Below are 71,199 nucleotides of genomic sequence, written 5' to 3'. Positions count from 1 at the left end.
GTGGGAGTGAAAGCTGGTACTGTTAGGACATGAAGTCCCCATGGCTGGGAGTCAGAAGATCTGCTTTAAATTCTGGCTCCACTCCCCTACATTCTGTGCACCCTTGGTCAACTTATTGCATAAAGTAACTGCACAATGAATGTGAGCCCTCATCATCTTCATTGTTATAAATTTATTAGGAAAATGTCCTTTATGTTGAGAGAGGTAGTCCTCTATGGGTCCTGAATACATTTGCACTTTCTTGCTGTGTATGCCAAAAAAATGCAAGACTCTGATGTTCTTTACCTGGACCATTTCTAAGTTGTGTGTGTAGCAAACAACCTTGAGGAGTGAGGTAATGTTTCCTCCTGGACAAATATCAGGCTTGCTTATAATTGCTATAAAAGTCACAGAGTCCCTAAACCTAGTGCTCCTTCCCCTGTGATACAACATACTACATGAGCAGGCATCTATGGAAGCCCACCTGTGTCATATGCATGGGATTTGGTGACTTGGAGGAAGAATGCAAACCCCAAGAGGCACATGTTGTTTTTTGTGCCAAGAGTAATAAACAATCCTTTGTCTTTGACATAGGAGTCTCATGTGTCCTGGTAGAATTCATGAAACAGTAACAAGCTCACTTGTCATCTTGCAAGTATGGAAAAATCCCAGGCACTTCACAAAGTCCCTACCTCCCCTACTCCATTCCCATGTATGTATATAAACCCTTTGCAACACGATTTTTCAGTAACTTCTATTAGGAGGTGGAGCCTATTTTACCATCCTGAGCTGGCCTTGGACTTGCTTTGGCCAATAGACTGTGCTGAAACTGATGAGGTGATCATCCCAAACCTAGACCCCAAGGGTTATTGCAGCTGCTTGTCAGTCTATTGGAACCCTACCTCTGCCATGTGAACAAGCCTGAGATGCCTTCTGAAGGGAGAGAATCGCATGAAAGGACATCCAGTTGTCCTAGCTGAGGTCCTCTGAGATGATCCTTCAGCCAGCCAAGCCCCAAACATGTAAGAGGACTGCCCTCTGGTCAATAAATCTTCCTATCTGACCTGTAGCTGATCACAGATACATGAGTGGCCCCAGCCATGTCCAGAAGAACCAACCAGCTGACTCACAGACTTGCTGTCAATACTAAACCCTTATTGTTTTGAAGTGATCTGTTACTCAGGAGTAACTACTATCGGATATTCATCAATATCATCAAACATATCTCAAGATTCCAAGGCTTCAGTGAGGGAAACGTAGAAACTAACACCTTCTAAGCACCTATGATGTGCTAGGGACTGGATCCATTATGTTATCTTGATCCCCCTGCAAAGCAGGGATCACATTATCCTAATTTTTCAGCTGTGGAAACCAAGGCTCAGAAAGGAAGAACAATAGCCTCAGAGCCACCTACAACAGCTAACATTCCAGACAAGATGTCTCTGAGTCCCCATTGTCCCCAAGACTTCAGCTGGGACCCTGGGTTCAAGAGACTCACATGCATGATGTCTGCACTCTTGATGAAAATCTTCATGTAGGGCTTGAGGATGTTGAAGTGGAAGGCGGGTGTCAGCAGGCGACGGTGGCTGCTCCACTTGTCACCGGCACTCAGCAGGAGCCCATCCCCTAGCAGAGACAGCGGCGGGGAGTGGGCAGGGGCAGCATCTCCCCTGGGCCCCCAAGGTTGTCCCCAACCCCCTTCACTCACAGTGACTCACCCAGCCAGGGCTTCAGAAAGTCGTAGAACTTCTTGTCCTTCGGTGCAATGGCAGCTGACATGAATAAGGACCATCAGGGGCCAGGGAGAGGTGGAGGGGAGAGAGGTTTGGTGGTGGTGGTGGGGTGAAGGATCCCAGCCAGGAATCTGCATTCCCCCTCCAAGCCCAGCATAGCAGGAATGGGGCCAAGAGCACAGGAAGCCAGGTGGAGGGGTGAGGGGAGGGGGATTAGACCAGGATATAGCATAGAACAGAGCAAAGGCAGAGCCCATAGAGACAACCATATATACCTAGACACACCTCAACGTGATACAACCTGCCTGAACGTGCCTTGGCATGGCTCTTACACAGTCCACCATGCTCTAAACACCAGAGCAGAGCCCAACACTTTACAAAATGCCTTTACAAGGACCTAGGACACCACATCTGCCCCAGCACTCTGACCTCTCCTGAGACATCTGAGAGGAGATGTGTTAACACGTCCTGACAAGGCCCCAACATGCATGACACAACCTGACATGACACAACATGTGCTGGCACGGACCTGAAGACAATCCGACGTGACCTCAGAGTTCCCCAGACGGGTCTCAGACAGGAATTAAATACATTGGGTGTCAGATACATCAGTCAGGTGTGACCACACATACCCTAAGACCTGCATCAGACAAGACTCACATAAGATCTAGGGCATTTCTGAAAGTGACCCTGAGTCCCAGACCTCAGACAAACCGCAAATGGGGCCTAGAAGTGACAAGCAGGAGAACCATTCAATCTTTAATGACATCTCAGAGAAGAACCAGACAGACCCTGACATGCCTCAAATATCCTTGGCCCCAGCTGAGCCCCAGATGTGAATGAGACCATCTCTGAGCTCAGGTGTAAACATATACCAGATGTCACCAGGTATAACATGTGCCAGCTGTAACCAGAATCCAGGTAGAAACATAAACCTGAGCAGACATGGCCATATAGCAGGCAGCACACAGACATGCCCTAGGTGTGAGTAGACATGACTGGAGGTAGGGCAGGTGGGAGTCCAGGTGAGAGAGAGGCAGTGGGATCTCTGCCACAGCCCCCTCCGTCTGCACCCTGGTCACCTGCCCACCTGGAAGCAATACAGAGACCATGGCAGCGGGCAAGCTGTGGCCAGGAGTGTGTCTACTTGGAGCAAAGGGCACAGGCTAGATGCAGCTGGGATGGAAGATGAGGATGAGTTCCTGCCAATGCCCCACCCACCAGTAGCACACATCACATAGGTGCTGGCCTGGCCCTGTGTACAGGAAAACTTCCTCTGAGCTCTGAATCTGGAGAAGGACAGAAAGGACCCAATTCACACTCTTCCCGGTTGCCAGAGGGAAGAACTTGCAGGGAAGCGATCCACACCTGAGTCCATGAATCACCTCCAGCAGCTGCTCCTCTGCCCTCAGTCTCCTCCTGGGCTCCCTCCCCACATCCTCCATATAGGACAACTGGGGTCCCTTGGTTACAGGGATAGAAATGGTCTTTCCCTCTTTGGATCCCAAACACCATGTTCACCTGACTTCTCTTCCACCCTCATATTCCAGATAAGGAAACTGAGGTCCTGAACGATGAAGTCACTTGATCATAGTCTCTCAGACATTAAGCTTGAGACACCAGCCCAGGTCTGTCTGAATCCAGGGCCTGAGTTCTTAACCGTAGAACTGCTCTGAGCCCCAAAACAATAGCTCAGAGGAATCTATGCCTGCTAAGACTTGGCACTCAGAATCTCAGGGATGCAGGAATCAGTCCTATGACACAGCTCATGGAAATTAAAGGGAATCCTGCAACTCGTCCTGGAACTGTTGGGAGTGAGTTCACTTTTCCATGAGGGCTGAGCTTCTGGGATTCAGTTTTATCAGGATGACAGTGACGTCATCACAGATGAACGCAGAACTAAATGATGAAGACAGGTTTCAGATGACACTGCTTAAAAGGTCCAGCTGGGCCTGAACACAACACTTTTTGGAGTTTACAGTCAATTGATTCCCTTTCTTTGATTAAACCATACAGTGTTGCATTTCCACCACTAACAGCTGAAAGAGACTCCAGCAGCCAGACAGAGCCAGGACCTTGCCAGGATCACCCAGCATTCTGCTGTTGGAGCCAAGGTCTCCGTCAGATGCTGCTCATTCCCCTGCTTGCCTGGTCTGTCTGGGGATGGCAGGGGCAGAAGGCAAGGGTAGGTAGCCAGGGTGGGGTGGCGTCTTCTCAGGGAGATGCAGACTCCTGGGGACTGGAGTAGGAGGGCACTGAAGTGGTCGAGCTTTAGGAGAGGGTCAAAGAAATCGACCCACCAGAGAGGCGGATGTTACAGAAACAGCAGCCCAGATCCTGCACCAGCTACAAGCCCTCGTTGCTCTGACCCTGGGGATGGGTGGGACTGCGGGCAGGCCTGGCAGGGGGTCTGGGGTGCTATGGATGCCCTCTGCATCACTCTATCTTCTGCTTTAAAAAATGTCTGCTCATTGATTCAGACCCAGTTCCAGCAACTCCTCCTCCAGGAAGCCTTCCAGCATGCCCCAGCAGAGCACCTTCCTTCTTCCCTGGGTTGCCACAGCCCAACTCCCTCTGGTCAATTCCTGACCACACCAGGTCAGGGATTTCTCTGTCCAGATCTGTGCCCTCAAGTTTGGGGATGTCCTTCACTCAGAACACCAGGATGGGATACAGAAGGCAATGGAAGGAGGGAGGAGGCAGTGAGATGGGGGCTGGTGAATACATGAAGGAAAGAGGAAGATGGCTGAGAGAGAAGATGGGAGGAAGGTTGGGGTCCTGTAGGGGCCACACAGAAGCTTGGCAGAGAGGGGCTAGGAGCCCTCAGATGTGCCACCACACCCACCACCACAAGCTCTGCATGGGTACCTGAGGCACTGGTGACCGTCCGGATCATGTCAGGGTGGCAGAAAACGATGATGGGGATGGTGGGCCCCATCCAGATTGTAAATCCCTGGGGGTAGTTGGCCACCAGCTGAGTGAAGTCCCTCAAGCTCTGCTCCGTGGCGGGGAACTGTAAGCAAGGTAACAGCCATCACTCCCCAGAAGGAGCAGCTGCAGTGGACAGTGTGTCGGATTCTGCACAGATGGAGGGAATCTGTGCTTCCCCCTGCTCCTTCCCTCTGGGGGAGGGAGGGACCTGGAACCTCTCTGAGTACCAATGGTGCATCCCAGGGCACAGGGGGAAGACAGGCTCTCTGCCCACAGGGAGGGTGACCTTGGCTTGAGAAGACAGTTTTTTTTTTTTTTTTTTTTTTTTTGTCCTGAGTGTGGTCCCAGCCCCAGGGATGACCACAGGAGGAGGTCCCCATGGGGGAGGTTTGAGGATAGCAGTCTGGCCTCAGGCCTTGTCCCTGGGTTTTGGTCCCATGTCCTTTCACATGGCCTCTGGTTCCTTGCATGGTAAAGGGTTTGCAGACCTGGGACCTTCCAGCCCTGGCCAACCCCAAGGGACTGATGTGAACTCTGTCCATCAATCAGGAGAGCAGCTCTGACCTATGAACCTCCTCTGCTCGCCACACTCTGTGCAGAGTGCAACCTATTTATTTATCTCCCTGCAACCTAAGGTTATAGCCCTCAATTGTACCATTTACAAGTAAAGAAACTGAGGCTGTATTCCCCCAAAATGGGGAGAAGTTGCCCTCTGGTGAAGTGCTCTCTCCAGTGCCTCAGGATGCCTGGTTCAAGCCTGCCAAATACCCACAGGAGCTCTAGGCAGGTGAACATAAGTCATTGTCACCTCTATGACTTGCTCCTCTCTCCCCAAGGACCCTGAGGTGAGGATTCAAAGCACTAGATGAGATTGGTCCAGAGAGGGAGTGACTCAGCCAACGTCACGCAGCAAGCGGGGCTGGAGAAAGGAAAGGTGACCAAGACTGGCCCCCATGGCCAAGTGTTTGGAGGGGAAGGCAAAACTGCAGTAACTTTTTAAGATTCCTCCTGCCTCCAGGGCTTGCTGAGACCATTTCAGGACCTAGAATCTCAGTAAATCTTCATGGTGAGCTTTGGAATGGCCCCACTCTGAAGTTTGCCTTCATGAACAGTGAAATTGCATTAAGTCCTCCCACAGGTTGTAGTTCTTGTCCCAAGCAGGAAAGGAAAGATGTGATCATCTCTCAGCTGGTCTGGGAGATGGGAGGAGCTGGATACCCATCCCTTTGACTTTGCCTGAGGGAGGTGATGGCAAGTTCATCAAACACTTATTTTGATGGCACTGTAGTGCCTGCTCCCCAGAACTATCAGCAAATTGGAAAGATGGTTAATAAGTAATTGGACAATTAACTGTTTAATTAAATCCTGAGCAGGGCCAAGTCAAATGTCGAGGTCTGGGGCAAAAGTCGGGTGGGTAGTTTGGGGGGTGTGGTCTAAGAAGATTTCTGAAAGAGGAAGTGAGGGCCAACTATATCCAGATTGGGCAAGGGGCCCATTGGGATATCTTGCAGGGAGGGAGGGGAGTAAGATAAGTGGAGGGGTCCCAGGAAGGGGAGGGGGTGGGGAGCTGTGTCCCTGTAGGTGGGAGTGGGGTGGTGATAGCTATTTCCTGTGGGGGAAGCTGTAGCCCAGAACGAAAAGAATCAAGGAAATGAGCCACATGAAGAGCAGACCCCGAACAGCGCCCTTGAGGAGGCCTCAAGGCCAGCATGGAGGCAGGAAAGGCCAGGGGACCAGGCTCTGTGCAGACCAGCCTCAGAGGTGCACTAATGTGTGGAAGAGAGGCAGGAAGTGGACCTCAAAGCAGGCTAGGGATGGAAGGACAGCATGTGGGAAAGGTCTTGTTGCCAGAGCAGAGGGATGAATAAGTGAGGATAAAGGGGGCTCCTTCAGCCTCCCTGGCTTCTCTGCTGTCCTAGGCCCCACCTCAACCTTTGAGCCCCATTCCTGGCCCCTCAGGAAGTCCATCCACCCTGATCCCCCAGACCCATCCTGCTGCCCACACTCACCTGACCCAGGTGACCCAAGAACCAGTTGCATTTTGGGGCCTGAGGGAAACATTGAAGGCGGCGAAACTTGTCATAGGAGGTGTAGGTCCAGGTCAGGATGCGGGCCAGGAGCCAGGAGGCCCCGACCAGCAGCAGCAGCAGCCACGGGGAGGCGGCCAAGGACCCAAGTCCCAGCCAGGACAGGCTCAGCTGCAGCATCCTGCAGGGCAGACGGGTGGAGGGTGAGCTCCTGAGGGTGAGGAAAGGGGCAGTGATGGTGAGCTGTGCAGCAGAGGCACAGAGAGGGAGAGGACCAAGGGAGTGAGGGGCAGGGATGGTGAGTGCTGAGGACGGGGCAAGAAGGGCTCAGAGAGGAGCAGACAGGGGCTCAGAGAGGGAAGGGAGACCCAGAAGAATTCAGAGGAAGAGGGAGAGACAGACAGAGAGAGAGTTAGTTACCAACTAGTATCTACTCATCTCCAGGCCAGCTCATTGCCTGGAGACACCCTGCCTTGGGCAGTGACCTTCCCTACCCCAAGCCAGGACCCCCAGCCCCTTGACCCCCAGCCTGGCACCTTCTGTCAAGAGTGTCTTGTCCCACACAACTTCTTCTCTCCTCTTCCTTGCAAGGCTATGTCTGGCCCCTGACCTAGAGGAAGCTGCCAGGGTCCAGGCTAAGCCAGCCAATCCCTGCAGCCTCCTTATCTCCTCCCTACCTGGCAACTGCCCAAACAGAGGGTGGGGTGGGGAGGGGGTTACAGTGTTGCTGAGGCAGCCTGTGAATCAGCTCAGGATCACACACTGTGGACGCTGGATCCTTAGGACTCAGCACCTTCCACGTGGGAAACTTGGGGCACTGGCAGAGGTGACTCTCGGCTCCCCAGTTTACAGCCACCCCTGACCTTCCAGTGCCAGGGTGCAGCAGGTAAAAGCATGAACATCCAGGTTGCAGGTGAGCAGGACCTAGCTCAGCCTTGCCCCCAATCATCTCCAGGGCTCCTTTCCACTCATGGGCCAGGAGGGTGTCATGAACCATCTCTCAGCACAGAATCAAGAAGCTCAGAACCGTGAAGTCTCTGCCATCTGGAGCACACAGCCTGGAAGGTGTTCAAATCCTGTCTCCAAGCAGCCCAGGGCCTACATGAGACATGACTGCTGGGAGCAGGAACAGAGAAACCAGCCTGGCTAGGGATGACCTGCATCAGATTCAGGGGATAAAGTGCCCTCAGCCAGAAGAGGGCATGTGGAAGCATGAGGGGTAAGGCTGAGAGGGGCTGAGAGAGAACAGGGTCCACACAGGGGAGGGCAGAGCTGAGAGATCCTGAGTGGTGTTCTGCCCAGCCCTCGCTCTGACCGTGGGCTGCACTGACCCTCTCTGGGCTCAGTCTTCCCATTTGGCAAATGGGATGTTGTATGAGGGTCTGAGAGGGGGACCAAGGATGGTTCCACAATAAGATGGGAAAAATGAGGATTGCCCAAAAAGATGGCATGAAGAAAAAGTGCTGTCAGCTAGCACTCGTGTTACTGTGTGCTAGTACTCCACATAAAGTAAACCTCCTCAGTGTAGAGAATATAAAGAGTGTCTACTGTACGCTGGGTTCCTCAAAAAGCATGCCTACAGTGTGTCAGAATCTCTACACAAAGTGTGCCTGCTATGTTCCAGGTGTGCTACATAAAGTGCATCTACTGTGTGCCAAGTACTCTGTGTAAATCCTGCCTACTGTAGGCCAAGTGTTGTACATAAAGCATGCCTACTGTGTGCTGGGTACTCTCCAGAAGGTGTAACTACTCAGTGCCAGGCGCCCTACATAAAGCATACCTGCTATGTGCCAGGTACTCTATGTAAAGAGTACACACTGTGTGATGGGTGCTTTATGTAATGTGCATTCAGTATGTCAGGTACCCAATATAAAGTAAACCCACTGTGAGACAGATGTTCTGCCAGCAAGATAATACATCACCCTCCCCTCAGTGCTCTGGGCCAGTACCCTGGGATCAGGAAGAGGGACCCAAGTGATGGCGGGAGGGAAGATACCTATTTAACAGAAGAGCAAAGTGAGGCTCAAAGAGGGTACCTCTCTAACCTAAGTTGCAGAGCTGGAAAGAACCCAGGTCTGTCATACCACCAAGCCTCAGCCTTTTCCCTCTGCCATGCTGAGACCATGAGGGACAATGCCCTATGAATCCAGGGACATTTATGAAGGTGGAATCTCAGGCAATTTGGTGACCCCAGTGGGGAGTTACCTTGAGGTCCTTCTATCACCACGTGGCTCATCCTCCCACATCCAGGATGCACCACCCAGTGGATCTAGTGCTCGCCTCCTGGCCCTCTCTTGACTGTCCCTAGTTGCCCTGTGAGGTGGCCTCAGGTGACAGAGAACGTGAAGGATGGGCTCCTGGCAGAGCTGCTGAGCATGAGAGCAGGGGAAAGACTGTCTTCCTGACACGGATAGGATGCTGGGGAGACCCCCAAACCTCCCTCCCCTCAACACTGGCTGGGGGATTCAGGTGGAGGACCCTAAAGCCCTCAGTGGGGTGGGATGCACCCTCCCCCCAAGAATCTCCTTCCCCTCTGCCAGGGTAGACTTCACCTCCTAGCAGGGTCATCCACACCAGGGTCAAGGAGGCAAGGCAGGAATAGATAAAGCAGGCAGAGACCTGGGACACACAGGAGAAAGAGCCCCAGTGCCCAGAGGGGTTCAGCTCACGGCAGACCTACTGTGTGCCAGGAATAGGCAGGCAGCCTAGAGCAGGAACGGCAGCCACCACACCAGTGTTTGCCAACATAAGTCACTAAGCTGTTTTAAGTCTTTTAATATATTAACCTTTTTTTCCCATTTTACAGCTGAGGAAACTGAGACTGAAAACTATACGAGTGACTCGCCCAAAGTCACGCAAGTAATGGAAACAGGCTGTGCCCCAGACTTCACATTGGGTACCCTAAGCCATGAAGCTCCCGCCCTTTTGTATCTGTAAATGGGCATTTCATTAGTGCCCCCTCCCCAGATGGGAATCATTAAAAGAGACAATGCTTGTGAAACACATAAGGCAGGGGAAGGACTCAATAAATGCAAGTCATTGTTATTGCTTTTGCCGTTGTTGATGTAATCACCCAACAGCCCTGCAAGATCAATTTCATGGAGCCCATTTTTACAGAAGAGGAGCTGGAGAAGGTGAAGCAACTTGCTCCAGTCTCCCAGCAAATTAGGTAAATGTTACAGTAGAGGTGACAGCAAAGCCTGGCACATAGTACATGCTCATTAAATATCTGGGGAAGAGAGAAAGGTTGCCCCAGGGAGTTCTAAGACTTGGCTGCTAAAAATGTGGTCCTCAAACCTCCACCATCCCACCGTCTGTATCACCTGAGAGTTTTCAGTAAATGAAGAATCTCACACCCTCACCCTAAATACTGACTCAAAATTGCATCTAAATAGATCTGCAGGGAAACTGTGTACACTTCTTCAAGGTTTAGGAAGTGTTTCTTTAAGACTCCTGAGTCTGGATTCTGCAAGGGATGCAGGCAGGACAGTGCCTTCACCCCTCTAATTCTCAGAGGGTTTTTTTTTTTTTTTGGTTATAAAATAAAGAGAAGAATCTATACCTTCCGGAGCTGTTCATTCAACCATGATTACTGATCATTTATTACGTGCTGGACACTGTTTCAGGCACTAGGAATGCAGTAGTGAGCACTGTAGACATCTTCCCTGCTGTCAAGGGGCTCACATCTTGTGAGGAGATGGGTGGTGATCAAATAAACAATCAATGACGTGTTGGCCAGTGGTGAGTTATGTGAATGGAGAACATCCTACCTTAGTCCAGCGGTAGGGTGGGCAGAGACCTGAATGAGGAGGGAGAGCCTCCAAGAACAGAAACTAGGTGGAACACCCAGGCTGCACAAAAAGGCAAGTGGGTTTAGTGCCTTTGACACTCAGGTTAACATGCAAGATGATGCAGTTGCTCCTTGGGTAGGCCAACGTGCGCAGCACATTCTGGCCCCATACGGAAACTATAAGGGGGTATCAGACTTTCACTAGCCATCACCAAATACTCAAACCTCAGAAGGTCTCTGCATTCATCACGTGGTTAGTGTCTATCAGCTGGGATGCCTTGATTCCTGGATCATCTTGTAGAAGAAGAAAGGGAGCCAGCATGGTGGGGGAAGGAAACCTCAGTGAAAACCTTGTGTTTACAACCTGAGGAGGCCGGACTGTCCCCAATGGGTTTTCATCAAACAAGGAACGTCTCAGATGCCAAATCACACAAGCCTGGCTTATGGACTGTTCCCAGTGGCTTTTCATCAAACAAGGAACATCTCAGATGCCAAATCACACAAGGCTGGCTTATGGACTGTCCCCCAGCCAGTGTTGGAAGGAGGGGAGCCACTCACCCTCTTTCCCTTCTCCAGGGGTCCTTCCACGCCCATTCAGAGCCAGGCAGTGGGCAAGCCTGTACCAAAGCAGAGGTGGCGGTAACTCTGTGAGTCACCAGCCTTGGGCACAGCCGGTCACCCCTCTGTGCCTCAGTCTTCACATCTGTGAAATGTGCTGATAAAACCTCACAAAGCTGTGTTCTATCAGACACAAGCAGAGGGAGTAGGGGAAAGTATATTTCAAAATAGTATGTGAGTAAGGCTCCATTATAAACCTAACTTATGAATAAGTGTGTATGCACAGGTTTGTGTATGCATGGAAAAAATCAAGAAGAATCCATACATCATGGTGGACTTGGAGGAAGTAGAAATGGAGTCTCTAATGCCTTTTTCTCCCGCACTGAGCTGCTATAAATTCTATCATACAGTTTTTAAAAGAAATAAGTATTTGGCACAGCGAGGCGCACATAGCTGGCACATAAAACAGATACGCAATTCCAATTTTGTGTCACCATAAAGACACACCTCTTAGGAATCAGCCCAGGGGCCTCTCTAGAACAAGCAGGCAGGCTGCCTGCTGGCTGGTGCTTCACCTTTCCTTCCTGGGCTGTTGGAAAGGATCACGTCCTGGATTCAGCAGAACCAAGCTCAAATCCAAGCTCTGCCACTTGCTGGTTGTGTGACCTTGGGCTAGTCAGTTGCCCTCTCTAAGCCCCTTGTCCTCCTCTATAAATGGAGAGATGGATTTATGTCTCTCAGGTGGTTCATTCCTCTACAACACACTGTACATGACCACCTACTCTGTACCATGCACAGTGCTTCGACCCAGCACATTGGAGGAACGAGACAGACTAGGTCTCTGGATTGTGGTGCTCATGTATGATGGGGAACTCCATCAGGAAATAAGACCCAGTCAGATGGTGGCAGTAAGGAAGGCAATTAACAGCCTGAGACACGATAGAAAGTGACCGAGGGGGCTGTATTGGATGGGGCAATCAGGGGCAGCCTCCTTGAGGAGGTGGCCTTGCTACAGTGTCTAAGCTTGTGCTGCTCAGCACACAACAGGCTAATAAATTGAGAGATGAGGTGTTGGGGCAAGAAATGGTGACTTGATTCAGAACATCAGCAGACCAGGAAGTCCGTGGACTAGTGTCTCAAAGCAACATCTTACCTGAGTTAGAAGTCAGGCTTCTTTTATACTAAAAGAGGGTGGGAGGGGTGTGTGTTGCTGCAAGCGTCTTGGTGCCAGAATCCTTGTAGCTGTCCACAGAGGTCTAGTCACAATGTTCCTGGAAACCTCCAATAACATAGATGTTATTCTTGGTGCCACAACTTTTAATCCCTATATGAGTGAAAAGTGGTACACTTGTAAAGGTCAAGCCTGGGAAGCAGAGCCTTGAGAAAGGCTATCATGTATATTTCAGGCTATAGGCAACATTCTTTTATGAAGGTGCGGAGCCAGCATTACTATGCACAAGCAACAGAGTCCCAAGGTTATAGAGATAACAGAATAGATCTGATATGGAATCACGTTTGTTCTTCTCTGTGAGTGACCTTTGAGCAGAAACCTGAATGACTGGAGAAGCGGGTAGTGAATAAAGATCACCCCCACCACGCTCCTCCCAAGCCCAGCTAGCACTGGAAAGATCCCACACACGGTGAGGCAACCAAATGGACTTTAAACATGTGTCATTCTTGCTTCCTTCCTCAAAAGTGCTGAAATAAACAGAGAAAGTGAGGCAGTCACTCCGTGTTGTCTGTGGAGGAAGCAGGAAATAGCAGTGCTGGAAACCACATTGATGTTGAATTCTGGCCAGGCACTCAAGCAGGAAGCAGTTGCTGCATTTTGTTGAGGTCTGAGCACGGGTTGGAAAAGAATTTCCAGACACAAAGCAGTTCAGAATTGAGTGAGTTTATTAAGAACAAAGAGCAGAGTTTAGAAAGGGGAGCAATGAGGGCAGTGGGCTGACTTCCAGGTAGACCAGGGAGAGCCCACCCTTTTGTGGGGTTGCAGCCAGCTTTTGTAATCCCATGACAAAGAACATTCCTGCTAGGAAAATGGCATTAATCGATTGGTCAATTCGCCATAAGGCATAGGGTGTTGTTAGATAATTGGTCAGGTTGCTAGATGTTGGGTATTTCACCTAGTAAGGAGTTGGGGGTGGGGGGTTGCTCTATTTAGCCAAGGTCTTGGGGTGGGGAGAGGCTGTTCCGCCAAGGTCAAGAGAGCCCTTGCTGAAGGCTGCTATTGAACTGAGTCTAGTGGCTTCTTTTGTTCTGTGTCCTTGCCATTGGGCTCCACACATTTCACTTGCCATCATAAAGATCAGGAAATCTGACCAGCTGCTGAAGACGCATTGAGCCAGGCCAGATCTGTAAGCTGGGGCTGCCAATGTCTTGGCAGAGGTACCAGGAAAACAAATGAGCTGGTTTTGGAAAAAAGAAGGCACAAGGAAATCTTCAGGAAGATCTGGAAACCCATGATAGTTGCCCTGGATGGGATTTATTGGGTGATAACAGTTCTAAAAAGTAGCCTGACTATCCCCACAACTCACAAGTGGGGGCACTGGGGGAGTGTTAACAGAGAACATCCCTATTGAGAACTTCTCACCCAGAAGCCAATGGAGAGAGGCCCCAAGAACATCACTTAGGGAAGAGAAAACAGCCTGCTGGAGGAAAGACAGAATTTTCCTTCTCATTCAGGTGTCTGCTTAGTTAGTGGGCAAAGAGCCTGGCCAGGTGCAGAGGAGGTGAGTGAATCCCCATCTGTGGGGACATGTGGAGCTTAAACTGACCCAGGTTGAGAAGAATCCAGGCTATAAGTGTTACTGAGTCCAAACTTGTTCTGCTCACCACACAATAAGACAACAAATTGAGAGACGAGGTGCTGGGACAAGGACAAGCGACTATTCTGAAAGCCAGCAGACCAAAGAGACTGTGGACTAGTGTCCCAAAGAACCATCATACCGGAGTTAGAATTCAGGCTTCTTTTATACTAAAAGGGAGGGGCTGTGGCTGATTGTTGCAGACTTCTTGGTGCTGGCCAGACCCCAGAGTGGATGGAATAATCCTTTGTTCTAGCAGCTGTCTGTGTAGGTTTGGTCACATGTTTTTGTAAAACTCCAGCAAGACAAATGTTATTTTATGTCCTGCAACTCTTTATCTCTATATAAATGAAAAGCATTATAGACTTAAAGGTCAACCCTGGGAAGCAGAGCCTTGAGAAAGGAGTATCTTGTATATTTCAGGCTATAGGCAACATTCTTTTACAAAGGTGCAGAGCCAGCATGACTAAGCACAGACAACAGAGCAGGAAGGTTACAGACAAAGGAATAGATCCAATGTGGAGCCAGGTTTGTTATCCCTATTACAATAGGAGTCTGCCACCTACCTTCAGCTTGTCTGAGTTGGATAAGGAGATGATGTTTGGTCAGTAGAAGGCACCTGCAGGCAGTCACAGGGGATTAGACGATTGACATCCGTCCTCTGCCAAAAGCCTCTGCTACTTTCAGCTTCAGCGAATCCCTCTGGGTTCCAGGAACAGCTACTACCTAGTTTGGGGGTGGTGTCAGCTCTCAGCGGATGCTAGCCCTGAGGGGTTTATGGTTTCCCTTGGCCCTGTTGTCACCTGAAATAAAAAATGCTCAACATCAGACCAATGAGTTTCAGTTTCATTCGGGGACCCTACTTCAGACTATCGTCCAGGACTTAGTTAGCTCTGAGGAAATGCTCCAAAGAGGTAAGGAGAGAGGTCAGCATATCTGTGATTTTAGCTAAGGGGTACGTGCAGTTACCAATATACGTCTTGTTAGATGGTTCCTGCTAGTCATAAGGAACAGATTTCTCAGTTAATAATTTTAGTGCTTTTCTAAGTATGGGAAGATGCAAAAATTCAGGCTCATAAAAATTTCCCTAAATATATCTAACTATCTAAAAGCCTGTTTTTCCAATGTACAGAGTACCTCATCCTGGTGCCTGTCCTGAATTAGGAACTACAATGGCTGATGCCTTTAATCTTTGTAGAACCAGATGGCGAGCAACATTCCTTGTTTACACAGCCCATACTTTGTAAATGGCCCCTACTTAAAGCCACTCTCCTGTAGCCCACCTGAGTTCCCTGCCAGGACGCAACTACTACATTCCCCAAAGGGATGGAACGCATCAGCAAGCCAGGTATGTGAGTGTTGATGTTTGTGTTGGCACAAAAAATTGAAACATTTTTCTGGAATGGGAGGGCTGAGTAGAAGGAACAATGATTCTGTTAAATGTCTACATTTTTTTCTCTTTATTTTTTTAAGCTCTTTATTGGAATATAATTGCTTTACACTGTTGTGCCAGATTCTGCTGTATAACAAAGTGAATCAGCTGTATTTGTACATATATCCCCATATGCCCTCCCTCCCACCCTCCCTATCCCACCCCTCTAGGTCATCGTCAGTCATGGAGTTGATCTCCTTGTGTTATGCAGCAGCTTCCCACTAGCTATCTGTTTTACATTTGGTAGTGTATATATGTCAATGCTACTCTCTCACTTCGTCCCAGCTTCCCTTTGCCCCCTGCCCCCCAGCTCTTGTCCTCAAATCTGTTCTCTACATCTGTAAATGTCTACATTTAACCAATTGTTTCCTTTTCTTAGATGAAGCCTGAAAAGCATTTTTTATTATAATTACTAATCTATGTAATTAAAAATTGTATTCTTAAAAGGAAAAATTTTTTAGTATTGTGCGTGGTACCATGCTTACTGCATGCTTAGTGCCATGCATGATGGGCAGCAGAACTCAATATACATGAATTGTGAGAAGCCAGAGGGCATCGTGGTTAAGAACAAGGACTCCAGTTGCCAGGGTTCAAATCAGGACCAGCTGAGTGAATTTGGGCAGGTCTTTTTACCTTTCTGTGCCTCAGTTTTCTTGCCTGAAAATTGAGGATAATGAAAAGATGGTTGTGAAAATCAAAGAAATTGAAATGAGTAAAGTGCCTACAATACTCCCTAGCTCACAGTCAGCACCGAGTATGTACCTTATTTCTCTTATTTTGTGATAGAATGAGGACACAGGCACCAGCAATGAGCCTTATCCCCTACTTGCATACACATCAGCTATCTTGCAGGCTATGAATATACCCTGTTCTTTCCTTCTTCCCTCAGCAGTGAAGAGGCTCCCCTGAAAGGAGGAAGCACTGGCTTGGGATCAGATGGCTCCTGGTCAAGGTTGGGCTTTGCCACTCTCCAGCTGTGTGACCTTGGGCAAGTAAATTGCCCTCTCTGAGCCTCACATTCCTCCTCGGTAAAAAGGGAATAATAACAAGCCCTTGGGGATTGGAGGAGGGAGTCTATGTATGTCTTAATTTGCATCCTCTGGAAGTAGATCTTGATGCAAGGATTCAAGTGCAAATACTTTATTTGGAGGTGACCCTGAGGCAAGAATTCAACTGCAAGTTGTTTCTTTGGGAAGCAATCCCAGGAAATGCAGTAGGGTCCTGTGGAAGTGAGCCTGGGAAGGGAAGGCAGCAGATAAAGTGTACTTTAGCCAGAAAGCTCACACTGTGGTACCTGGGGCTCAGCCCCTCTGGGGGACAGCAGAGAACATGCACCCACCAGTCCTTAGTCAGGGCTGCTGCCAAAAGCATTATTTCTCTAGAATGTCCTGCCTGTACTGCACGGCTGAGGTCTGGGGACAGAGGCAGGGGCCTCCCACAGCAGTTGTAGTGAGGAACACAGCCTGGTGCAGACAGTCACAGTGGTTCAGTGACTTCAAGGCACATACACTCACTCTCTTAAACACATACACATACATACATCCACGCATGCACACAATTGCATACACAGTCACATACGCATACACACTGTGTGCACACAGAGACACACAAACATGCACCCACATGTGCTTGCAGTTACACACACACTTACACACATGTGCACCCACATGTGCAAAAGACAACATATGCATGTATGTACCCATGCACACAGGTACATGCACACACTCATACACACACACCATCACATGTATGTGCACACAGTCACACATACACTTACATACAGTCCCACACACAATCGCATAGTCACACACAGACATAGAACTCATGGAGACCGAATGTCTTAGAGCTTGTTGTCTCTGAATCTTCCAGCAGAAGGAGCCTCCAACACACTTAGGAGAGGAACAGACACCCCACAGCAGCCAGTGATGAGACCAGGCCTGGGTGTGTATTGAGAATTTTTTTTCAATATTTATTTATTAGTTGCATTGGGTCTTTGTTGCTGCTTGCAGGCTTTCTCTAGCTTTGGTGAGCAGGGGCTAATCTTTGCGGTGGTGCAAGGCCTTCTCATCCCAGTGGCTTCTCTTGTTGCTGAGCACAGACTCTAAGTTCATGGGCTTCAGTAGTTGTGGCACATGGGCTCAGTAGTTGTGGCTCACAGGCTTAATTGCTCCTTGGCATGTGGGATCTTCCTGGACCAGGGATAGAACCCATGTCCCCTGTATTGGCAGGCAGATTCTTAACCACTGTGCTACCAGGGAAGTCCTGCGTATTGAGAATTAAGCAGGGGACCCATGGGGCCCATGCCTCCCCTCCTCCCCCTCACTCATTCATTCACCACCATAGCCTTTAGTGGAAAGTCAAAGTCCATTTGTAGTAGGAGAAGAGACATTTGTCACCCCAAGTATAGATAACTCTTTGAAGGGGTTAACTTCACTGCAGTGGGAAAGAAATTGTTCATTGAGTGGTGGGAAAGTGGGATCAAGCAATTTTTTTTAAAGATTGAGGTAATAGTGTTATTTGTATTCCACTGGGAATGATCCAATAGACTTCAGGATACATGGTAAATATACAAAAATTAATTGTATTTCTATATTCCAGGGGTTGGGAAACTGTGGTCTATGGACCAAATCTGCCCTGTGGGTTGTTTCTGTAAGATATAGAAGGGAAGAATTGTTTTATATTTTAAAAGAATTGTAAAAGAAGGAGAGGAAGAGGGAGAGGGCTGTGCGGCCTGAAATATTTACTATATGGGTCTTTATAGAAAAAGTATACCAATCCTTCTGTACACTAGCAGTAAACAATTGGAAAATGTTTTCAAATACCATTTTTCAAGTATCATGTACCAGAAAAATGAATTAATCAGGTATAAATCAACAAAATATGTGTATGATTTCTAGGATGAAAACTTCAAGACACTGATGAAAGAAATCCAAGAAGACCCAAATTAGTAGAGAGGTATACTCAAGGAGTGGAAGACTCAATATTGTTAAGATGTTAAAAGTGTCCTCAAACTGATTTATAAATTCTAAGAAATCACAATCCCAGGAGGAGTTTTTGTAGAAATAAGCTGATTATAAAATTTACATGAAAATGCAAAGGACTTAGAATAGCCAAAATTGTTCTGGAAAGGAAAAATATATTGTAGTATTTACAAGACTCCTTTCAACACATGATATAAACAACAATAATCATGACAGTGTGATACTGGTCAAAGGCTAGACACGTTAATCAATGGAAGAGAACAGAGAATCCAGAAATAATTTTTAAAAACACGCAGGGCAAGTCAATGTACAAAGGATAGTCTTTTCAATAAGGGGCACTGGAAAAATTCAACATCCACATGCAAAAAATAAAAAGTCATTCCGTACCTCACACCTCATACAAAATTTAATTTAATATGAATCACAGAACTAAATAACGTAAACATGTAAAACTTTTAGAAGAAAAAAATAGAAAAGAATCTTTGTGGCCTTAGATTAAACAAAGAGTTCTTATGTATAACACCAATAGCAAAATCATAAAAAGAAAAAAAATTGATAAATTGCAAGTTACAAACCTTTTAAAATTTTGTCCTGTGAAAGAAATTTAGGATAAAGACCAGCCATACACTAGGAAAAAAGACTTGCAAATCACATATCTGACAAAGGATTTGTATGTAAAAGCCAACAATCAGAAGGTAACAATCCCAGGGAAATTAATGGGCAAAAGATTTGAACAGGTGTTTTACTACAGAAGATATATGTATGTCAAGTAGGTGCATAAAAAAAAGTGTTTAACCTCATAGTCATTAGGAAATGCAAACTAAAATCACAGTGATATATCATTGCCCACCCATAAGAATGGCTGGGGTAAAACTGACACCATCAGGAACTGCTGAGTATGGGGAGCAACTAGAACTCTCACATATTAATGATAGGAATTTTAAGTGACATGGACATATATGGAAAACGGTATGGAGGCTCCTCAAAAACTTAAAAATGATAATACTATGTGACCCATCAAATTGAAATCAGGGTCTCATAGGGATATCTGCACTCCCAGCTTCATTGCAGCATTACTCTCAATATCCAAGATAGTGACATGGCCTTACTATCCATCAATGGGTGAATGGATGAAGAAAATGTGGTATATATATACAAGGGGATATTATTCAGCCAGGAGAAAGAATGAAAACCTGCTCGTTTGTGACAACGTGGTTGGATCTTGAGAGCATTATGCTAAGTGAAATAAGTTAGAGAAAGACAAATACAAGCAGCCTTCCATATCTGTGGCTTCTGCATCTGCAGATTCAACAAATCCCAGATCAAAAAGATTTGGCACAGGTGGGGAGTCCAAAAAGTTCCAAAAAGCAAAACTTGAATTTGCTGTGCATGGACAACTATGTGTTTACATAGCATTTACATTGTATTTGGCATTATAAGTAATCTAGAGATGATTTAAAGTATACAGGAGGCTATGTGTAGGTTATATGCAAATGCAGGGACTTGAGCATCCCCAGATTTTAGTATACACGGGAACTCCTGGAACCAATCCCCCCTCATCCCCCCACAGATACCAAGGGATAACTGTACTGTATGATATTACTTCTATGTGGAATCTAAAAAAGACAAACTCAAAGAAACAGAGTAGAGTAGTAGTTACTGGGGGTTGGAGAAATGGGGAGATACTAGTCAAAGGATACAAACTTCTAGTTATAAGATTAACAAGTTTGGTGATCTAATGTACAGTATGGTGACTACAGCTAACGGTACTGTGTCAGAAACTTGAATGTTCCTGAGAGTGTAGATCATAAATATTCTGACCACAAAAAATAAATGGTAAGTATGTGATGGGGTAAAGATGGTAGCTAATATTATGTAGTCATGACTTTCTTTTCTTTTTTTTTTAACCTGAAGATCTATTTATTGGATTTACAAAAGGTCAAGAAAGCTTGTTAGATGCTAGAACCAATTGCTTTTTTGTTTTTGTTTTTTACAATAAACTGCATATATTTAGAGTGTACAATTTGGTATCCCAATCTCCCAATTCATTCCCCTCCAACCCTCCCCGCTTTCCCCACTTGGTGTCCTTATGTTTGTTCTCTACATCTATGTCTCTATTTCTGCCTTGCAAACCGGTTGATCTGTACCATTTTTCTATATTCCACATATATGTGTTAATATACAATATTTGTTTTTCTCTTTCTGACTCATTTCACTCTGTATGACAGTCTCTAGGTCCATCCATGTCTCTACAAATGTCCCAGTTTCATTGCTTTTTACAGCTGAGTAATATTCCATTGTATATATGTACCACATCTTCTTTATCCATTCATCTGTTGATGGACATTTAGGTTTCTTCCATGTCCTATTGTAAATAGTGCTCCAATGAACATTGGAGTGCATGTGTCTTTTTGAATTATGGTGTTCTCTGGGTTTATGCCCAGTAGTGGCATTGCTGGGTCATATGGTACTTCTATTTTTAGTTTTGCAAGGAACCTCCATACTGTTCTCCATAGTGGCTGTATCAATTTACATTCCCACCAGCAGGGCAAGAGCGTTCCCTTTTCTCCACACCCGCTCCAGCATTTACTGTTTGTAGGTTTTCTGATGATGCCCATTCTAACTGGTGTGAGGTGATACCTCATTGTAGTTTTGATTTGCATTTCTCTAATAATTAGTGATGTTGAACAGCTTTTCCTTTGCCTCTTGGCCATCCGTATGTCTTCTTTGGAGAAATGCCTATTTAGGTCTTCTGCCCATTTCTTTTTTTTAATTTTTTTTAATTTTTATTTTTTTGGGGGGTACACCAGGTTCAATCATCTGTTTTTATACACATATCCCCGTATTCCCTCCCTTCCTTGACTCCCCCCCCCTCGAGTCCCCCCCACCCTCCCCGCCCCAGTCCTCTAAGGCATCTTCCATCCTCGAGTTCTGCCCATTTTTTGATTGGGTTGTTTGTTGTTTTGATATTGAGCTGGATGAACTGTTTATATATTTTGGAGATTAATCCTTTGTCTGTTGATTCATTTGCAAATATTTTCTCCTATTCTGAGAGTTGTCTTTTCATCTTGCTTATAGTTTCCTTTGCTGTGCAGAAGCTTTGACGTTCATTAGGTTCCACTTATTTCTGTTTTTATTTCCATTACTCTAGGGTGTGGAAGTCATCACTTTCTAATTTATAAATGTATTAAATCAATGTGTTGTACACCTTAGACACAATGTTTTGTGTCAATTATATCTCAATAAATCTGGGAACTTTGTTAAAAATTAAAAATGGCACACTTTGGAAATAGTTTGGTTGTTACTCCGAATGTTAAACGTACACATATAATGTGACCCAGCCATCTCATTTCAAGAGCAATGAACACGTGTACACAAATATTCATAATAGTTTTATTCATAACAACACAAAATCGAAAACAATCCACATGTCTTCCAACTGGTGAAGAAAATGAGGCTCAACATACTATGGAATATTACTTAACCAAGTGTCGCATGCAACATGAATGAATTGTAAATGCACTGTTGGGTGAAAGAAGCCAGACTATAGGAATGGAGAACAGATCAGTGTTTGGCAGACGTTGGGTTGAAAAATGTTTGACTATCAAGTGTGACTATGGTAGTGGTGGTTACATGACTCTAGACATTTCAAAGCTGAGAACTGTTCGCCAAATAGAGCAAACATTCCTGTCTGTAAATTTTGTAAATTTACATACAGCTTTAAGATGAGGCTGAGGGTAACTAAGCGCACATATTATTTGCATAAATATACTAAGAAGTGATATACAAAAGTAAAGTGTTTACCTAAAGATGAAAAAACAGGAAAATGAAGAACATATGGAGGAGCAATATTTTTCACTGAGCATCTTATTTTCTACATGAGTGAATGAATTCCCTGTCAAAAATATTACTTTAAAAAGTTAGGTACCATTCTTCAAAGTCTCATCTAGTAAGCCTGCAGGGTCTCCCCAGGTGATCTGATGCACCTGGGGCTGAGACACACCTTGAAAATTACTTCCTTGGAAGGTAAGGTATGAACTCTGAAGCCAAGATGACCACACTTAACTCCCACTCCACCACTCATCCACTGAGTGATCTTGAGTAAGTGAGTTGATCTCTCCAATCCATAAGATTGGTGTGAAGATGAAATCAGAGTATACTTGGGGGAGCTGAAGTGTCATCACCTTCTCCCCTCCAGTGGTCTTCTTCGGTTAATAGGACCAAAAGCAGTGTCTGTGGAGTCATCAAGCCTTACGTGTTGTATGAAAAGTGTTTAACCACACCCGCATCTTACATGAATATATATGTATCTATTGCTATAAAAATGAAATTTCTACTCCCAAAGTTATATGATTAAGAGTAACTCAATATGTAATTGGTTGTGATATCTCAAGCTATCAAGGTGCATAAAAGAGAATTCTAGCAAAGTAAGACAAACTAAATTATTTCCTGACATATGCCATTTACAAAAATAAAGAGTAGCTTGAATACTTAACACTTAAAGATTTTAAAGATCCCCAAGATGATGATTTTATGTTGTGGAAGGATATTCATGATACATTATTATACGAAAAACCCAGATTAACAAGAAAAATGTAAGATAAAACAACATTTTTGTTTGTTGTTGAGGTAAAACTCACATAACATAAAATTCATTCTTTCAGAAAGTTTATAGCATTAAAAAGTGTTTGATTCCATGCATCTAGTACATTCACAACATTGTGCAACCACCACCTCTCCCCTATCTAGTTCCAGGATATTTTCATCACCTGCAAAGGAGACCTGTACCCATTAGCAGTCATTATTTCCCTCTCCACCCTCCAGCTCCTGGATCTGTCTCTATGGATGTAGCTATTCGGCACATTTCCTGTAAACAGAATCATACAATATGTGACCTTTTGTTTCTGGCTCCTTTCACTTACCATAATATTTTCAAAGTTCATTCATGTAGCATGTATCAGCGCTTGATGCCTTTTTGTGACCCAATAACATTTCTTGTCATGGATGTACTTCATTTTATTCATTCATTCATCTCAACAGATATTTGAATTATTTCCCAAATATCCAACTTTTGGCAATTGTGGATGGTGCCATTATGAAGGGCCATGTACAACTTTTTGTTTAAACACCTGTTTTCAGCTCTTTCGGGTACATACCTAGGTGTAGGATGGCAGGGTCATATAGTAATTTTAGGTTTAATTTATTGAGGAAACCCAGGCTGTTTTCCACAGTGGCTGCACTGTTTCACATTTGCAACAGCAGTGTATGAGGATTCCAGTTAACCTGAATCCTCACCAATGCTTGTAACTTTCATTAAAAAATTTTTTTCTTGCCATGCTAGTGGGTGTGAAGTGATATCATATTGTGGCATCAATTTACATTTGTCTAATGACTAATGATGTTGTGTATCTTTCCATGTGCTTGTTAGTCATTAAAACAGCAATTTAAAAAAGGAGATTATATGTAAATATAATACATTTATATGTAAATTCAAATTTTTACATAGTAGTTTAAAATTTGGCAGTATATGTGAGAGAATATGAACAGTGATTACTTTGACATTTTTGGATTATGAATATGATTTTTATTTCTTACTTTTTATTGTTTGCATTTTCTTCTATGACAAGGTATCATTTGGGGGAAAAGAAAAACATTTTAAATAAGAACTCTGAAGGCAAAGAAAATCATATGCTATTTTCAGCTTAGAATATACTAAATATTTACTCATTTCATGTTACAGGGTTTCTTTCTTAATTTGCGGCCAGTAAGTCTTCTGGCCCCTGAAGTACTCTGAGACTAGGACTCTATCCCAAGACCCCCGCCCTACCTGAGTGGGACAAGTCCCGGGGCAGCTACTGTCCCAGGTGCTGAAGGAAGTGGCCCCACTCCTGCCCTCTTCACCTCCTTTCACTATTATGGACCCTCTTGACCTCCACTTCCTAGAACATCTAGATGAAAACGAAGTCCTGGGTCATGCCTCTCTGAGGGAAAAGAATTTTTTTTTTCAGTTCCTAGCATCGGGCCAGCTTCACATCAAAGCCCTTTGTACTGGGGCGGGGAGGGTGGGGGGGGCTTGGGGGGGGCGTCAAGGAAGGGAGGGAAGATGGGGATATGTGTATAAAAACGGATGATTGAACCTGGTGTACCCCCCAAAAAAATAAATAAATTAAAAAAAAAAAAAAAGCCCTTTGTAGCTATGCAACAGATGTAACTATGGAGATTTTGAATTTACTGAATTTTCTAGTGACAATTATCTTCAACAGCAGTTTCCACGTGTCTCAAAACTTAAACAGAATTTTTATGACTTTAAAACATTTTAAAATTGAGAAAGCGATGCAAAAAGAAGTGTGGCGATGAACGCTTATTGAGTACTGATGCTTACTGGATACTGAGTCAGTCATTTTGCTCATGCTTGCTTATAAATCTCCACAACATCGCAATAAAGGGGCTACTATTATGTAATCAAGGCGTAGAAGCTTACAGAGAGAAAGGATTTTCCCCAAGCATAACAGCTAGGAAATGGCAGACTGGGATGGTGACCTCGGTAGGGAGGGAGTGGTGGATCCAGGGTCATCCGACCCTGACAGCCTCTAGCTCACTGCTCCACCTACCCTGAGAGTAGCCTAGTCCTCGTGATCCCAGATGGAGCTCCAGCTCCCACATCAATGACCCCCGCCCCCGCTCAAGTCCGCTCCCCCCTCCCCCGCCTCCATCACCTCCCCCCTAGGTTAACAGCCACGCCCACCCGCCTGGATCCTCCCAGGCCCCAAGCTCTCCCTGCTAGCTCTCAGTGAGACTGGGGCAGACGTGCCTGCACAGTTTTACTCCCGGGAAACTGCAAAGTGAGGTGTCTAGGGTTAGGGTGGGTCGCAGGTCAGACGGTAATGGGTCATTGCTGGCTTGCACTCAGCGGCTCCACCCGCAACCAAAGTCCACCCTCGGCTCGCAGGATCAGCTCCGGCTTCCTGCGCGGCTCCTCCTTGTCCGGCAGGACACGGAAGCGCAGCAGGGTGAGCGCCAGGACCACCTTCATCTCGGTCATGGCGAACGTCTGCCCGATGCAGTTCCTGTGGGCGGGAGTGGGGGCTCTGAATGCGCCCAGCACTTTCATCTGGGCCCCACCGCACCGGGTATCTGGCCCACAACCCCACCCCCACCCACGGGAATACAGGAGGAGGCTAACCGTGGCTGGAACCCCCACGTGGGCTTGCATATCCCCAGAGCCTAGCCCAGATTCCAGGCCTGAACTCAGACCAGCAGACAGGCTAGTAGGGCTCTCAACACACCGGCGGAACCCCCCTTGGGCCCACCACCATTCCCCAGACCCTTACCCACAAGGTCTGGGGGTGGGGGGCAGAGGGAAACTCTGACCACCTTAAGTTTTCCCTCTTCCTGGCCCCCACAACCAAACTTGGAATTTCAGTCCCAGATCCCCGCCCACACCACTCCATCCCCAGCTTAGATACCTGCTGTCCTCACCTGGGCCCTGCTGAGAAGGGAATAAAAGCCAGCGGTGACCTCCCCTTGATGTTTTCTGGGTCAAAGCGGAAGGGGTCATAAACCTAGGTGCAAGGCAAGACAGGGCTATTTGGCAAATGTTTGTATAATGGGGGAAGGTGATGTCCGATTTGCCAAGCCAGAACCCTGTGCCCTCCCCTGGGTCCCCCGAGGGGTGTGGAGAAGGATGAGGGAGGTGGGGTGTGGAGGAGGCAGCACCTCAGGGTCTGGCCACACAGATGGGTTGTGGTGGGTCCCAAAAATACTGATGAGGCAGATAACACCTGTGGAAGAGGAGGGGCCGGTCAGGACTAGGTCCAGCCTGCCTAATGGGCCCCTCTTTCTGACCAGGAACCTCCTCCCTTAGTCATTGTGGGCACCTTTGGGGATGACCCGGCCATCTGGAAGTACAGTGTCCTGGGTACAGCGGCGGGAGATGACTGTAACAGGGGGGTGCAACCGCAGACTCTCCTTGATGCACATGGTCAGGAAGGGCAACTGGGCCAGGTCGTCCCTAAGGAACCCCCATGACAATTATCCAGGGAGCAAAGACCGAGACCACCCCTCCCCCAACCTCCTGCTGCCCCATAACATCCTCTCTGCCTATAACAAAATTGCAGGTGGATCAAATATCTCCAAACACATTAGGTTGTATACATTAAATATGTACAGCTTTTTCTTTGTCCATCACACCTCAATAAAATGGTTCTTAAAAAGAATGAAAGAAAAGCAATATCACAGAAAAAACTTAGTGAGATATTTTTAGAAGCTTTTCTAAGCAAAACATCGAAGAGCCAACCAAAATTTTACAAATTTGTATAAAAATAAAATATTCTTTATGGCAAGACAGGAAAATCAAAAGGCAAATGAGTAAGAAACAAAAGACCAGATTCAATGTTTACTCTTATTTATTATAGCACTAGAGATACTAGCTAATATAATTAGGGGAAAAAGGAGAGTAATGCCATTTGAAACATGGGGTAAGTATGCTATTTTTGGCAGATAGTAATTTTTTACTTAGAAAACAAGAGAATTCACTAGAGAGCTTTTTATAAACCTTGAAAATAAAATCCCGTAAAGGGACTGAATTCTTTTTCTTTAATCCCCTTCTTTTTTTGTGGTGATTTAAATTCTTAAGAGCTGATACAGTTAACGAGTTAAAAATTGGAAAACCACAAAACACCACCCCTGGGGCCCAACAGCACTTATTTCCCCTCCTTACAGTTTGCCTAGTGATTATTTTATATGTATCCTTCCAGAGGTACTTTCTTGTATTAAAAATTATATAGTAGCATGCTCTGTAATATACTCACTGCTCTGTATCTTTTTCACATAACAGTATTTCAATTTCTTCTTGTACATCTCTTGGGCCCTGTGTCCAAAATAGGGCCTTTCCTACTCTGGAGCTATAAAATAATTTCCCATGGTTTCCTCTAGAGTCTTTAAGGCTCCTTTATTTTTCATATTAAATTTTTGATTCATGTAAATGTTATTTTCTTATAAGACCTAAGAGCAGGTTAGATTAACTTTTTTCCATGTAGCTCTCCAGTTGTTCCAAGTTTTTATTAAATGATCTTTATTTTTCCTATTGGTATGAGACTCCATATTTAGTATTTATTATGTTCACTGGGCAAGAAATTTATGTCCATAAATTATTAGTTTTTCTATTGGAAATAATAGAATAGGTGATGAAGAAAAGATGATGGTAGTGATATAAAATATCTGGATTAAAAATAGCAAGAAATGTGAATGTCTGCATTCCAAATGAACTTATAAATATTTCTCAATCCAGATAGACTACGTGATTCACCATAGCAACAAGAGTTCCTTAGGGTTAATCTAGCAAAATCTGCATAAGATCTCTATACTAAAATTTTAGACTCTATTAAAAGCCTAAAGATTATTTGAAGATACAAAAATGGACATTCATTCCACACTCTGGGATAGTGTGTGTTAATATTATGATGTAATCTATTTTCCACAAGTCAATCATCTGTTCAATTAAACCTCCCTCATTCCTTTCTCTCTCTCTGTCTCTCTCTCTCTGTACCCACATCATTTCATTTTTGCCCAGCTGTCTTTATGACCAAACTTCACCTCAGATACACTGATCATCTTTAAGGGTCTCAGCTGAGGCACTTTTTTCCACCCTTGACTTTTCCTCTCTTACTCTAAACTCTGCACTGCCCATGTACACTGGGAGTGCCCTGACCTGGGACTATTCCTCACCAGGCTGGGAACTCCTGGGAGGAAAAGTCTGTGTCTGGGTCCTTCCTGAGTCTCCAGGACACAGAATGGCGCTGGGAAGAATTGCAGATGGCATAGAATTTTGGATAGGAAGGCAGTTGGGCAGTGTTTCTGGGGACTGAATGGATGAAGATGCAGGTGTTCCTGGAAAGAAATTGAATGACTTTTGTTCTCAGGTGTTCCCTGTGAATCTTGGACTAAATAATATGAAGAATTAGGAGGCAGGAGTTCAACAAATATCCAGGAATGAAGATGTTTGAAAACATGTGATTTCAGAGAGAAAAGTAAGGGAGTGGAGGGGAAGTTCGCTTACTGAATATGTGCTAAGTGGCATCATCTGCCCTCACGCATTGTCACTAATCCTCTCAGAAGTCCAGGATTTCTGTCCAAAAAGCCTGCAAACTTTCCCCTGCTATACATGCTGGGTACCAGACACTGCCTCTTGGAGCTCTTCCTATTCCCAGTAAGCAATAATGACAGTATCCACAAAAAGATTTTCCCTCTTCCCAGCCAGGAGCAGAGCCAATGAGAGGGGCTCAGAAAAAGACCAGGAGGACTTGCACTCACCATTCAATCTCTTTAGGCTCACGGTCCCTCAGGAGCTCTTGCACCTCCTGCCGGCAGCGCTCCTGGTATTCCGGGTGCTTTGCAAGGTTGTACAGGATCCAGGAGAGGCCACTGGCTGTGGTGTCATGGCCTGAGGGGCAGCCAGGAAAGTTTGGGTCTCTGGGCTACTTCAGCACCAGAGGGTGGACAGCACCCTCACAGTAAGGCCCATGGGGAGGACGGGGAGGGATGGGGTGGTCCAGGGTCCACACACCACGTCCCTGGGATTGAGGGACCCCTCCCCCTGTGTAGTCTCATACTGGGACCCTCACCCCCAAACATGAAGGTGTCAGCTTCAGCTCGGATATCTTCATCTGACAGTCCCTTCCCATCTTCATCCTGGAGAGAAAGCGAGATCCCTGGAATCACTGAGGGCTCCTGAGTCTAAACTGGGACAATTTCTGAAGCTCCATCATCCATCCTGAAACTCAAGCCCACCCTGAACTCCTAGACCTCCTTTGTTCACTATCATCAGAGGTCCTACCCCACAGGCCTCCTCTTGAGCTCTTTGCCTCCTATGTTGTTCCTGGTGAAAGGACTCAGTGACCTATAAATATTTTCATGTTTCTATATGATGCAACCTGGGTTGTAGGATGATTGAGTGGCAACTTGACTTGGAAGCTAGAGGTTGACCATTGCCCCAAAGCCGTTTGCTCACATGCTAGGATAGTAAATCCAGAGAGTCCTTCTGGAAATAAGAAGTGGGTTATACACCTGTAGAATCTATAGACTTTGCCTTCTCTCCCACAAGGATTTTTTTAAGCTCTAGAACAATTGCTCCCTCCTTTTCCCTCCCCTCCCCTCCCCTTCCTTTCCCTTCCCTCTCTCTCCTTCCCCCTCCCTCCCCACCACCCCCAGGGAAGAAGGGGCAGATGTCCTGTATAAGTCCTAAAATTCAAAATCTGGAGGTACTTCTCCTGTGATGAAAGCATGGCTGCATGTATAGGTAAAAGCATCATGGAACCCTCAGAGGAATTTGGGGATTGGGAACCAGAGCTACAATTCTACTCTGCCTACTGTTACTGCTATAAGTAACAAATGGGCTGCTCTGATCCAGGATTCTGTGTGTGTGTGTGTGTATATATATATGTATTTATATATGTATGTATTTATATATACCTGTATATATACAGTCTACCCCTGTGGTAGACTAACTTATTAGCTTCTAAGTAGAGTAAAATCTCAGGCCCTTCACAGTTTCAGACTTAGCAGTCCCCTGCAGGCTGCAATCTACACAGTCATCTCTAAAACTTATCCCTGACCTGTGCCTCATTTCCTCAAGCACCTTCTATGGCTCCCAGTACCCTCTGCATCCCATCCAAGTTCTTTGATCAAATCAGAGTCCATTCTGCCTCTTGAACTCAGATCTCAGAGGAGCCTACCTTGCTCAGCAGGAGCACATCAATGAAGTCCAATGTCTTGGTCTTAGCCTTGGCCTTGAGGAAGTCATCAACACCCTCCTTGGGGAGGGTGCGGTGCCGCTCCTGGATGACAGCATCTGTGAAGTCGTGCACCAGGCGGCAGGCCCTGCGGAAGCGCTGCCCTTCCGGGGTGAGGTAATACAGGAAGTCCATGTACAAGAAGAGCTGCTGATGCCGTTTTGCCACAAGGGCACTGAGTTCTAAGATAGCGGCAATATATTCACTGGGCTTCCTGCAGGTTGAAAGCATGAAGGGAGGCAACAACATAAAACACCTGAAGCCCAGAAGTCAGGAAGTACCTCCCATCAGGAAACTGAGTCTCCAAGAACAGATGGCCCACAGATACAGTGTGGAGAGGAGCTAGGATATGTGACCTCCAGACTCTTCTCTCCCTCCATCCCATCTCTGTGAGTTGCCTCCATGCCCCAGGCACCCAGAGCACAACTTAGATATCATGCTTCTCTCCTGTCTCTTATCCAGTATCTGCCACTTCTCCTTCCTAAAACTGTCCACACAGCTCAGACCTTATCCTCTCCCAGCGGGTCAATGAGCCAGCCCCTTCCCTGGTCTCCTTACATCCAGTATCAACAGCATTCTGTGTCTACATGACAGTTGGCCTTTATGGAGTCAGATGTCCAAGCTCAACTTTGCCTAAGACCCTCATCTGCTCAAACACCTCTCTTGGCTCCCAGGAAACTTCAGGTAAAGTTCATATCCTCCTTGTCTGACTTCGGAAAGTCCTTATGATATAACCCTGCCAAGGCGTCTCCTTACTGCTGCACATACTTTTCTCATCCTACTCTCCTGGCCTTTATCAAACAGTTCTACCTACCTGAAAGGATAGCTCCTTATCTTTCCCTTTCCCTGTCCTTCATTGTCCAGCTCTGGCCCACCTCCTCCAGGAAGGCCCTTCTGATTGCTCTGGTCAGTCCTTGCTCCCCCATCTACTCCCTTGGGTCTATGGCTCACGTTCCAGGGCCCTGAGCTGAGACTCACTCCTGGCAATTGCTGTCAAAACTGAAGACGCATTTCTGCAGACTGTCCAGGGTCATGAGGCTGATGTGTTCAAACATGTCCAGATGGGTGTGGCCCTCTGTGACCAGGCGTTGCCACTTGGCCTGTACAAAGAAGGGGACAGAGCTGGGGCTGGGAACTGACTCCCTTGACCCCTCCCTAACACCAAACACCAAGATGCACTCCCCCAGACTCTGGCTCCTGGGCCCAGGCACCAAACCCCAGGGAGGACCAGGCTTGGATAAGAGTGAAAGCTGTTACTATTAGGATATGAAGTCTCCATGGTTGGGGGTCAGGAGATCTGGGTTTTTAAATCCTGTCTCTGCCCCCTTAATCTGTGTACCCTTGGTCAACTTATTACATAAAGTAAGGGCTCAACAAATGTTAGCATTCATCATCTTCACTGTTAAAAACTGATTAGGAAAATGTCCCCTATGTTGAGAGAGGTAGTCCTTCATGGCCCCTGAATACCCTTGCCCTTTTTTGCTGTGTATGCCAAAAAAATGCAAGATTCTGATATTCTTTACCTTGGCCATTTCTCAGAGGTGTGTTTTTAGCAAACAACCTTGAGGAGGTTTCTCCTAGACAAATATCAGGCTTGCTTGTAATTGCTATAAAAGTCACAGAGTCCCTAAACCTAGTGCTCCTTCCCCTATAATACAACATACTACATGAGCAGGCATCTATCGAAATCCACCTCTGTCATTCTTATGCTATTTGGTAACTTGGAGGAAAAATGCAAACGAACAATAAGCACATGCCATTTTCTGTGCCAAAAGTAATAAACTGTCCTTTGTCTCTAACCCAGGAGTCTTACAACTTCTGGTAGAATCCATGAAACAGTAACACGCTCCCTTGTCAGCTTGCAGGTATGGAAAAATCCAAGGCACTTCACAAAATCCTTACCTCCACTACTTCATTCCCATGTATATATCCAAACCCTTTGCAATGTAAGTTTTCAGTAACTTCTATTGGAGGTGGAGCCTATTTCATTATCCTTTGATTCTGAGCTGGCCTCGGACTTGTTTTGGCCAATAGACTGTGGTGAAAATAATGAGGTGTTCATCCCAAATCTAGACCCCAAGGGGCACTGCAGATTCCTCTCAGTCTTTTCAAACCCTGCCTCTGCCATTTGAACCAGCTTGAGCTGCCTTCAGAAGGGAGAGAATCACTTGAAAGGAAGTCCAGTTGTCCCAGCTGAGGCCATCCTAGATCAGCTTGCAGCCAACCAAGCTCCAAACATGTGAGAGGACTGACTCCAGATCGGTAAAGCTTCCTATCTGTATGGTCAGGCCACCCTAGATAGCTGTCCTCTTATTCTCTGTACAACCCTTGCTTGGCCAGTCCCTGCTTCACCTACACGCTATTCACATGACTGACCTTCCCTCTTAATCATAGAGCCTAATCAGTAAACGCCTACATGCTTGCCCCAGACCCAGATAGTGATTCTTCTAATATTTAGATCAAAATATCTCCACCATGATAGCTTATCAAAGGGGTAGTGAGGGGTGTGCTCCTCCGCTGGTTTCCCTGGTAACTTATGAGTCAACCTGACATCAATTCCCCTACGACTGGGGGCAATTGGACTACAACTGGAAACCTCCCACCCCCCACTCCCGTAGGGAAGACTGCTGCCATGTCCTTCCCGCTGTCTGCTGCACATGCTGGGGTGTCACTCCAAGTCCTTGCTTCAGACACGTAAGGTGGCTCTATCCATTAAACCACTGATGTCTCTTTTGCTGACTCCAGCTCTTTCTTCAGTCTTTGGCTTGCAGACCTGCGGGGTGCAGCCCGACACTGTCTGACCCACAGCTGATCACAGATACATGAGTGACCCCATCCACATCCAGAAGAACCAGCCAGCTGACTCACAGACTTGCTATCAATACTAAACCCTTATTGTTCTGAAGTGATCTGTTACTCAGGAGTAACTGCTGCTCGATGTTCATCCTTATCATTAGACACGTCTCAAGATTTCAAGGCTTCAGTGAGGGAAACGTAGAAACTAACACCTCCTGAGCACCTACTGTGTGCCAGGGACATGGCTCCACCACATTATCTCGACTACCGTGCAAAGCAGGGATCACATTACACTCATTTTATAGCCAAGGAGATTGAGGCTCAGAAAGAAAGAACAATGGCCTCAAGTCACCGAGAAAAGTCAGAATTACAGACAAGATGTCTCTGAGTTCCTATTTCCCCAAGGGTCCCCCTGGGATCCCGGGTTCACGATACTCACATGCATGATGTCTGCACTCTTGATGAAAATCTTCACATAGGGCTTCAGGATGTTGAAGTGGAAGGCGGGTGTCAGCATGCGACGGTGGCTGCTCCACTTGTCACCGGCACTCAGCAGGAGCCCATCCCCTAGCAGCGACAGCCGCGGGGAGTGGGCAGGGGCAGCATCTCCCCTGGGCCCCCAAGGTTGTCCCCAACCCCCTTCAGTCACAGTGACTCACCCAGCCAGGGCTTCAGAAAGTCATAGAAGTGCACATCCTTGGGTGCGACGGCAGCTGACATGAATGAGGACCATTAGGGGCCAGGGAGATGGAGAGGGAAGGGACTTTTGGTGGTGGTGGTGGGGTGAACGCTCCCATCCAGGAATCTGCATCCCCCCTTCAAGCCCAGCATAGCAGGAATGGGGCCAAGAGCACAGGAAGCAGGAAGGAGGGGCAAGGGGAGTGGGGAACCAGACCAGACTGCAGCACTGAACAGAGCACAGGTAGAGCTCATAGGCACAACTCCGTACGCTTAGACCATACTCCAACATGCCCCAACATGCCCCAACATGCTTTGACATGGCACCTTCTGAACACTGAAGCATAGCCCTGCAGTTTACAAAATGCCTTTACAGGGACCTAGGACGCCACATCTGCCCAAGCACTCTGACCTCTCCTGAGACATCTGACACAGACCCGTGTATTACATGTCCTGACAAAGCCCCAACATGCATGACACATCCTGACATGACACAACATGCTCTGCCACGGACCTGAAGACAATCTGACGTGACCTCAATGTGCCCCAGGTGGGTCCCAGACAGGACCTATTACAGTGATATCACAGACCTGAACCAGGCAAGACCAAGACACGTTCTAAGACCTGGATCAAACAAGACTCACATAAGGTCTCAGGCATTCTGAAAGAGACACTGAGTCCCAGACCTCAGGCAAACACCAAAGTGGCCCAGACGTGACCAGCAAGAGAACCAGACAGTCTCTCATGGCATCTCAGACAAGAACCTGAGAGACTCCAAAATGCCTCAAATGTCTTTGGTCACAGCTGAGACCCAGACATGACTGAGACCATCTCTGCTTGAGCTCAGGTGCAAATGTATACCAGGTGTCATCAGGTATAACATACACCAGCTGTAACCAGAATCTAGGTAGAAACATAAACATGACCAGACATGGCCATGCAGCAGACATTGCACAGAGATGACCAGAGGTCAGGCAGGGGGGAGTCCAGGTGAGAGAGAGTCAGTGGCATCTCTACCACAGCCCCCTCTGTCTGCACCCTGGACACCTCCCCACCTGGAGGCAACACAGAGACCATGGCAGTGGGCAAGCTGTGGCCAGGGAGGTGTCTACCTGGAGCAAAGAGCACAGGCTTGATGCAGGTGGGGTGGAAGATGCGGATGACTGCATGCCAGGGCCCCACCCACCAGCAGCACACATTCCCGTAGGTGCTGGCCAGGCCCTGTGTGTACAGGAGACCTTCCTCCGTGCTCTGAATCTGGAGAAGGACAGAAAGGACCCAATTCACACTCTTCCCGGCTGCCAGAGGGAAGAACTTGCAGGGAAGTGATCCACACCTGAGTCCATGAATCACCTCCAGCAGCTGCTCCTCTGTCCTCAATCTCCTCCTGGGCTCCCTCCCCACATCCTCCATGTAGGACAATTGCGGTCCCTTGGTTACAGGGATAGAAATATCTTTCCCTCTTTGGATCCCAAACACCATGTTCACCTGACTTCTCTTCCACCCTCATGTGCCAGATAAGGAAACTGAGGCTCTGAATGATGAAGTCACTTGCCCACAGCCTCCCAGATGGTAAGCCTGAGACAACAGCCCAGGTCTTTCTGAATCCAAGGCCTGAGTTCTTAACTATTTAGCTGCTCTGATCCCCCCAAAATAGCTCAGAGGACCCTATGCTTGTCAAGACTGGGCACTCAGAGTCTCAGGGACACAGAAATTGGTCCTATGACACCGGGAAGGGAAATTAAGGGAATCCTGTATCTTTTCCTGGAACTGTTGTGAATGAGCTCACTTTTCCATGGGGCTTGAACTTCTGGGATTCATCTTTGGCAGGATGAGAGTGAAGCCACCATGCATGAACACAGAACTAAAAGATGAAGACATATTTTTGATGACGTTGTTTAAGGCCTGTGTCCTGCTGGGCCAGAAGACACCCTCCTTGGAGTTTACAGTCAATTGATTCCCTTTCTTTGTTTAGACCATACAGGATTTCATTTCCACCACTAACAGCTGAAAGAGATTTCAGCAGCCAGAGCGAGCCATGGTTCTACCTAGAGTCATTTAGCATTCTGGTGTCGGAACCAAGGTCTCTGTTAGGTACTGAGCATTCCTCTGCCTGCCTGGTCTGTCTGGGGATGGGAGGTACAGGGGACAGGGAAGGGAACCAGGGTGGGATGGAGTCTCCTCAGGGAGATTCCTGAGGACTGGAGAAGGAGGGCACTGAACTAGAAGTGATGGAGCTGCAGGAGAGGGTCAAAGAAGCCAACCCACCTGAGAGGTGGATGTCACAGAAATAGCAGCCCAGATCCTGCACCAGCTACAAGCCCTCGTTGCTCTGACCCTGGGGATGGGTGGGACTGCGGGCAGGCTTGGCAGGGGGCCTGGGGTGCTATGGATGCCCACTGCCTCACTCTACCCTCTGCTTTAAAAAATTTCTGCTCATTTGTTCCAGACCCAGTTCTAGTAACTCCTCCTCCAGGAAGCCTTCCTGCATGTCCCAGCAGAGAACATTGCTTCTTCTCTGGGTTGTCATAGCCCATCTCCCTCTGGCCAATTCCTGACCACCACAACAGGTCAGGGATCTCTCTGTGCAGATCTGGGTCCTCAAGACTTGGGGGGGTGTCCTTCACCCAGAACACCAGGGTGGGTTGCAGATGGCAGTGAGAGGAGGGAGGAGGCAGTGAGATGGGGGTTGGTGAATACATGAAGGAAAAGAGGAAGATGGCTGAGATAGAAGAGGGGAGGAGGGGCAGGGTTCTGTAGGGGACACATAGAAGCTTGGCGGGGAGGGCCTGGAAGCCCTCAGATGTGCCACTGCACCCACCACCACCAGCTCTGCATGGATACCTGAGGCATTGGCCACAGTCTGGGTCATGTCAGGGTGGCAGAGAATGACCAGGGGGGTGATGGGGCCCATCCAGACCATGTGTCCCTGAGGGTAGTTGGCCACCAGCTGAGTTAATTCCCTCAAGCCCTGCTCTGTGGGTGGCGCCTGCAAGCAAGGTAACAGCCATCACTCACCAGAAGGAGCTGCTGCAGTGGACAGTGTGTGAGGTTCTGCACAGATGGAGGGAATGTCTGCTTCCACCTGCTCCTTCCCTCTGGGGGAGGAAGGGGCCTGGGGCGTCTCCAAGTCCCACTGATGCATCCCAGGACACAGGGAGAAGACAGGCTCTCTGCCCACAGGGAGGGCGACTTTGGCTTGAGAAGACAAAACTTTTTTGTCCTGGGAGTGGTCCCAGCCCCAGGGACGACCAGAGGCGTACATCCCCATGGAGGAGGACTGCTAGTAGCAGGGTGGCCTCAGGTGTTGTCCCAGGGATTTGGTTCTACATCCTTTCATATTCTGGCCAGTCCACATGGCCTCTGGTTACTTGCATAGTAAAGAGTCTGCAGACCTGGGACCTTCCAGCCCTGGCCGATCCCAAGAGACAGGTGTGAACTCTGCCCACCAATCAGGAGAGCAGCTCCGACTTATGAACCCCTTCTGCTGACCACACTCTGTGCAGAGTGCATCCTGTCTGTCTATTTCTCTGCAAGCAACGGGCATGCCTGTCAATTGTGCCATATACAAATGAAGAAATTGAGGCCACATGCCCCCAAAGGGGAAGAAGGGCTGGTCATCTCCTGGTGAAGCATCCTCTCTCTCAGGATGCCCCATTCAAGCCTGACAAATAACCCCAGGTGCTCTAGGCAGGTGAACATAAATCATTTTCACCTTTGTGACTTGTTTCCCTCTCCTCAAGGACCTTAAGGTGAGGATGCAAAACACTAGATGATATCGGTCCAGAGAGGGAGAATGACTCAGCTCAGATCACTCAGCAAGAGGGCCTGGAGAAAGGAAAATTGACCAAGACTGTCCCCCATGGCCAAGTCCTTGAAGAGGAAGGCAGGACTGCAGTAACTTTGTAACATTCCTGCTGCTTCCAGGACTTGCTGAGACTATTTCAAGACCTAGAATGTCAGCAAATCTTCACGGTTATCTTCAGAATACCACCATTCTGAACTTTGCCTTAACGAACAGTGATTGCGGTAAGTCCTCTCCCGAGTTGTAGTTCTTGTCCCAGGCAGGAAAGGAAAGCTGTCTGGGAGATGGCAGGAGTTGGGTACCCATCCCTTTGACCTTGCCTGAGGGAGGTGATGGCAAGTTCATCACCTTAGTCATCATTTATTTTGCATGCCTAATGTATGCCAGCCCTGGACTGGGCACTATAGCGTCTGCTCCCCAGAACTATCACCAAATTATAAAGATGCTTAAAAAGTAAATTGGACAATTAATTATTTAATTAATCATGAGCAGGGCCAAGTCAAAGGTCAAAGTCTGGGGCACAAGGCAGGTGTGGAGAATGGGGAAGTGTTAGAAGGCTTCTGAAAGAGGAAGTGAGTGGCCAACTTTATCCAGATTGGGCAAGAGGCTCATTGGAACAAATTGGGGGGGATGGGAGTAAGATTAGAGGAATGGGTCCTGGCAAGGGGAGGGGTGGGTAGCTGTGCACCTGTAAGTGGGAATGGGGAGGTGACAGCTATTTCCTGTGGGGAAACTGTAGTCCAGAATAAGACACAATGAAATGGGCCACATGCAGAGCAGACCCCGGGCAGTGCACCTTATCAGGTGCACTAATGTGTGGAAGACAGGCAGGAAAGGGACCCCAAAGCAGGCTGGGGTGGAAGGACAGGATGTGGGAAAGGTCTCAATGGCAAAGCAGAGGAATGAATGAGCAAGGAAAGAGGGGGCTTCTCGGCCTCCTTGCCTTCTCTGCTGTCCTAGATCACAGCCCAAACCCTGCGCCCCATTCCTGGCCCCTCAGGAAGTCCATCCACCCTGATCCCCAGACCCATCCTGCTGCCCACACTCACCAGGCCCAGGTGACCCAAGAACCAGTTGCGTTTTGAGGGCTGCGGGAAACATTGGAGGCGGCGAGAATTGTTGTAGGAGGTGTAGGTCAAGGTCAGGATGCGGGCCAGGAGCCAGGAGGCCCCGACCAGCAGCAGCAGCAGCCACGGGGAGGCGGCCAGGGACCCAAGTCCCAGCCAGGACAGGCTCAGCTGCAGCATCCTGCAGGGCAGACGGGTGGAGGGTGAGCCCCTGAGGGTGAGGAAAGGGGCAGTGATGGTGAGCTGTGCAGCAGAGACACAGAGAGAGAGAGGACCAAGGGAGTGAGGGGCAGGGATGGTGAGTGCTGAGGATAGGGCAAGAAGGGCTCAGAGAGGAGCAGACAGGGGCTCAGAGAGGCGAGGGAGAGACAGAGGTAGACAGACAGACAGACAGACACACACACACACACACACACACACACACACACACACACACAGAGTGTGTGTATGTTAGTTACCCACTGGTATCCACCCATCTCCCAGGCCAGCTCATTCCCTGGCGCCACCCTGCCTTGAGCAGTGGCCTTCCCCACCCCAGACCAGGACCCAGAGCCCCTTGACCCCCAGCCTGGTACCTTCTGTCAAGAGCGGCTAGTCCCATACAACTTCCTCTCCCCTCTTTCGGCAAAGGCTTTTCCTGGCCCCTGAAATAGAGGAAGAGGCCAGAGGCTGGGCTAAGCCAGCCAATCCCTGCAGCCTCCTTACTTCCTCCCTACCTGGCAGCTGCTCAAAGAGAGGGAGGAGGGAGGGGGTCTACAGTGTTATTGAGGGTAGCCTGTGAGCCAGCTCAGGATCACACATTGTGGACACTGGCTCCTCAGGACTCAGTGCTTCCCCCGTGGGCAAGTTGGGGTGTGAGCAAAAGTGACTCTGGGCCTCTAACTTAACAGTCACCCCTGCACTTCCAAGACCAGGGTGCAGCAGGTAAAAGCATGAACATTCATGTTCCAGGTGAGCAGGGCCCAGCTTAGCCTTGTCCCCATCATCTCCAGGGCTCCTCTCCACGCGTGGGCCAGGAGGGTGTCATACACCATTTCTTGGCACAGAACCAGGAAGCTCAGAGACATGAAACCTCTGGCCTCTGGGCCACACAGCCTTGCAGGAGTTCAAGTCTTGCATCTAAGCAGGACCTGTGTTGACACAGGGCTACTGGGAGCAGGAACTGAGAAACCAGCCTGGTTGGGGATTATCTGCATCAGATTCAGGAGATAAGGGCCCAGTCAGAAGAGGGCACCTGGAGGCACGAGGGGTAATGCTTCCAGGGGCCAAGAGGCAACAGGGTCCACACAGGGGAGGGCAGAGCTTGGAGATCCTGAGTGGGCAGCCTCACTGTGACTGTGGGCTGTGCCGGCCCTCTCTGGGCTCAGTCTTCCCATATGAGAAACAAGATGTTGGATGAGACCTTGAGAGGAGGACTGGGGAGGGCTCTGCAGGAAGATGGGAAGGATCAGGAGCCCCCAAAAGGATGGAATTAAGGAAAAGTGCTGGCAACTAGTACTTGTGTTACTGTGTGCTAGTACTCCACATAAAGTAACCCTACTCTGGGGAGAGAACTGTATGCAAAGAGTGTCTACTCTGTCCTGGGTACCTCAAAAAAGCATCCCTCAGTGTGTCAGGTACTCTACATAAAGGGTGTCTACTATGTGTCAGGTGCTCTCCATAATGCATACCTACTATGTGCCAGGTACTCTATGTAAAGTACACACACACTGACTGTGTGCTGGGTGCTCTATGTAAATATGCCTACTGTGTGTCAGGTGCTTACACAATGTGTACCTACTATACCTCCCAGGATTTGACTTGGGGTCTTTAGAATAAGTAGGCATTCTGCCTGCTTGCTGGCATTTCACCTTTCCTTCCTAGGCTGTTGGAAATGATTAAGTTCTGGATTCAGCAGGACTGAGTTCAAATCCAAGCTCTGCTACTTGCTGGTTGTGTGAACTTGGGTGAGTCAAATGCCCTCTCTAAGCCTCATGCTCTCTTCCATAAATGGAGAGATGGATTATATCTCTCAGGTAGTTCATTCCTCAACAACAATATATACCTGACCACCTACTCTGTACCAGGCATGCTGCTAGAACTCGGGACATTGGAGGAACAAGACAGACAAGGTCTCTGGATTGTGGTGCTCATGTATGATGGGGGGAAGCCATCAGGAAATAAGACTCAGTCAGATGGTGGCAGTAATGAAGCCCGAGACAGGATAGAAAGTGACTGAGGGGTCTGTTTTGGATGGGGCCATCAGGGAGGGCCTCCTCGAGGAGGTGGCCTTGTTACAAAGTCCAAGCTTGTACTTGTCAACTACAAATGGTCACTTTCCATGGGCGCTTGCCATCTGCCTCTGCAAGGATTACCTCACACTGTGCTGCTGCGGCTGCTGACCTTCCACATCCGCTGAAGGAAATTCAGGGTGGAGACCAGGAAGGAGACACTCCGTGCTCTGGAAAATGGGTGGAACAGGTCTTCAGATAGATGTTTTCAGGAGCTGATTTTATGAGCCCAACCCTTGCCTCTTCTCATATCTAGGAAGGCACTAAATCCCTACAGGGTGACATCTGCTCCTCCTGACTAGCAGTAACCCCCTACAAAAATACATGTTTGATTGCATGTACTTCTCCTTCACCAAGATTTTGTATATAATAATTTCCCCCCTGCCTCCTTGGAACAGTTTCTCAGAGCTATCTGGGATGCTGTCTCCTGGGCTGGAGATCCTCATTTTTCCCCAAATAAACTCAACTCACAGCTCTCATGTTGTGCATTTTTTTTTTTTTAAGTCGATATACTGCTCGACACAAAACAGGCTAATGAGTTGAGAGATGAGGTGTTGGGGCAAGGAATGGTGACTTGATTTGGAAAGTTGGCAGACCAAGAATTTGGTGGACTAGTGTCCCAAAGAATCATCTTACCAGAGTTAGAATTCGGGCTTCTTTTATACTCAAAGGGTGGGGATGACTGGTTGCTGTAAGCTTCTTGGTGCTGGAATTCTATCTTCTGGTAGCTCTCCAGGAAGTCCAGTCATATGGTTTCTGTAAATCTCCAACAAGACAAATGTTATTCTTGGTGCCACGACTTTGTATCTCTTTATGAATGAAAAGTGTTATATCAATACCTTTAAATGTTAAACCTGGGAATCAAAGCATTGGGAAAGGGCTATCACTTATATATCAGGCTATAGGCAACATTCTTTTACGAAGGTGCAGAGTCAGTGTGACTAAGCACAGGTAAGAGAACACAAAGGTTTAAAGATAACGGAATAGATCCAATATGGAGTCAGGTCTGTTCTTCTCTGTGATGACCTTTGAGCAGAAACCTGAATGACTGAAGAAGTGGGTAGTGAATAAAGATCACCCCCACCACGCTCCCCCCAAGCCTGGATAGCACTGGAAAGACCCAGCACAAGGTGGGGCAATCAAACGGACTTTAAACGTGTGTCATTCTTGCTTCCTTCCTCAAAGGTGCTGAGATAAACAGAGAAAGTGAGGCAATTACTCTGTGTCTGTTTATGGGGTAAGCAGGAACGAGCTGTGCTGGAGACCACATTGATGTTGAATTCCGGCCAGACACACAGGCAGAAAGCAGTGGCTGCATTTCACTTACCGTAATAGAGATCAGGAAATCTAACCAGCCACTGACGACACATTAAGCCAGACCGTATCTGTAAGCTGGTGTTGTCAACAGGGGCTGTCAACTTGCAGCTGTCTAGGCAGAGGCACCTGGAAAACAACTGAGCTGGTTTTGGAAAAAATAAGGCACAAGGAAAATTTCAGGAAGGTCCAGAAGATGCATGATAGTTGCCCTGAGTGGGATTTATTGGGTGATGCCAGTTTTAAAAAGTAGCCTGACAACCCCCACCACAGAAGTGGGGGAACTGTGGAGGGGAGTCAATAGGGAACATCCCTGTGGAGGGGGAAAGGCGATTTCTCATCCCAAACCAATGGAGCGACTTCCATATTTTTCCAGTGGTTTAGAATCCATGCTTTAATGCAGGGGACATTCGATCCCTGGTCAGGGAACTAAGGTCCCACATACCTTGGGGCAACTAAGCCTGCATGTTGCAACTACTGAGCCCGTGCACTCTGGAGCTGGTTCAGCACAACTAGAGAACCTGTGTGCTACAACTGCTGAGCCCGCACGGTCTGGAGCCTGCATGCCATAACTAGTGAGAAGCTTGCGAGCCACAATGGAATATCCTGCATGCTGCAAAGAAGGTCCCTCCTGCTGCAACTAAGACACAACACAGCCAAATAAATAAATAAATACACACATACATACATAAATAAATGAATGAATATTAAAAAACCCTCAAAAGCAAAAAACAAAAACCAGTGGTGGGAAGCCCCAAGAACATCACTCAAAAGGAGAGAAAAGAGCCTGAAGGGGGAGAGACAGAATTTTCTACCCATTCAGGTGTCTGCTTAGTCAGTGCGTAAAGGCGCTGGCCAGGTGCAGAGTGAGTGAACCTGTGGAGACATGAGGAGCTGACACTGACCCAGGTTGAGATAATGGGCTGCAACAATGTTACTGAGTCCAAACTTGTACTGCTTGCCACAGAATAAGACAATAAATCAAGAGACAAGCTGTTGGGACAAGGAAAAGTGACCTATTCTGAAAGCCAGCAGACCAAGGAGACGGCGGACTAGTGTCCCAAAGAACCATCATACTGGAGTTAGAATTCAGGCTTCTTTTATACTAAAAGGGAGGGGCTGTGGCTGATTGTTGCAGACTTCTTGGTGCTGGCCAGACCCCAGAGTGGATGGGATAATCCTTTGTTCTAGTAGCTGTCCCTGTAGGTCTGGTCACAATGTTTCTATAAACCTCCAACAAGGCAAATGTTATTTTATGTCCTACAACTCCTTATCTCTATATGAATGAAAAGTCTTATTAGACTTAAATGTCAACCCTGGAAGGCAGAGCCTTTAGAAAGAGGTATCATATATTTCAGCCGATAGGCAACATTCTTTTACAAAGGTGCAGAGCCAGCATGACTAAGCACAGACAACAGAGCACAAAGGTTACCGACAAAGGAATAGATCCAATGTGGAGTCAGGTTTGTTATCCCTGTTACGATGAGAGTCTGGCCACCCACATGCATCCTGTCTGAGTCGCATTAGGAGATGACATTTGGTCCGTGGATGGCACCTGCAGGCAATCAGAGGGGATTAGAGGATTGACATCTGTCCTCTGCCAAAGGCCACCACTGCTTTCAGCTTCAGCGAATCCCTCTGGGTTCCAGGAACAGCTCCTCCCTGGTTTGGGTGTGGTGTCAGCTCTCAGCTGATGCTAGCCCACAGGGGGCTACACTAGCCTTGATGGCTTCCCTTGGTCCAGTTGTCCACTGAAACAAAAGATGTGCAGCGTCAGAGCAGTGAGTTTCTGTTCTTTTCGGGGACCCTACTGAAGACTATAACCCGGGAGACAGCCTCTCAGTTAGCTCTGAGGAACTGCGCCAAAGAGGTAAGGAGGGAGGTCAGCACATATGTGATTTTAGCTAAGGGGTACGTGCAATCCTACATACATCTTGTTAGATGGTTACTGCTAGTCATGAGGAACAGATTTCTCAGTTAATATTTCTAGTACTTTTCTAAGCATGGGAAGATGCAAGAATACAGGCTCATAAAATTTTTTCTAAATACATCTAACTATTTAAAGGCCTGTTTTCCCAGTGTACAGAGTGCCTCATCCTGGTCTCGGTCCTGAATTAGGAACAACAATGGCTAATGCCTTAATTGTTGTAGAACCAGATGGAGAGCAACATTCCTTGTTTACACAGCCTGTACATTGTAAATGGCCCCTACTTAAAGCCACTTCCACGTAGCGCTTCTAATGTCTCTGCCAGGACCCAACTACTACATTCCCCAAAGGGATCAGACAGCTCAGCAACCCAGTTATGTGAGTGCCGATGTTTGTGTAAGCACAGAAAAAATTGAAAACTTTTTCTGGAATAGGAGGGCTGAGTAGAAGTAACAATGGTTCTGTTAAATGTCTACATTTAACCAATTGTTTCCTTTTCTTAGATGAAGCCTGAAAAGCATTTTTTATTATAATTACTTATCTATGTAATTACAAATTATATTCTTAAAAGGAAAATTTTTTAGTGTTACGTGTGGTACCATGCTTAGTGCATGCTTAGTGCCAGGCCTGATGGGCAGCAGAACTCAATATACACGAATTGTGAGAAGCCGGAGGGCATCGTGGTTAAGAACAAGGACTCCAGTTGCCAGGGTTCAAATCAGGACCAGCTGAGTGAATTTGGGCAGGTCTTTTTACCTTTCTGTGCCTCAGTTTTCTTGCCTTCCAAAGGTAAAATAGATATCTAGTGGGAAGCAACTGCATAACACAGGGAGATCAACTTGATGATTGGTGATGACCTAGAGAGGTGGGATAGGAAGGGTGGAAGGGAGGCTCAAGAGGGAGGGGATATGGGGATAAAAGTATAAATACAGCTGATTCACTTTGTTGTACAGCAGAAACTGGTGCAACAGTGTAAACCTATTATACTCCAATAAAGATCAAAAAAAAAAAATGAGGATAATGACAAGGTGGCTGTGAAAATCAAAGAAATTGAGATAAAGTGCTTACAATATTCCATAGCTCACGGTCAACACCAAGCATGCATAATTTACTTATTTCTCTTATTTTATGACAGAACCAGGACACAGGCACCAGCAATGAGCCTTAGCCCCTACTTGCATACACATCAGCTATCTTGCAGGCTATGAATATACCCTGTTCTTTCCTTCTTCCCTCAGCAGTGAAGAGGCTCCCCTGAAAGGAGGAAGCACTGGCTTGGGATCAGATGGCTCCTGGTCAAGGTTGGGCTTTGCCACTCTCCAGCTGTGTGACCTTGGGCAAGTAAATTGCCCTCTCTGAGCCTCACATTCCTTCTCTGTAAAAAGGGAATAACAACAAGCCCTTGGGAATTAGAGGAGGGAGTCCATGTATGTCTTAATTTGCATCCTCTGGAAGTAGATCTTGATGCAAGGATTCAAGTGCAAATACTTTATTTGGAGGTGACCCTGAGGAAAGAATTCAACTGCAAGTTGTTTCTTTGGGAAGCAATCCCAGGAAATGCAGTAGGGTCCTGTGGAAGTGAGACTGAGAAGGGAAGACAGCAGATAAAGTGTACTTTAGCCAGAAAGCTCACACTGTGGTACCTGGGGCTCAGTCCCCCTGGGAGAAAGCAGAGAACATGCACCCACCAGTCCTTAGTCAGGGCTGCTTCCAAAGGCATTATTTCTCCAGAATGTCCTGCTTGCACTGCATGGCTGAGGTCTGGGGACAGAGGCAGGGGCCTCCCACAGCAGTTGTAGTGAGGAACACAGCCTGGTGCAGACAGTCACAGTGGTTCAGTGACTTCAAGACACATACAACCACACCCTTCAACAATACACAGAGACACACATGCACATAATTGCATACACAATTGCATAGACATATACACTGTGTACACACAGACACATAAATATAGTTATGTGCACACGTGTGCTTGCAGTTACACACACACTCTTACACACACGTTGGCACATACACACATACACACATTTGTGTACCTGCACACACAATTACATGCATACACTCACATACACACACCTTTACACATGTGTGCACAAGTTACACATACACATACACAAAATCTCGCATACAGTCACGTAGCCACACACACACATAGAACTCATGGAGACCAAATGTCTTAGAGCTTGTTGTCTCTGAATCTTCCAGCGGAAGGAGGCCCCAGTACACTCAGGAGAGGAACGAACACCCCCACAGCAGCCAGTGACTAGACCAGGCCTGGATGTGTATCGAGAATTAAGCAGGAGACCCATGGGGCCCATGCCTCCCCTTCTCCTCCTCTCTCATTCATTCACCATCATAGCCTTTAGTGGAATGTCAAAGCCAGTTTGTAGTGGGAGAAGAGACATTTGACACCCCAAGTATAAATAACTCTTTGAAGGGGTTAACTTCACAGTGGGGGAAAGAAACCATGCATTAACTGTTGGGAAAGTGGGATCAAGTGAAGTTTTTTTTTTGTTTTTGTATTTTTTTTTTTTTTTAAGATTGAGGTAATACCAGTATTATTTATAGTCACTGAGAATGATCCAATGGACTTCAGGATACGTGCTCAATATAAAAAAATTTATTGCATTTCTATATTCCAGGGGTCAGCAAGCTATGGTCTGTGGACCAATACTGGCCTGTGGTCTGTTTCTGTAAGATATAAAAGCAAAGAATTGCTTTATATTTTAAAAGAATTGTAAAAGAAGGAAAGGAAGAGGAGGAGGGATGCAAGGCCTGAAATATTTACTCTATGGGTCTTTACAGAGAAAGTAAGCCAACCCTTCTGTACACTAGCAATAAACAATTGGAAAATGTTTTCAAATATCATTGTTCAAGTATCATGTACCAGAAAATGTGAAATACTCAGGTATAAATCTAACAACATAGGCTCATGATTTCTAGGATGAAAACTTCAAGACAATGATGAAAGAAATCCAGGAAGAACCCAAATTAGTGGAGGGATATACAGTGTTCATGGAGTATGTTGACTGAAAAAAAATGCACAGCGTGAGAGTTGCAAGTTAAGTTTTATCTGGGGCAAAATGTGGACTGCAGCTCAGGAGACAGCATTTCAGATAGCTCTGAGAAACTGCTCCAAAGAGGCAGGGGGAAGGTCAGTATGTATGTGGTTTTGGTAAAGGGAGAATACATGAAATAAAGCACATTTTTTTTAACGGAAGGTTTCTGCTAGTCTTGTGCAGGTTACTGCTCGTCATGAGGAGTAGTAGTCACCATGAAGGATTTTAGTGCTTTTCTAGATGTGAGGAGATACAAGAATTGGGCTCATAAAATCAGCTCCTGAAAATATCTATCTGAAGACCTGTTCTGCCGGTTTTTCCCAGAGCACAGAGTGCCTCATGTCTGCTCTCCAACCTGAACTCCTTTCAGGGGGTGTTGAAAATCAGCAGCTGTAGCAGCACATGATTTAATCCTTGTAGAGGCAGATAGGAAGTGCCAATGGCGAGTGCCAATTTGTAGCTGACAAATAGAAGACTCAATATTGTTAAGATCTTAAGTAGCCTCAAATTGATCCACAAATTCTAAGAAATCACAATCCTAGTAGGACATTTTGTAGAAATAAGCTGATTATACAATTTACATGAAAATGCAAAGGATTTATAACAGCCAAAATTGTTCTGAAAAGGAAAAATATAGTTGAAGGATTTACAAAGATTTACCTCCTTTCAACACATGGTATAAAACAACAGTAATCATGACAGTATTTTCAGTAAGTGGTACTGGAAAAATTCAACATCCACATGCAAAAAAAAAAGTTAACCCATACCTCACACCTTATACAACATATTACTTAATATGAATCATAGAACTAAATGATGTAAAAATGTGAAACTTTTAGAAGAAAAAAATGGAAGAGAATCTTTGTGGCCTTAGGTTAAACAAACAGTTCTTATATATAACAACATAAGCATAATCATAAAAAGAAAAAAATGATAAACTGCACTTTATAAACAATTAAAAATTTTGCTCTGTGAAAGAAATTTAAGGTAAAGACCAATCACACACTAGGAAAAAAGACTTGTAAATCACATATCTGACAAAGGACTTGTATGTAAAATCCACCAATTGGAAGGAAAAAAAATCCGACGAAAAATAATGGGCTAAAGATTTGAACAGGTGCATTACCACAGAAGCTATATGGATGGCCAATAGGCACATGCAAAAATGTTCAACATCATTAGTCATTAGGAAATGCAAACTAAAATCACAGGGACATATCTTTGCACACCTATAAGAATGGCTGGGGAAAAACTGACATCACCAGATGCTGGTGAGTATATGGGGAGTAACCAGAACTCTCACACATTAATGACAGGAATTTTAAATGATACAGACACCTATGGAAAACAGTACGGAGGTTTCTCAAAAAATTAAAAATAACTACCATATGATCCAGCAAAACTGAAATCAGGATCTCATAGAGATGTCTGCACCCCCCTGTTCACTACAGCATTATTCACAGTATCCAAGATATTAAAATGACCTTACTGTCCATCAGTGGATGAATGGATGAAGGCATGGTGTACACACACACACATACACACACACACTGGAATATCGTTCAGCCAGGAGAAAGAAGGAAAACTTGCTGGCTTGTGACAACATGGCTGGACCTTGAGAGCATTATGCTAAGTGAAATAAGTTAGAGAATGACAAATACAGGCAGCCTTCCATATCTGTGGCTTCTACATCTGCAGATTCAACAGATCCCAGATCAAAAAGATTCACAGAGGTGGGGAGGTCCAAAAATTTCCAAAAAGCAAAACTTGAATTTGCTGTGCACCAACAACTGTTTACATAGCATTCACATTGTATTTGGCATTATAAGTAATCTAGAGGTGATTTAAAGTATACAGGAGGCTATGTGTAGGTTATATGCAAATGCTACACCAATTTATATGAGGGACTTGAACTTCCCCAGATTTCAGTATCCATGGGGAGTCTTGGAAGCAATTCCCCTCGTCCCCCACAGATATCGAGGGATAACTGTACTGCGTTACTTATATTACTGTGTACATATATTAGTTATATGTGGAATCTAAAAAAGACAAACTCAAAGGAGCAAAGTAGAGTGATAGTAACCAGGGGTTGGAGAAATGGGGAGATACTGGTCAAAGGATGCAAACTTCCAGTTATAAGATTAACAAGTTTGGGGATCTAATATACAGTATGGTGACTACAGCTAATGGTACTGTGTCAGAAACTTGAGTGTTCCTGAGAGAGTAGATCATAAATATTCTGACCACAGAAAATAAATAGTAAGTATGTGATGGGGTAAAGGTGGTAGCTAATACTATGTAGTCATCACTTTCTAATTTATAAATGTATTAAATCAATGTGTTGTACACCTTAAACAGACACAATGTTATGTATCAATTATATCTCAATAAAGCTGGGAATTTTAATTACAATTTAAATGGCACACTTTGGAAATAGTTTGGTTGTTTCTTCTAACATTAAACATACACATACAATATGAACCAGCCATCCCATTCCAAGAGCAATGAACACTTGTACACAAATATTCATAGCAGCTTTACTTGTAACAGCACAAAATTGGAAACAATCCACATGTCCTCCAACTGGTGAAGAAAATGAGGCTCAACATACTATGGAATATTACTTAACTAAGTTTTGATGCATGCAACATGAATGAATTGTAAATGCATTGTTGGGGGAAAGAAGTCAGCCTATAGGGATGGAGAACAGATCCGTGTTTGGCAGGCGTTGGGGTGAAAAGGTTCTGACTATCATGGGTGACTATGGTAGTGGTGGTCATACAACTCTAGACATTTCAAAACTGAGAACTGTACACCAAATAGAGCAAATGTTACTTTTTTGTAAATTTTGTAAGTTTACAGACAGCTTTAAGGTGAGGCTAAGGGTAACTAATAACATGTATTATTTGCATAAATATACTAAGAAGTGGTATAAAAAAGTAAAGTGTTTACCTAAAGATGAAAAAACTGGGAAAATGAAGGACATATGGAGGAGCAATATTTTTCACTAAGCATCTTATCTTCTACATGAGTGAATGAATTCCCTGTCAAAAATATTATTTTAAAAAGTTAGGCACCATTCTTCAAAGTCTCATCTAGTAAGCCTACAGGGTCTCCCCAGGTGATCTGATGCACCTGGGGCTGAGACACACCTTGAAAATTACTTCCTTGGAAGGTAAGGTATGAACTCTGAAGCCAAGATGACCACACTTAACTCCCACTCCACCACTCATCCACTGAGTGACCTTGAGCAAATCTGTTAATCTCTCCAATCCATAAGATTGGTGTGAGGACAAAATCTGTATACCTGGGGGAGCTGAAGTGTCATCACCTTCTCCCTTCCAGTGGTCTACTTCTGTTTATAGGACCAAAAACATCAGTGTCTGTGGAGTCACCAAGCCTTATGTGTTGTATGAAAAGTGTTTAACCACCCCCACATCTTACATGAATGTATGTGTATCTATTGCTATAGAAATAAATTTCTAAACCAAAAGTTATGTGATTAAGAGTAACTCAATTGGTAATTGGTTGTGATATCTCAAGCCATCAAGGTGCCTAAACAGAATTCTTGCAAAGTGAAGACAAACTAAGTTATTTTCTAACATAATGCCGTTTACAGAAATAAAGAGTGGCTTGAATACTTACACTTAAAGATTTTAAAGACCCCCAAGATGATGATTTTTATGTTGTGGAATCATGTTCATGATATATTATTATATGAAAAATCCAGAGTAACAAGAAAAAAGGGAGATAAAATAACATTTTTTAATGTTGAGGTAAAACTCACATAACATAAAATTCATTCGTTCCTAAAATTCATAACAGTAAAAAGTTTTCGATTCCATGCATCTAGTACATTCACAACGTTGTGCAACCACCACCTCTCCCCTATCTAGTTCCAAGATATTTTCATCACCTGCAAAGCAGACCTGTACCCATTAGCAGTCATTATTTCCCCCTCCGCCCTCCAGCTCCTGGATTTATCTCTATGGATGTAGCTACTCTGCACATTTCATATAAATAGAATCATACAATATGTGACTTTTTTGTATTTGGCTCCTTTCTCTTATCATGTTTTCAAAGTTCATTCATGTTGTAGCAAGTATCAGTGCTTCATTCCTTTTTATGACCCAATAATATTTCTTGTTATGGATATACCTCATTTTATTTATTCATTCATATGTTAATGGATATTCGAATTGATTCCCAAATATCCAAATTTTGGCAGTTGTGGATAATGCCACTATGAAAAGTCATATTCAAATTTCTGTTTAAACACCTGTTTTCAGTTCTTTTGGGTACATACCTAGGTGTAGGATGGCAGGGTCATACAGTAATTCTAGGTTTAATTTATTGAGGAAACACCAGGCTGTTTTCCACAGTGGCTGCACCATTTTACATTCCCAACGGCAATGTATGAGGATTCCAATTACTCCATATCCTCATCAACACTTGTTGTTTTCCATTGTTATTTATATTCTTGCCATCCTAATGGGTGTGAAGTATCACATTGTGGCATCGATTTGCATTTTCCTAATGACTAATGATGTTGATTATCTTACCATGTGCTTGTTAGTCAGTAAGATAGCATTTTAGAAGGAGATTACATGTAAATATAATCCATTTAGACATAAATTCAAATGTTTCTATGTATAACGATTACCTAGAAATTTAAAATTTGGCAGTATATGTGAGAGAATATGAACGGTGATTACTTTGACACGTTTGGACTATTAATACAAATTTTATTTATTACTTTCTATTATTTGTATTTTCTTCTATGACAAGGTCTCATATGGGGGAAAATAAAAGTATTTTACATAGGAATTCTGAAGGCAAAGAAAAACACTTGTGATTTTCAGCTTAGAATATATTAAATATTTACTCATTATATGCTACAGTGTTTGTTTCTTATTTTGCAATCAGTAAGTCTTCTGGCCCCTGAAAGGCTCTGAGACTAGGACTCTATCCCAGGACACCCCCCCCCACCCCCACAGCCCGAGTGGGGCAAGTCCTGGGGCAGCCGCTGTCCCAGGTGCCGATGAAGTGGCACCGCCCCCCGCCCCACCTCGTCTCAATAATAAGGACCCTCTTGGCCTCCAAATCCTAGAACATCTAGATGAAAATGAAGTCCTGGGTCATGCCTCTCTGAGGGAAATTTTTTTTTGTGTGTTGCAATTCCTAGCTTCTGACCAGCTTCACTTCAAACCCCTTGTAACTATGTAACATGTAACTATGAAGATTTTGAATTTACTGAATCTTTTATTGACAGTTTTCTTCAACAGGAAGTTTCCACATGTCCCAAAACTTAAATATAACTTTTATGACTTTAAAAATTTTAAATTTGAGAAAGTGATGCAAAAAAGACGGGAGAAAATGAACCCTTATTGAGTCCTGGTGCTTACCATATAGAGTAAGTCATTTTGCACATGCTTGCTTATAAGTCTCCACAACATCGCAATAAGGGGGCTACTATTTTTTTTCAAACTCTTTATTGGAATATATTTGCTTTACGATCTTGTACCAGTCTTTGAGGCACACCAAAGTGAATCAGCTGCAAAGTGAGGTGTCTAGGGTTAGGGTGGGTCGCAGGCCAGAGGTGCTGGGTCATTGCTGGCTTGCACTCAGAGGCTCCACCCGCAACCAAAGTCCACCCTCGGCGCGCAGGATCAGCTCCGGCTTCCTGCGCGGCTCCTCCTTGTCCGGCAGGACACGGAAGCGCAGCAGGGTGAGCGCCAGGACCACCTTCATCTCGGTCATGGCGAACGTCTGCCCGATGCAGTTCCTGTGGGCGGGAGTGGGGGCTCTGAATGAGCCCAGCACTTTCACCTGGGCCCCACCGCACCGGGTATCTGGCCCACAACCCCACCCCCACCCACGGGAATACAGGAGGAGGCTAACCGTGGCTGGAACCCCCACGTGGGCTTGCATATCCCCAGAGCCTAGCCCAGACTCCAGGCCTGAACTCAGACCAGCAGACAGGCTAGTAGGGCTCTCAACACACCGCAGACCCCTCCTTGGGCTCACCAGCATCCCCCAGATCCTTACCCACAAGGTCTGGGGGTGGGGGGCAGAGGAAAACTCTGACTATCTTAAGTTTTCCCTCTTCCTGGCCCCCACAACCAAACTTGGAATTTCAGTCCCAGATCCCCACCCACACCACTCCATCCCCAGCTTAGATGCCTGCTGTCCTCACCTGGGCCCTGCTGAGAAGGGAATAAAAGCCAGCGGTGACCTCCCCTTGATGTTTTCTGGGTCAAAGCGGAAGGGGTCATAGACCTGGGGGCAAGACAAGACAGGGCTACTGGGGGATATCTCCCAGGACTTCTGGACCTGGAGAGGTAGATGTGTGTATAATGGGGGGAGGTGATGTCTGATCAGCCAAGCCAGAACCCTGTGCCCCCTCCTGGTCCCCTGAGGGGTGTGGACAAGGATGAGGGACCTGGGCGTGGGGGAGGCAACACCTCAGGGTCTGGCCACACAGATGGGTTGTGGTGGGTCCCAAAAATACTGATGAGGCAGATAACACCTGTGGAAGAGGAGGAACCAGTCAGGACTAGGTCCAACCTGCCTGATGGTCCCCTCTTTCTGATCAGGAGCCTCCTCCCATAGTCACAATTGGCACCTTTGGGGATAACTCGGCCATCTGGGAATACAATGTCCTGGGTAGAGCGGCGGGAGATGACCGAGGCTGGGGAGTGCAACCGCAGACTCTCCTTGATGCACATGGTCAGGAACGGCAACTGGGTCAGGTCGTCCCTAAGGAACCCCCATGACAATTATCCAGGGAGCAAAAACAGAGACAGCCCCCCACCTCCTGCTGCCCCATAACATCCTCTCTGCATATAACAAAATTGCAGATGGATCAAATATCTCCAAACACATTTAGTTGTATACATTAAATATGTACAGCTATTTCTTTGTCCGTCATACCTCAATAAGATAGTATTTTAAAGAGAAAGAAAAGCAATATCACAGAAGTACCAGACAAAGTTTAGGCATATATTTTTAGAAGCTTTTCTAAGCAAAACATAGAAGAGCCAACCATAAAAATGTTTACAAATTTATACAAAAAGAAAATACTCTTTATGGCAAGATAGCAAAATCAAATAGGCAAATGAGTAAGAAACAAAAGATCAGATTCAATGTTTACTCTTATTTATTACAGCACTAGAGATACTAGCGAATGCAATTAGACAGGGGAAAAAGGAAAGTAATGCCATTTGAGATGTGCAAATGGATATGTCATTCTTGGCAGATAGTCATTTTATACTTATAAAACAAGAGAATTCACTGGAAAACTTTTATAAATATTGAAGATATTCCATAAGGGGGCTGACTTTTTTTTTTAATCCCCTTCTTTTTGTGTGGTGATTTAAATTCTTAATAGCGGATACAGTTAAAAAGTTCAATATTGGAAAACCACAAAACACCACACCTATTGCCCAACAGCACTCATTTTCCCTCCTCACAGTATGCCTAGTGATTATTTTTTATGTATCCTTCCAGAGGTACTTCCTCCCATTAAAAAATTAGTGGCATACTACATACTATGTACACTGCAGTATCTTTTTCATGTAACAGTATATCAATCTCTTCTTGTACATCTCTGGGGACTTGTGTCCAAAATAGGGCCTTCCCTACTCTGAAACTATAAATTAATTTCCTATGGTTACCTCTAGAGCCTTTCAGACTCCTTTATTTTTTATTTTAAAGCTTTGATTCATGTATATGTTATTTTCTTATATGACATAAGAGCAGGTTGAATTAACTGTTTTTTCCATGTAGCTCCCCAGTTGTTCCCAATAGTTTTTATTAAATGACCTTTATTTTTCCTATTGTTATTTACTATATTCACTGGGCAAAGAAATTTATGTCCATAAATTATTAGTTTTCCATTGGAAATAGTAGAAGAGATGATGATGATTATATAAAATACCTGAATTAAACTCAGGAAGAAATGTGAATATCTGTATTCCAAATAAACTTATAAATATTCCTCAACCCAGATAGACTGTATGATTCACCATGGCAACAGAGTACCTAGGGTTAATTTAGCAAAAGGTACCTAAGATGTTTCTACTGAAATGTTAGACTCTATTAAAAGCCTACAGTTTATTTATTTAAATATCCAAAAGTGGATATCCATTCCACCTTCTGGGATAGTGTGTGTTAATATTATGAAGTAATCTGTTTTCCACAAGCCAATCATATGTTCAAATAAACCTCCTCCCTCTTTCTCCCCTTCTCCCCACATCACTTCACTTGTGCCTGGCTGTCTTGTTGACCTAACAGCACCTCAAATGCACCCAAATATCTACTGATCATCTTTTGGGGTCTTAGCTGAGGCACTTTTGTTCACCCTCAACTTTCCCTCTCTTACTCTAAACTCTAGTCCTGCCCGTGTACACCAGGAATGTCATGACTTGGGATTATTCTCCATCAGGCTGAGAGTTCCTGGAAGGCAAAGATTGAGTCTGAGTGCTTCCTGAGTCTCCAGGGCACAGAATGGGGCTGGGAAGGATTGGAGATGGCATAGAATTGGGGATAGGAATCAGATCGGCAGTGTTTCCCAAAGCGGGACTGGATGGATGAAGATGCAGGTATTTCTGGACAGGAGTTGAATAACTTTAATCCTCAGATATCCCTGTGAATCCTGGGCTAAGTATTATGAGGAATTAGGGGGTAGGAGAGGAGCAAACACTCAGGCAGCGAAGATGTTTGAAAACATGTGATTTCGGAGAGAAAAGTAAGGGAATGAGGGGGGGAGGTGCACTTAATGAATATGTGCTAAGTGGCATCATCTGCCCTCACACATTGCCACTAATTCTCTCAGAAGTCCAGGTCTTTCATTCCCAGAAGCTTGCAAATCTTCCCCTGCTATCCATGCCAGGTACCAGATCCTGCCCTTGGGATCTTCTCCTATTCCCACTATGCAATAATGACAGAATCCACAAAAAGATTTTCCCTCTTCCCAGCCAGGAGCAGAGCCAATGAGAGGGGCTCAGAAAAAGACCAGGAGGACTTGCACTCACCATTCAATCTCTTTAGGCTCACGGTCCCTCAGGAGCTCTTGCACCTCCTGCCGGCAGCGCTCCTGGTATTCCGGGTGCTTTGCAAGGTTGTACAGGATCCAGGAGAGGCCACTGGCTGTGGTGTCATGGCCTGAGGGGCAGCCAGGAAAGTTTGGGTCTCTGGGCTACTTCAGCACCAGAGGGTGGACAGCACCCTCACAGTAAGGCCCATGGGGAGGACGGGGAGGGATGGGGTGGTCCAGGGTCCACACACCCCGTCCCTGGGATTGAGGGACCCCTCCCCCTGTGTAGTCTCATACTGGGACCCTCACCCCCAAACATGAAGGTGTCAGCTTCAGCTCGGATATCTTCATCTGACAGTCCCTTCCCATCTTCATCCTGGAGAGAAAGCAAGATCCCTGGAATCACACTAGCTCTGAGAGCCCCTAAGCCTAAACTGGGACAGTCTCTGAAGCTCCTTCATCCATCCTGAAACTCAAGCCCACCCTGAACTCCTAGACCTCCTTTGTTCACTCTCAATAGAGGCCCTACCCCACAGGGCTCCCCTTGAGCTCTTTGCCTCCTATGTTTTCCCTAGTGAAAGGAATCAATGACCCATAAATATTTTCATGTTTCTATATGATGCAACTTGGGTTGTAGGATGATTGAGTAGCAACTTGACTTGGAAGCTAGAGGTTGACCATTGCCCCAAAGCCATTTGCTCACACTCTAGGATAGTAAATCTAAAGATGCTTTATCTGTCCTGGAGATATTGAATGGGTTATAAACCCATAGAGTATATAGACTTTGCCTTCTTTCCAAAGAGGATTTGTTTAAGCTTCAGAACAATCTCTTCTCTTCTCTTTCTTTGTCTCCTCTCTCCCTCTCCCTCTCCATCTCCCTCTCCCTTTCCCCCATAGGGAAGAAGGGACAGATGTTTTGTATAAATTCTAAAATTCAAAATCTGGAGATACTTCTCCTGGGATGCAAGCAGGGCTGCATGTAGAGGTAAAAGCATCACGGTGCCCTCAGAGGAATTTGGGATTGGGGAAGCAGGCCTACAATGCTACTCTGGCTACTGTTACTGCTGTAAGTAATAAGTGGGCTGCTTTAACCCAAGGTTCTGTGTATATATATTGATACATACATGCATATATACAGTCTACCTGTGAGGTAGACTAACTTATTAAGTTGGAAGTAGAGTAAAATCTCAGGCCCTTCACAGTTTCAGACTTAGCAGTCCCCTACACGTTGCAATCCACACAGTCATCTGAAAAACTTATCCCTAACCCAACCCTCTCTTCCTCAAGTACCTCACATGGCTCCCCAGTACCCTCTGCATCCTGTCCAAGCCCTTTGATCAAATCAAGGTCTATTCTACTTCTACTCAGAAACCAGAGGAGCACACCTTGCTCAGCAAGAGCACATCAATGAAGTCCAATGTCTTGGTCTTAGCCTTGGCCTTGAGGAAGTCATCAATACCCTCCTTGGGGAGGGTGCGACGCCGCTCCTGGATGATGGCATCTGTGAAGTCATGCACCAGGCGGCAGGCCCTGCGGAAGCGCTGGCCATCCGGGGTGAGGTAGTATATGAAGTCCATGTGCAGGAAGAGCTGCTGTTGCCGTTTCACCACAAGGGCACTGAGCTCCAAAATAGCAGCAATATATTCACTGGGCTTCCTGTAGGATGAGAGCATGCAGGAAGACAACAACAGAAAGCACCTGAAGCCCAGAAGCTGGGAGTTACCTCTCATCAGGAAACTTGAGTCTCAAGAGAGATGGCCCACAGATATAGTGTGGGAGGAGCCAGGAGATGTGACTCTGTAGACTCTTCTCTCCCTCCATCCCATCTCTGTGAGTTGCCTCCATGCCCCAGGCAACCAGAGCACAGCTTAGATATCATGCTTCTCTCCTCTCTCTCCCACCCAGTATCTGCCCCTTTTCCTTCTTAAAATTGTCCACACAGCTCACTTCTTATCCTCTCCCAGCTGGTCAATGGCCCAGCCCCTTTCAGCTGGGCAATGGCCAGACCTTTTCCTCGTCTCCTTACATGCAATGCCAATGTCTCCTACTATCCACTGTCTACATGAAAGTTGGCCTTCGCTCAAGTCAGATGTCCAAGCTCAACTTTGACCAAGAGCCTCATCTGCTCAAACACTTTCCTTGGCTCCCAGGAAACTTCAAATAAAGTTCATATCCTCCTTGTCTGACTTTGGAATGTCCATTAGATATAACCCTGCCCATTCCTCCAATCTTATTTCCACAGTGTCTCCTCACTGTTGCACATACTTTTCTCATCCTACCCCCCTGGCCTTTATCAAACAGTTCTACCTACATGAAAGGATTACTCCTTATCTTTCCCTTTCCCTGTCCTTCAATGCCTAGCTTGGACCCACCTCCTCCAGAAAGGCCCTTCTGATTGCCCTGGTCAGTCCTCCCTCCCCCATCTACTGCCTTGGGTCTATGGCTTATGTTCCCCGGCCCTGGGCTGAGACTCACTCCTGGCAATTGCTGTCAAAACTGAAGACGCATTTCTGCAGACTGTCCAGGGTCATGAGGCTGATGTGTTCAAACATTTCCAGACGAGCGTGGCCCTCTGCGACCAGGCGTTGCCACTTGGCCTGGACAGAGAAGCAGGCAGCGCTGAGGCTGGGGACTGACTCCCTTGAACCCTCCCTAACACCAAACACCAAGATGTACTCCCCCAGACTCTGACTCCTGAGCCCAGGCACCAAACCCCAGGGAGGACCAGGCTTGGATAGGAGTGGAAGCTGTTACTACTAGGGCATGAAGTCCCCATGGTTTGGAGTCAGAAGATCTGGGTTTTTAAATCCTGTCTCTGCCTCGTTAATATGTGTACCCTTGGCCAACTTTTGCATAAAGTAAGGGCTCAATAAATATTAGCATTCTTCATCTTCATTGTTATAAATTGATTAGGAAAATATCCCCTATGCTGAGAGAAGTAGTCCTCCAAGGGCCCTGAGTACTCCTGCACTTTTTTGCTGGGTAAGCCAAAAAATTGCAAGATTCTGACCTTCTTTACCCTGGGCCATCTCAGAGCTATGCTTGTAGGAAACAACCTTGAGGAGTGAGGTAATGTTTCCTCTTGGACACATATCAGGCTTGCTTCTAATTGCTATAAAAATCATAGAGTTCATAAACCTCCTTCCCCTGTAATACAACAAAGTATATGAGCAGGGATCTGTAGAAGCCCATCTCTGTCATTCTCATGGTATTTGGTGCCGTGGTAGAAGAACGAAAACCAACAAGAAACACATGCTGTTTTCTGTGGCAAAAGTAATAAGCTATCTTTTGTTTCTGACCCAGGAGCCTCATGTCTTTGGCAGAATACATGAAACAGTACCAAGCTCACTTGCAGCTTGAGAGTATCAAAAAGTCCCAGGCACTTCACAAAATCTTCACCTCCAGTTCTTCACTAACCTATGTATATATCCAAACTCTTTGCAATGTGATTTTTCAGTAACTTCTATTAGGAGGTGGAGCCTATTTCATCATCCTTTGATTCTGAGCTGGCCTCGGACTTGTTTTGGCCAATAGACTAGTGTGAAAATAATGAGGCGATCATCCCAAATCTAGACCCCAAGGGGCACTGCAGATTCCTCTCAGTCTTTTTGAACCCTGCCTCTGCCATTTGAATCAGTCTGAGATGCTTTTGGAAGAGAGAGAATCACATGAAAGGAAGTCTAGTTGTCCCAGCTGAGGTCATCCTAGATCAGCTTGCAGCCAACCAAGCTCCAAACATGTGAGAGGACTGACTCCAGATCAGTAAAGCTTCCTATCTGTATGGTCAGGCCACCCTAGATAGCTGTCCTCTTATTCTCTGTACAACCCTTGCTTGGCCAGTCCCTGCTTCACCTACACACTATTCATGTGACTGACCTTCCCTCTTAATCATAGAGCCTAATCAGTAAACGCCTACATGCTTGCCCCAGACCCAGATAGTGATTCTTCTAATATTTAGATCAAAATATCTCCATCATGATAGCTTATCAAAGGGGTAGTGAGGAGTGTGCTCCTCTGCTGGTTTCCCTGGTAACTTATGAGTCAACCTGACATCAATTCCCCTACCACTACCTTAAACGCTGGAGAGCCTATTGAGAAAAGGAAAGCCTCCTGCATTGTTGCTGGGAATGTGAATTGATACAGTCACTATGGAAAACAGTATGGAGGTTCCTCAAAAAACCAAGAAACTACCATATGAGCCACCAATCCCACTATTGGGCATATACCTGGAGAAAACTGTAATTCAAAAAGATACATGTACCACAATATTCATTGCAGCACTATTTACAATAGCCAGGACACGGAAGACACCTAAATGTCCATTGAAAGATGAATGGATAAAGAAGATGTAGTACATATATACAATGGAATATTAGCCATAAAAAGGAATGAAATTGAGTTATTTGTAGTGAGGTGGATAGACCTCGAGTCTGTTATACAGAGTGAAGTAAGTCAGAAAGAGAAAAACAAATACCGTATGCTAACACATATATATGGAATCTAAAAAAATGGTACTGATGAACTCAATGGCAGAGGAAGAATAAAGATGCACATGTAGAGAATGGACTTGAGGATGCAGGGCGGTGGGGGGGAAGAAGAAGCTGGGACAAAGTGAAAGAGTAGTATTGACATTTATACAGTACCAAATGTAAAATAGATGGCTAGTGGGAAGCAACTGCCCAACATAGGGAGATCAACTTGATAACTGGTGATGACCTAGAGGGGTAGGATAGGGAACGTGGGAGGGAGGCTCAAAAGGGAGGGGCTATGGGGATATATGTATAAATACAGCTGATTCACTTTGTTGTACAGCAGAAACTGGCACAACAGTGTAAACCTATTATACTCTAATAAAGACGAAAAGAAAAAAAAGACAGAAAAAAATTCCCCTACAACTGGAAACCTCCCACTCTCCACCCCCGTAGGGAAGACTGCTGCTATGTCCTTCCCGCTGTCTGCTGCACATGCTGGGGTGTCACTCCAAGTCCTTGCTTCAGACATGTAAGGTGCCTCTATCCATTAAACCACTGATGTCTCTTTTGCTGACTCCAGCTCTTTCTTCAGTCTTTGGCTTGCAGACCTGTGGGGTGCAGCCCGACACTGTCTGACCCACAGCTGATCACAGATACATGAGTGACCCCATCCACATCCAGAAGAACCAGCCAACTGACTCACAGACTTGCTATCAATACTAAACCCTTATTGTTTTGAAGTGATTTGTTACTCAGGAGTAACTACTACTGGATATTCATCAATATCATCAAACATATCTCAAGATTCCAAGGCTTATGTGAGGGAAACATAGAAACTAACACCTTCTGAGCATTTACTATGTGCCAGGGACATGACTCCATCTTTATCTCAACCACCTTGCAAAGAGAGGGTCACATTATCTTCATTTTATAGCTGAGGGAACTGAGGCTCAGGAAGGAAGAACAATGGCCTCAAGCCACACAGAAGATCCAAAATTTCAGACATCTGGAGTGTCCAGATGGCTCCGAGTCCCCGCTGTGCCCAAGGCTCCAGCTGGGACCCTGGGTTCAAGAGACTCACATGCATGATGTTCACGCTGTCATTGAAAATCTTCATGTAGGGCTTCAGGATGTTGAAGTGGAAGGCGGGTGTCAGCATGCGACGGTGCCTGCTCCACTTGTCACCGGCACTCAGCAGGAGCCCGTCGCCTAGCAGAGACAGCCACAGGGAGTAGGCAAGGGAGGCACCTTCCTCTGAGTCCTCAAGGTTGTCCCCAACCTCCTTCACTCACAGTTACTCACCCAGCCATGGCTTCAAAATCTCGTAGAAGATCACGTCCTTGGGTGCAACAGCAGCTGAGATGAATATGGACAATAAGGAGCCAGGGAGATGGGGAGGGGAAGAATGTTTGCTGGGGGGTTGAGGCTCCCAGTCAGGAATCTGCATTCCCCCTCCAAGTCCAGCATAGCAAGAAAGGGGCTAAGAACACGAGACCCAGGAGGATGGGGAAAGGAAGGGGGTGGTCCAGACCAGGCTGTAGTACAGAGTAGAGCAAAGGTAGAGTCCATAGACATGACTCTATATGCTTAGACACACCTGAACATGACACAACCTGCTCCCACATGCCCTGATGTGGTTCCTACTCAGTCCAACATGTTCTAAACACCCAAGCATAGCACAGCACTCAGCAAAATGCTTTTACAGGGACCTAGGACACCGCATCTAGCCCAGCACTCTGATCTCTCCTGTGACATCTGACAGAGCCCCATGGTTTAACATGTTTTGACAAGGCCCCAACATGCATGACAGAACCTGACATGACACAACATGTTCTGGCATTGACCTGAAGAAAATCTGACATGACCTCAGTGTGCCCAGCTGGGCTCCAGAGAGGACCTAAATACACTGATGTCACAGACCTGAACCAAGCAAAACCCAGACATACCTTAAGCCCTGTGTCAGACAAGACTCACATAAAGTCTCAGGCATTTCTCAGACTGACCTTGAGTCCCAGACCTCAGACAACCCCAAATGTGGCCCAGGAGTTATTAAGGGGAGAACCAGACAATCTCTCATGGCATCTCAGACAAGAACCAGAAAGACCCCAAGATGTGTTCAAGGTTCTTTGCCACAGCTGAGCCCCAGACATGAATGAGACCATCTCCGCTTGAGCTCAGGTGCAAATGTATACCAGGTGTCATCAGGTAAAACATACACCAGCTGTAACCAGAATCCAGGCAGAAACATAAACATGACCAGACACGGCCATGCAGCAGACATTGCACAGAGATGACTGGAAGTCAGGCAGGGGGAGTCCAGGTGAGAGAGGGGCAGTGGTATCTCTACCACAGCCCCCTCTATCTGCACCCTGGACACCTGCCCACCTGGAGGCAACACAGAGACCATGGCAGTGGGCAAGCTGTGGCCAGGGAGGAGTCTACCTGGAGCAAAGAGCACAGGCTTGATGCAAGTGGGGTGGAAGATGTGAGTGACCATATGCCAGGGCCCTACCCACCAGCAGCACACATCCCCGTAGGTGCTGGCCAGGCCCCATGTGTACAGGAGACCTTCCTCCGTGCTCTGAATCTGGAGAAGAGCAAAAAGGACCCAATTCACACTCTTCTAGGTTGCCAGAGGGAAGGACTTGCAGAGAAGTGATCCACACCTGAGCCTATGAATCACCTCCGGCAGCTGTACCTCTGTCCTCAGAACTAAAAGATGAAGACATATTTCTGATAACATTGTTTAAGACCTGGATCCAGCTGGGCCTGAAGACACTCTCTTTGGAGTTTACAGTCAATTGATTCCCTTTCTTTGCTTAGATCATAGAGGGTTGCATTTCTACTACTAACAGCTGAAAGAGACTTCAGTAGCCAGATGGAGCCAGGACCTTTCCAGAGTCACCTAGCATTCTCGTGTTGGAGCCACGGTCTCTGTCAGGTGTTGCCCATTTCCCTGCTTGCCTGGTCTGTCTGGGGATGGGAGGGGCAGAAGGCAAGGGAAGGGAACCAGGGTGGGGTGGAGTCTCCTGAGGGAGATTCCTGAGGACTGAAGAAGGTGGACGCTGAATAGAAGTGGCCAAGCTGCAGGATAGGGTCAAAGAAACCAAACCACCAGAGAGGTAGATGTCATGGAAATAGCAGCCCAGATCTTCTCACCAGCCACAAGTTTTCATTGCTCTGGGCCTGGGGATGGGTGGGACTGAGGGCAGGCCTGGCAGGGGCCTGGGATACTATGAACACCCATTGCATCACTCTATCTTCTGCTTTAAAAAATTTCTCCTCATCTCTTCAGACCCAGTGCCAGCAACTCCTCCTCCAGGAAGTCTTCCAGCATGCCCCAGCAGAAAACTTTGCTTCTTCTCTCGTTGCCACAGTCCATCTCTTTCTGTCCAATTCCTGAACAACCACACCAGGTCCAGGGTCTCTCTATTCAGATCTGTGTCCTCAAGATTGGGGATGTCCTTCACCCAGAACACCAGGATGGGGTGCAGAAGGCAATGGAAGGAGGGAGGAGGCATTGAGATGGGGGCTGGTGAATACATGAAGGAAAGAGGAAGATGGCTGAGATAGAAGATGGGAGGAGGGATGAGATCCTGTAGGAGCCACAAAGAAGCTTGGCAGGGAGTGGCTGGGAGCCCTCAGATGTGCCACCACACCCACCACCACAAGCTTTGCAAGGGTACCTGAGGCACTGATGACATTCCGGATCGTGTCAGGGTGGCAGAGAATGACCAGGGGGGTGATGGGGCCCAACCAGACCATGTATCCCTGGGGGTAGTTGGCCACCAGCTGAGTTAAATCCCTCAAGCCCTGCTCTGTGGGTGGCACCTGCAAGCAAGGTAACAGCCATCACTCACCAGAAGGAGCTGCGGCAGCGAACAACGTGTCAGATTCTGCACAGATGGAGGGAATGTCTGCTTCCACCTGCTCCTTCCCCCGGGGGTGGAAGGGGCTGGGGGCCTCTCCGAGTACCAATGGTGCATCCCAGGGCATAAGTGGAAGACAGGCTCTCTGCCCACAGGGAGGGTGACCTTGGCTTGAGAAGACAATTTTTTTTTTGTCCTGGGAGTGGTCCCAGCCCCAGGGGTGACCACAGGAGGAGATCCCCAGTGGGAAGGTTTGTGGGTAGCAGGGTGGCCTCAGGAGTTGTCCTTGGGTTTTGGTCCCACATCCTTTCATATTCTGGCCGGTCCGCACTGCCTCCCAGTTCCTTGCATGGTAAAGATTCTGCAGACCTGGGACCTTCCAGCCCTGGCCAAACCCAAAGGGCAGGTGTGAACTCTGCCCATCAATCAGGAGAGCAGCTCTGACCTATGAACCCCCTCTGCTGGCCACACTCTGTGCAGAGGGCATCCCATCTATTTCTCTGCAAGCGTTGGGCATACCTGTCAATTGTGCCGTATACAAATGAAGAAACTGAGGCCACATTCCCCCAAAGGGAAAGAAGGGCTGGGGGCCTCCTGGTGAAGCATCCTCTCTCTCAGGATGTCCCATTCAAACCTGACAAATAACCCCAGGTGCTCTAGGCAGGTGAACATAAATCATTTTCACCTTCGTGACTTGCTTCCCCCTCCCGAAGAACCTTGATGTGAGGATGCAAAGCACTAGGTGAGATTGGTCTAGAGAGGGAGAGTGATTCAGCTGAAGTCACACAGAAAGAGGGGCTGGAGAAAGGAAAAGTGACCAAGACCAACCCCCATGGCTGAGTCCTTGGAGGGGAAGGCAGAACTTTATAACATTCCTGCTATAACTTTGTAACATTCCTGCTGCTTCCAGGACTTGCTGAGACTATTTCAAGACCTAGAATCTCAGCAAATTTTCACGGTTTCGGAATACCCTCTTTCTGAACTCTGCCTTAATGAACAGTGATTGCGGTAAGTCCTCTCCCAAGTTGTAGTTCTTGTCCCAGGCAGGAAAGGGAAGCTGTCTGGGAGATGGGAGGAGTTGGATACCCATCACTTTGACCTTGACTGGGGAGGTGATGGCAATGCCTACTATATGCCAGCCCTGGACTGGGCACTGTAGTGTCTGCTCCCCAGAACTATCATCAAATTGCAAAGAAGGTTAATAAGTAATTGGACAATCGGTTGTTTAATTAATCACGAGCAGGGCCAAGTCAAAAGTCAAAGCCTGGGGCACAAGGTAGGTGGGCGTGGAGTATAGGGAGGTATTAGAAGGCTTCTGAAAGAGGAAGTGAGTGGCCAACTTTATCCAGATTGGGCAAGGGGCCCATTGGGACATAGATAAGAGGAATGGGTCCTGGGAAGGGGAGGGGGTGGGTAGTTGTGCACCTGTAGGTGGGAATGGGGAGGTGACAGCTATTTCCTGTGGGGCAGTTGTAGCCCAGAATGAGAAGACACAAGAACATGGGCCACATGCAGGGCACCACCCTGGACAGCGCACCTTATCAGGTGCACTAATGTGAGGAATATAGGCAGGAAATGGACCCCAAAGCAGGCTAGGGGTGGAAGGAGAGGATGTGGGAAAGGTCTCAATGGCAAAGCAGAGGAATGAATGAGCAAGGAAAGAGGGGGCTTCTCGGCCTCCCTGCCTTCTCTGCTGTCCTAGATCACAGCCCAAACCCTGCGCCCCATTCCTGGCCCCTCAGGAAGTCCATCCACCCTGATCCCCAGACCCATCCTGCTGCCCACACTCACCAGGCCCAGGTGACCCCAAAACCAGTTCAGTTTTGGGGGCTGTGGGAAACGTCGGAGGCGGCGAGAGTTGCTGTAGGAGGTGTAGGTCAAGGTCAGGATGCGGGCCAGGAGCCAGGAGGCCCCGACCAGCAGCAGCAGCAGCCACGGGGAGGCGGCCAGGGACCCAAGTCCCAGCCAGGACAGGCTCAGCTGCAGCATCCTGCAGGGCAGACGGGGTGGAGGGTGAGCTCCTGAGGGTGAGGAAAGGGGCAGTGATGGTGAGCTGTGCAGCAGAGACACAGAGAGGGAGAGGACCAAGGGAGTGAGGGGCAGAGAAGGTGAGTGCTGAGGACAGGGCAAGAAGGGCTCAGAGAGGAGCAGACAGGGGCTCAGAGAGGGAAGGGAGACCCAGAAAAGTTCAGAGGAAGAGGGAGAGACAGAGACAGACAGACACACACACACGCACAAAACACACACACACACACAAAACACACACACACACACACACACACACACATGCAGTGTGTGTGTGTTAGTTACCCACTGGTATCCACTCATCTCCCAGGCCAGCTCATTCCCTGGAGCAGTCCTACCTTGGGCAGTAGCCTTCCCCTCCCCAGGCCAGGACCCCCAGCCCTTGGATCCCCAGGCTGGCACCTTCTGTCAAGAGTGTCTTTTCCCACACAATCTCCTCTCCCCTCCTCCTGGGAAAGCTTTTCCTGGCCACTGATCTAGAGGAAGCTGCCAGGGCCTGGGCAGAGCCTGCCAATCCCTGCAGCCTGCTTAACTCCTCCCTACCTGGAAGCTGCCCAAGTGCAGTGTGAGGGCTGTGAACCAGTTCAGGGTCACAGCATGGATGCTGGATCCTTAGGACTCAGCGCCTCCCCGTGGGCAAATTGTGGGGCAGGCAGAGATGATTCTGGGCCCCTAAGGGTCCAGCTATCACTGGTCTTTGAAGCACAGGGTACAGCAGGTAAAGCATGAACATTCAAGTTCCAGGTGAGCAGGGCCCAGCTCAGCCTTCTCCCAAATCATCTCCAAGGCTCCTCTCCACCCATGGGCTAGGAGGGCATTATTTCTTGGTACAGAATCAGGAAGCTCAGAGACATGAAGCCTCTGGCCTCTGGAGCACACAGCCTGGCAGGAGTTCAAATCCTTCCTCCAAGCAGCCCAGGGCCTGGATTGAGACATGACTGCTGGGAGCAGGAAAAGAGAAACCAACCTTGCTGGGGATGACCTGCATCAGACTCAGGGAATAAAGGACCCAATTGGAAGAGGGCACCTCGAGGCATGAGGGGTAAGGCTATGTGGGGCTGAGAGGGAACAGGATCCAGACGGGGAGGGGAGAGCTGGGAGATCCTGAGTAGGCAGCCTTACTGTGACTGTGGGCTGTTCCAACCCTCTCTGGGCTCAGTCTTCCCATCTGGCAAGTGGGATGTTGGATGAGAGACTGAGAGGGGGACCAAGGAGAGTTCCACAGGAAGATGGGAAGGATCTGGAGCCCCCAAAAAGTTGGAATGAAGGAAAAGTGCTGGCAACTAGTACTTGTGCTACTGTGTGGCAGTACTCAACATATAGTAAGCCTACTCTATGCAAACAACTGTATGGAAAGAGTGCCTACTCTGGGTTGGGTACCTCAAAAAGCATGCCTAAAGTGTGTGAGAAACTCTACATAAAACGTTCCTACTATGTGTCAGGTGCTCTATGTAAAATACATCTACGGTGTGCCAAGTACTCTGCATAGTCCTGTCTACTGTATGCCAGGTGTTCTACATAAAGCGTGCCTGCTGTGTGCTGGGTAATCTATGTAAAGCATACCTGCTGTGTGACAGGTGCTCTATATAATATAAAACTACTCTGTTCCAAGTACTTTACATAAAGCATGCAGACTATATGCTAGATACTCTACAGGAAATGTACCTACTACAACCTGGTTACTCGAAACAAATCCTGTCTGTTGTGTCCCAGGTGTTCTACATAAAGCATGCTTACTGAGTGCCAGACATACTACACAAAGAATGTCTACTATGTGCTGGGTCAAGTATCGTGCCTGCTCTGTGCCAGTACTGTACATAAATTGCTCTTTCTCTGTGGCTGGTGCTCTATATAAAGTAAACCCACTGTGAGCCAGATGGTCTGACAGCAAGATAATACATCACCCTCCCCTCAGTGTTTTGTGCCAGCACCCTGGATCAGGAAGAGGGACCCAAGTGATAGCAGGAAGGAAGATATGTACCTATTTAAGAGAAGAGCAAACTGAGGCTCAAAGAGGGTACGGCTTTAACCTAAATTGCAGAGCGGGAAAGAACCCAGGTCTGTCATACCACCAAGCCTCAGCCTGTTCCCTCTGCCATGCTGCAACCATAAGGGACAATGCCCTATGAATCCAGGCACATTTATAAAGGTGGAATCTCAGGCAATTTGGTGACCCCAGTGGGGAGTTACCTTGAGGTTTTTGTATCACCACGTGGTTCATCCTCCCACATCCAGGATGCACCACCCAGTGGATCTAGTGCTCTCCTCCCGGCCCTCTCCTGATCCTCTCCCTAGTTGCCCTGTGAGGTGGTCTTGAGAACTTGAAGGATGGGATCTGGGCAGAGCTACTGAGCAGGAGAGCAGGGGAAGGACAGTCTTCCTGACACCGGTAGGATGCTGGGGAGACCCCCAAACCTCCCTCCCCTCAACACTGGCTGGGGATTCAGATGGAGGATCCTAAAACCATTAGTAGGGTGGGGTGCACCCTCCCCGAGAATCTCCACCACCTCCACAGCGGTAGACTTTGCCTTCTGGCAGGTGCGTTCACATCAGGGTCAGGTGGGCAAGGCCAGAATATGATAAAGCAGGCAGAGACCTGGGGCACACAGGAGAAAGAGCCCCCAGTGCCCAGAGGGGCTCGGCTCACTGCAGACCTACTGTGTGCCAGGAATAGGCAGGCAGCCTAGAGCAGGAACGGCAGCCACCATGCCAGCATTTCCAATACAAGCCACTGAAGCTGTCTTAAGGTCCTTAGGTATATTAACCTCTTTTTTTTTCATTTTACAGATGAGGAAGCTGAAGCTGAAAAACATGTGAGTGACTCACCCAAAGCCACACGGCTGTTGGAACTAGGCTGTGCCCCAGCTTCGCGTTGGGTACCCTGAACGGCTAAGCTCTTCTTCTGTATCTATAAGTGGGGATTTCGTTAGCACCACCTCCCAAGATCATGGGAATCATTAAAATAGACAATGTGTGTAAAACACATAGGACAGAGGAAGGGCTCAATAAACATGTCATTATCGCCATTGTCATGGTTGTAATCATCCAACAGCACTGCAAGATCAAACTCATTACCCGTTTTTACAGAAGAGTAGCTGGAAACTCAGAGAGGTGAAGCAACTTTCTCCACTCCCCAAGCAAATTGGGTAACTATGACAGTACAGGTGACAGCAAAGCCTGGCACATAGAACATGCTCATTAAATATCTGGGGAAGAAATACTTTTGAGATGGGTTGGTTGAATCCGTGGATGCAGAATTCACAGATATGGAATTCTGCCTGTATTTGTCTTTCCCTAACATTTCACTTAGCATAATGCTCTCAAGGTCCTTCCATATTGTCACAAACAAGCAGGTTTTCCTTCTTTCTTATGCTTAATAGTATTCCATTGTGTGTGTGTGTGTGTGTGTGTGCGCGCGGGGGTATGTGTGTGTATATATATATGCATACCAGATCTTCTTCATCCATTGATGGACAGTTACGCTATTTACATATCTTAACTATTTTAAATAATGCTGCAGTGAAAGTGGGAGTGCCGATATGTCTATGAGAACCTGATTTCAATTTTTCTGGATCATATGGTAATTTTATTTTTAATTTTTTGAGGAACCTCCATAATGTTTTCCATAGTTGTCCATGTCATTTAAAGTTTCTACGGTCTACAACAACAACAACAACAACAACAACAACAACAACAACAAAACCTACAAAAAAAAAAACCTACAAGGAGAAAAAAAAAGTTTCTACTGTTAATGTATAAGAGTTCTATTTCTCCCCATACTCACTGGCACCCAGCGTTGTCAGTTTTTCCCCGGCTGTTCTTATGGGTGAGCAATGATACATCCTTGTGATTTTAGTTTGCATTTCCTAATGGCGAATGATGTTTAACATATTTAAAGTGCCTATTGTCCATCCATATATCTTCTTTGGTAAAGTACCTGTTCAAATGTTTTGAGCATTGATTTTGGGTTGTTTACCTTCTGATTGTTGGATTTTACATACAAGTCCTTTGTGAGAAGTATGATTTGCAAGACTTTTTTCCTACTGTGTGGCTGGTCTTTACATTATCTTAAGTTTATTTCACAGAGTAACATGTTAAAATTTTTATAAAATCAAATTTATCAACTTTTTCTTTTTATGCTTATGCTTATGGTGTTAAACATAAAAACTGTTTGTCTAACCTAAGGTTACAAAGATCCTCTTATATTTTTTCTTCTAAAAGTTTTGCAATTTGACATCATTCCGTTCTGTTAAATTTTGTATAAGGTGTGAGGTATGTGTTGACTTTTTTATTTTGCACGTGGATGTCCAATTTTTTCAGCACCATTTATTGAAAAGCCCTGAATGTTTTTTTTTTTAAAGTTCTGGACTCTCTTTTCTGCTCCAATGATTTATATGTCCAGTCTTTGACCAATTTTGCACTGTCATGATTACTGTTGCTTTATAGTATATCTTGAAAGGGGTCCTGTAAATCCTTCAACTACATTTTTCTTTTTCAGAGAATTTGGCTATCCTAAGTCCTTTGCATTTTCATGTAAATTTTGTGATCAGCTTATCTATTTCTATAAAAAGTCCACCTGAGATTGTGATTTCTTGAATTTTTAGATCAATTTGAGGAGACTTAACATCTTAACAATGTTAAGACTTGACTCTTCCACTCCATGAACGTTGTATATCTCTCCACTAATTTGGGTCTTTTGGATTTCTTTCATCAGTGTCTTGAAATTTTCATCCTAGAAATCATGCACAGCTTCCTGACTTCAAACTATACTACAAGCCCATAGTGATCAAGACAGTATGGTACTGGCACAAAAATAGAAAGGAAGATCAATGGAATAGAATAGAGAACTC

General features: G+C 46.5%; 3 protein-coding genes across 5 annotated transcripts in view; all 3 read right to left on the bottom strand.

Moving 5' to 3' along the window:
• The window catches only part of LOC130836592 (cytochrome P450 4F2-like), a 13,255-nt gene extending 6,405 nt beyond the window's left edge, over positions 1-6,850 (bottom strand). The window contains exons 1-4 of the mRNA XM_057708884.1: positions 6,653-6,850; positions 4,581-4,725; positions 1,698-1,751; positions 1,478-1,605 (exon numbers count right to left, since the gene is read on the bottom strand). Of these exons, the coding sequence (XP_057564867.1) occupies positions 1,478-1,605; positions 1,698-1,751; positions 4,581-4,725; positions 6,653-6,850 (525 nt within the window). The remainder of the gene's footprint in view (positions 1-1,477; positions 1,606-1,697; positions 1,752-4,580; positions 4,726-6,652) is intronic.
• An 18,199-nt stretch (positions 6,851-25,049) lies between these two features.
• LOC130836572 (cytochrome P450 4F3) lies at positions 25,050-38,849 on the bottom strand. Of its 3 annotated transcripts, XM_057708832.1 has the most exons (13): positions 38,836-38,849; positions 38,356-38,554; positions 36,346-36,490; positions 33,483-33,536; positions 33,263-33,390; positions 31,006-31,127; positions 29,971-30,241; positions 28,861-28,927; positions 28,550-28,679; positions 26,116-26,249; positions 25,955-26,019; positions 25,718-25,800; positions 25,066-25,305 (listed from the first exon to the last, which is right to left on the bottom strand). In XM_057708832.1, exons 1-13 carry the CDS (start codon positions 38,847-38,849, stop codon positions 25,128-25,130), a joined length of 1,590 nt encoding a protein of 529 aa, XP_057564815.1. In that variant the 3' UTR covers positions 25,066-25,127. The 3 variants fall into 3 exon arrangements, with proteins under 3 accessions (XP_057564816.1, XP_057564815.1, XP_057564814.1); XM_057708831.1 differs by lacking the exons at positions 36,346-36,490; positions 38,836-38,849 and adding an exon at positions 34,614-34,758 and having other exon boundaries at positions 38,356-38,553; XM_057708833.1 differs by lacking the exons at positions 36,346-36,490; positions 38,836-38,849 and having other exon boundaries at positions 25,050-25,305; positions 38,356-38,548.
• Positions 38,850-52,553: 13,704 nt separating this feature from the next.
• LOC130836580 (cytochrome P450 4F2) lies at positions 52,554-66,757 on the bottom strand. Its single transcript, XM_057708855.1, has 13 exons — positions 66,752-66,757; positions 66,116-66,314; positions 64,142-64,286; positions 61,758-61,811; positions 61,537-61,664; positions 58,459-58,580; positions 57,369-57,639; positions 56,293-56,359; positions 55,982-56,111; positions 53,572-53,705; positions 53,411-53,475; positions 53,143-53,225; positions 52,554-52,731 (listed from the first exon to the last, which is right to left on the bottom strand). Exons 2-13 carry the CDS (start codon positions 66,311-66,313, stop codon positions 52,554-52,556), a joined length of 1,575 nt encoding a protein of 524 aa, XP_057564838.1. The 5' UTR covers position 66,314; positions 66,752-66,757.
• Positions 66,758-71,199: the final 4,442 nt, after the last annotated feature.

Source organism: Hippopotamus amphibius, chromosome 15, assembly GCF_030028045.1.
Source record: "Hippopotamus amphibius kiboko isolate mHipAmp2 chromosome 15, mHipAmp2.hap2, whole genome shotgun sequence".
In the NCBI taxonomy this organism is placed as follows: Eukaryota; Metazoa; Chordata; class Mammalia; order Artiodactyla; family Hippopotamidae; genus Hippopotamus; species Hippopotamus amphibius.
The sequence above is the reverse complement of the archived record's forward strand: the minus strand, read 5'-3'. Positions and strand labels throughout refer to the sequence as shown.

Coding starts and splice junctions, on each gene's coding strand:
- LOC130836572 (XM_057708832.1), bottom strand. Junction 28,680..28,860: donor TGACACCTTCATGTTTGGGG/GTGAGGGTCCCA, acceptor GCTGCCCCTCAG/GCCATGACACCACAGCCAGT. Junction 26,020..26,115: donor TGGCCGGGTCATCCCCAAAG/GTGCCCACAATG, acceptor CCTCTTCCACAG/GTGTTATCTGCCTCATCAGT.
- LOC130836580 (XM_057708855.1), bottom strand. CDS start 66,313: ATGCTGCAGCTGAGCCTGTCCTGGCTGGGACTTGGGTCCCTGGCCGCC. Junction 61,665..61,757: donor GATTTTGAAGCCATGGCTGG/GTGAGTAACTGT, acceptor TGTCTCTGCTAG/GCGACGGGCTCCTGCTGAGT. Junction 52,732..53,142: donor CCCTTCTCAGCAGGGCCCAG/GTGAGGACAGCA, acceptor TCCCGCCCACAG/GAACTGCATCGGGCAGACGT.